Genomic DNA, 51,002 nt, shown 5'->3' with positions numbered 1-51,002 from the left:
AAGGGCCAGAGATTTTGAAAGAGAAATCCCCTAAATTCGACTGATGAAACTATTGATAGGAATTGTCACCTTTGTTGGAGTTTTGAGGATTTTGAAATAATTTTTTTCACCTTTTTTTGGATTGATTGGTTCCGAATTAAACAGAAAAATATCTGAAAAATAAATCATTTAATACAGTAATGTTTCAACTTCAATGAAAAAAAATGAATTCCCTCCCTCCCTCCTGGGTCTCAACCCCCCCAGGCAGCAATTCCAAACAAACATTTTTTCAAGGATGGCCTTATCTCTCCTTTGAAGGGGGCAAGTTCGGTTGAAATTGACCCAGTGGTTTTGGAGAAGGAGATGAAAATGTGAAAAGTTTACAAAGACACCGTCCGACAACGACCACAGACAAGACAAATTTCGATTATAAAAGCCCAAAGGCTCAGGTGAGCTAAAAAATACTATCCCGTTTGTATAAAATGTGGGCTAAAATGATTTCTTATTCAGGGGCACACTTGGCCCCTAAGGTATTTGGGTGAGGTTGGAACCCTGGTATCATCCATTTACTTGTGTATACACCTGATATGCAATTCATATATGTATGTACTCGTTTCCCCCACATGCTACATCCACATGTAGTCTGCAGTTCATGTATTTTGTAGTTAATGTTGTAGACCTTTTTTTTAAATTTCCTTCTTTAAAAGCTGTCTTGCTGTCCCTCTTGGCCTAAAATCTTATCTTTACAAGAGTTATCGTTCTTGTCTTTACAAGAGTTATCGTTCTTGTCTTTACAAGAGTTATCGTTCTTGCACTAGGTCGTCTACAAGAGAAACTTTTTTATCCCCATACCAAGCTTTTTATAAATATGATTTATAACCTATTTTTAACAAAATTGTTGGTGTTTTTTATTAATCTAAGACATGCTTAATCAAAAAATCCTATTAGTTTTGATGTGTATATATAGCCCATATTTTTGTAGGTCTTCCCCGTAGATCTTCATTTAGGCCTAGGTTAACCAGGTTGGGAACACTTCCCCTATGGCAAGATATTTTCCCTAAAACGCGATTATCCCTCTCTAGCGAGATTAAATATATCCTGTACAACCGAGAAAAACATCCGTGGAGTACATGTCTTCGCGTTTCCCGTGAAAAGAAAAAAAAAGTGCTAAAATGTCTGATACTTCTGCAAATATATTAATCAAAACAAAAACACTCACAATGTGCATTGGATTTCAGACTGTTTTCCTCTTACGCAGAAACTTTGATAAGCAATTTCTTGATTGTGTTGTCAATTTTATAGAAACAATTCACATCATGTTGAGTGTGCCACAGTGTGTCGCACTTATTCAGCGTTGCACGGGATTTGTCATTATTTTCAATCAACACAACAAAACACCTGTTTATGGTAATGTTTCCTCTCTCGCTAAAGTGGGATAATCGCGTTTTAGCGAGAATATCTCGCTATATAGGGGAAGTGTTCTCAACCTGTTAAGTAGCTAATATCCAAAATACAAGAGTTTACAAGCAATTTTATCAATAAAGTAGAAATATATGAGAAATGAGCATGAATACTACCATTGAGCTAGAGCTACGCTCACGAAGCTCAGTGGTAGTATTTATGCTCATTTCTCATTCATTTCTACTTTATTGATAAAATTGCCGACTCCTGTGGTCCAAAAATCGTAAATTCCATACGTTGTCCTTCGTAATTTTCTGATTCTGTAGCTTTGACATTGGTAGAGACATAAATTACATTGTATACGTATCTGCATTTGTTATTTTCCCACAACTTTTCGGATTTTTGATATTACGACTGTTCAAAGCTGGTGAAGAAGGCCAGGTTGAGGAAATTCGAACTATAAAGCAAAAATTATTTTTAGAATAGTGAAATAATTGCCTACATAATTATACTTAAACAAATCCACTTACTTATTCTTTCTTTCGGTTTATGGATAAGGTATTTCCATAAAGCACAAGTATTACACACTGCAAAAAGGCTTTCTAATTTCTAATATTTCCTTTCAAAATTCGAGTTTCCTCCTTCGCTTGAAAACATAGCGGTGTCTCAGCGATTTGTATATGGAGCTATTTCGACCCATGCAATAATGTAACAAACGTGGATGGGGTAATAAAAAAATCAATTGTAATTAGCTATATCTATATACCTTTTTATAAAGTAATTGGATGTATTTGTAATTGACTTTGTTTTCAATTACAAGTAATCGAATATATTCCAAAAAGTCAAGTACTCTCAAATGCATTACTGTACTTTTAAATACTTTTCAATTAAATTCTTTATCTAAACTTAAAGGACACATGACACAAAAAATTATTTATCTGCAATCATTGTCTTTATAATCCTTAAGACAGATTCTCACACTGAATCTGTTAAACACGCATCCGTTTCACAGCAAAAGCTGTAACACTGTACTGATAAGCAGCCTGACCTCAATATGCATATTCTAAACCCCAGAGATCGGAAACAGTCGGGGTGACGTCAGAGATGAGCTACAGCACAGAGATGCTATATGCTTCTACAGAAGAGATACTATAAATCTTTCTTATCACTGATCAAAGACAAACAGTTTCCCTAATTACCAGTAATGGGTTAAATGCTGTCATAAACAAAGAACATGCACACTCATATTTCTTTGTATCTAAAGAGTTATTCATATAGTTTGTAAGGATGCCGTATTGTGCTGTTTATAATTGTTCACACTAAGCGCACGGTACTGGTGTCACTTTACGTTACACTTATAACGTCATAAATTGTGGCAAAATATAATCACGAAAGCAACGTCACATTTTAAACAAATTCATTATCTCCAAGCTGTAATATCATAACTAAAGCACATACATGATTTAATGTTTAAAAATTGAAAATAAATCTTTGTACGTGTATAGTGTACATTCATAAAAATTATGAATTCTTAGAAATACTCCAAAGTATCAGGGCCGTAAATTACATGGAGGCGGAGGAGGCAGCTGCCTCCTCCAACTTTTGAGCCCAAAAAAATTAAAATTTAAAGTTCATTAGAATTTATGTTGTTTCCAATAACTAAGAACATGATACCTCCCTTAAAAAGCATTCCAAATCTTTCTTTTAGAATGAGTTAGTCAAGTAACATCTTAGAAGGCCCTAGAATCAAGGATTTTGCACGAAACGTGTTCAGTGTGCACAAAATGTGCTCAGCGTCTGGGGGCCTGGGCGGCCCCCGACCCCCGCCTAATTTCCTGTCTCCTCCAAATTGAAGGTTAATTTACGGCCCTGAGTATACGTACTGTATTTATTTCACCGTGCCTACAACAGCAGGCATGTCATATGAAATAAGGGTACCCGTTTCGGTAGGTTTCGTTTTGCTTCGGTAGATTTCGTTTCCCATTTTACAGGTAACCATCCCATGAAATGAGGCTTGCAATTCTTATGAATTTAACCTCTGAGAAATTTGAACACAGTAAAAAAAAATCAGTTTTGGTTTATTCTAGGATATATATAGACTTGCTCAAGTCTCTATGTTTAATAATCATTGCTCTCTTTAATACTTTTTATTAATGCCAAACACGGAAGGGGGAGGGGGGGGGGGGTTAAAAACTCCCGTATGTTTCTGTCATCGATCTACATCGATCACGCTCTAGTGGGAAAAAACCAACAACCAGCGCATAGAAGGTATATGTAGTTTTGCGTTTTATAAATGAATAATAATAATAACCACGGTGAGTTGAAGTGAGAGTTAAAAACTTCCAAATAATATTACATTTTAACGTTTTAATGTTCACTTTCATTTCTGAATAAACAGTAGAAAAGGTATACAAAGTGTTATTTATACTCGTATGTTTTACTTGCGAATCGGTTAGTTTCAATATATATCATATTTAGTTTTGAGGGGGTGGTCTCGTGAAAACCATGTGACTTCAGATTTTTTTTGTCAGATGTTGAACTTTTGATCTAATGATATATGCGGAAATCTTGATTTGTATTCGATAAACTTGATATCTATATGCGGAAATTTTTATTTATATGTGAGAAATCTTGATATTCATATGCGAATTTTTTTTATTTTACTCTACGAGAGAGAGAGAGAGAGAGAGAGAGAGAGAGAGAGAGAGGCTTCCTCTACTCTTCTGGAGTACCAACGCATGTGGGCGAAATATTCCAGGGGCAATCGCTCACACCCGCCAGAGATCACCTGGGTCCTAAATACAACAGTGAGCTTGTTCAACACGTCACTGATACTCTAACATGATTTTGACATTCAATTCATTTAATATGTGACATATGTACATATATTTCATTCATTGGAAGGGGGGGGGGGGTACATAAGATCTAACACGCTATATATATCCACCGTTCTGGTGCCTGTGCTTACATCCACCTCCTAGGGAATGCTACAGACTGGTGCATGTTGGAAACTGTAGGAGGGCCCACAGTTTGCTCTGTACTTGCTCTTTAAACCAGGTAGCACGAAGGAGACAGGTGAGATGCGCAGAGATCTCTTCCCCCTTAGAACGTGATCACCCGTTCAGGTCCAGGCACCCATGTCCACATAAGGCCCCCTGTGTTGCCCCTACGTTGGTAGTCAAACTGGCCGCCTCCCCAGTTCCCCACAAAAAATTGCACGCGACCCTTTCCGCCATATATGTAAATTTGCACCCTGTTTCTGATTACGATTAATACATATTCAAATTTGTATCACACTTGTTAATCCAGCTAGGTAAGCAGCCTATGGGGGATTACAGGGCAGCCACCCAAGCTTCGACATAGCTACTGGGTTTATTCAGCATATTAGGGCAAGGTCAACTATTAAATTCAGGCAGTAGGCCAAATGTCTCACGGCTGGTAGTGCTGTATATTTATTAAAGTTTAATTCTAGCAGAGTAGCTCCTATAGTTAAATTTAAGACATCCGAGGTCAGGTCATGGTCAATGAAGCTAATTCTTTTATCAATTTTTGAAATTATGCATTTCACCTACAATCAATATGACTAAATTCATGCGTACATCTAGCATGTGTACATCAACATTATCAAATACGAATCAAATATTATGGAATATAAATCGAGATTTATATAATTATCGAATATAAATAACAAGGTTACCAAATGTAAATAAATAACAAGATTATCGAATATAAATCAAAATTTTCGCATATAAATATTAAGATTATCGAATATAATTAAAATTTTGTCATATATGAATAACAAGATTATCGAATATGATTAAAGAGTTTCGTATATAAATCAAGATTTGTATAATATTGCAACGTTTTACACACCGTAAGTGTATCTGTTCAATGCTGAATTTTTATATGCATACATACAGTACATCGTCGCAAACTACGGGTTATTGTTTCATTCTATTTCACAAACGTATGTGAAATAGAATGAAACAATAACCCGTGGTTTGCGAAGATGACATACAGTAGTACATGCAACAAAATGTAGTCTGTACAATTGTCATATGATAAAGTCAATTAAAGTATATGTACCAGATCTAGAGTAAAACATATCTATGAGATACACATGCTATAGCTTAAATACCTTGTATACTATTTTTAAAAATCATTTTAATTTAGATAATTCAAAAATAATAAAAGCAACATTTTACGTTTTAGCTAGACGTAGGTTGTGTACATTGACGTCGCGTCATTGCGCGACAAAATCACATGGGACATTTATTTGGACATTAAAGTAGAGGTCTAGTAGCGTGACGTCATGTCCGGATCGAACTCTGGTATTGGTTCACGTACTATTATTATCAAACATATTTTTACATTTACCTGTATGTTTTTTAATTTAGTAAAATGAATACAATAACACTCAATCACTTATATTTGAGTAGACTATGGCTCCAATCTTCTTTCCATTTTTTGTCATCTAATTCACAAATAAAACCAGAGGTACATATTTGTTTAATTGATATACAGGGGTATTACATGTTAAAATTATCTGTAAATTAAAAAAAATTCATGATATGCGATAATGCACTTGTGGAATTAAATAAAACAATTCTGCACTTGTTATATATTTGTTATCTTGTTATATATTTGTTTTCTTCTATTATGTGAAAATCATCTTCAAAATGACTATTTTGGCCAAAAAATGTAAATATAAATTGAGATGCTGTGAAAATATTATGCTGAGAAAGGGCAGATTTTTAAAATGTATTTTAACAAGCATTCATATATGAACATAATATGTGAGTTTGAATGAAAAATCACAAGTCAAATTTTTTAAATATTCATATTAGTGGTGTTGCAGTGCCGTATTTTTGACTGCCGAGGGCCTGTATTGAGTTCAATTTTGTACCACCATTATTAAAAAACATGAAATTGTGTTAAAATTTCACTTTTAATTATTTAGTTAAACATATTTATTTCATATTTGAGGAAAAAAATTGCAGCATCATACCTCAAACAAAATTTTATGGACATATTCTAGGACTTCTTCAATGAATTTTGATATTGCCGTTTGACAAATGGGGGTGCACGTAATAAAAATACCATAATTTACTCATTATACTGACAACCCCCCATTTTTTTGTTTTTATCATACCCTCAAATGAACAATCTAAGTATTTAAACTCAAATTTTTGAGAAATCACAAGTAGGTCCAGGACTAGGGACCTACCTTAAGTATCTTTTCGTTTTCCTACATGGACGCGGGATAAAATGAAATGTTGTATATTCTATATAGTAAATTTTATGTACTTTCTGTAAGTTATATTCATTAAAATATTCGCGTTGGAATAATGCTTAGAAATAACACATAAAATGGTAGAATTGTTTAAAAAGCGCGGTATTTGTAGAAAAAGGACATTTCACTGGACACCGATAAAATCAATCTACTTCATGGATATACTCAGAATTTTATAATACTGGTATACATTGTGCTCCACGATACATGTACATTATAAATGTAACAAGGATAGTCAACTTCCCCCTGTATTAGGCGTGCTACTGGTCATGATGATTTGCATTTGCAGTCTATCTACAAACACGGGACACCACTGACAGGCACTGTCTTTGCCATTTTTAAGGTCGCTATATCAATTCTATGTACTAAATGTTTAAAGTAATTGGTTTATGGTTTTTAGATAAGGACGTCACAATCATACACCAATTCTTACGTTATTTGGGACAAAATCAATCATTTTATTAATCTGTGGATAAAGCGTATGCGTATTTCATGTAACGCGGGACAACGAAAAATGACGACATCTGCGTGTATATAACTCCGTTATTGATAATATAATGCGTGTAAATTATATTTTATATAAGCTATTATTATTATTTACATATTTTCCTTGCCATTGATGTATAAGACTTTAATAATCCACAAAATATACAACTGTGTAAACATAGCGGAAACATTTTCTAATGCACGTATGAAAGTAACACCAGTACCGTGCGCGACGTGTAAACCTCTTCAAAAGTGGACAAAAATGTGTCATTTTTTCGCTTCCCCAAAGATGCAGGTCTTCAAAAAGCATGGTACATTACTGTCATAGAAGAGACCTTACATTAACCAAATACAGTAAAATATGTGAGAAACACTTTACGCCAGATCAGTATTCTCGTTATCCACCCCGGTTAGCTGAATTGGGTTATCATAATGCTCGTGCTCAGTTAAAAGATGATTCTGTACCCGATGCTGAGTGGCCTACCCATGGTGAATGTTCAACTTCATCAAATACTGAGAGAGAAAAAACCATCTGGGTATGGTGCATATAGAAAGCGACAAATACTTCAGGTAAAAAAAAAACTAATTTTTTTTTTTTACAATATGATTACATATGTGCTGCAAGTTAACTGCTTTTCACCATTCGTATGTAGTATCAGGATTCAAATTTAAATTTGGGGAGGGGGTGCAATTTGCTAGAGAAAATTGTTACCAAAAGAAAACAAAGATAATTTTTTATAATACCTGTCTTATGGGTAAACGGGAAAAAAGTCACAGGAAAAAAAAGTCACAATCTGGGTAGGAAAAAAAGTCACAGGAAAGTAAGTCGCAGGAAAAAAAGTCACAATATGTATAAAGAGTGTCTATGACCACACCTAGAAAAAAAAGTCACAATTTCTTTTGTTCAAAATTTTTGATTGTTTTTGCCTATACCAAGGAAAAAAAGTCACAATATTTATAAAGAGTGACTTTGACCATACGTAGAAAAAATAAAGCACCGATGAATAGTTAACATTTGCTAAAAAAAACAAAAAAAAACAACATATTTTTTCCTTCATCCTATGTATGGCTTCAAATATTGTAAACTGATGCCATTTTGTCTACTTATACACGGAATACACTGTCTAGAAAAGAGGAAAGGTGCCTTGTGAAGCCACTAATTAATCTCAACAGTCCCTGTCAACAACTGTTGTAAATACTTAAAAGTTAATTTTTATTGGGGTTATTTGTTTGTTGCAAATGATTAAAAAAACATGGAATCTTCTAACTTTGAATCAAATTTAAGTAAAACTTTTCTCCTTATATAATAATTGACTTTATATATATATATATATAGTTTTCTTTCAAAATATATATACTGTGACTTTATCCCCCTTTGTATATGTGACCCTTTTCTATCAAAATATATACTATGAATTTTCCCCTATACATATAATATAATATATATTGTGACTTTTTTTTCATACTTCTATGTGATTTTTATACAATATATATATTGTGACTTTTTTTCCTGTGACTTATTTTTCCTGTGATTTTTTATCCGTGACTTTTTTTCCATGACTTTTTTTTCCTACATTCGTTTTATGGTAGGTTTCTTACATTATTTATATGTGACATACATTTTTATAGATAAGGGGTTCAGAATGCCATGATGTCAATTCATTAGACATATACGGAATTTTTGTTGATTTTTTTCCCAATATATACATGATATACATACTGGTACATATTTATATATGTTTAGCAATTTAGAGCTTGGGGGGAAGGAGGATCAACAACCTAAATCTGCTGCAAATGTGAATATCAAAGTTTAAGTTTATTACATGATTTCCAATAATATTTTACTGCAATTGAATTTTGTTATTTCTTAAATAAATCAGAGTTCTAATAAGTCTTCAGCCATTGTATTGAATACGTTACGGTGAGAATTTGCAAGAAGCTCACCTCTGACGTATATAACACACACGTGACTCTTATCTCATTAACTGTCGGCACTGCTCGGAGAACTGCTTTGGCTGGTGTTTACAGATTACTATTTCCAGCTGTGCCTTGTTATCAGATGCTTGTTTAACAGATTCAGTGTGAGAATCTGACTTAAAGGACACATATCGTGTTTTCAAAGTATACAAAATTATATGCATTTTGTCTTCCTTATGCTAATAGAAATTAATTGTAATAGTTCGTTCGCTGAAGTATTGCGATAATTAGCCACAATACGGACTTAAATCTAAGCCCCGATTTCAAAAAGCCTAGTTAATTAGATAGGTAGTCACGTGGTACAGTGACGTCATATGCGACCTTCGTTCGATCAACTTGTTGTAAAAGTAGTGTTAGATATTTTTAAAAACTCGGGTTTTAGGGGCCTAATTTATTTACCATGGATAACATTTATTTCGATGTTGACAAATTTCCCGAGTCTTATATCTTTTAGCTACCAGTGCATACAAATAGCGACCCAAATGTAGCGAGGAAAGCGAGTATGAAATCTGCGAGTAAATAATGTTTACATGGGATCACTGTCTAAACACTATTTGGTAATGTCATTTCTGTAAACAACTGTAATTAGCGTTGTTGCTTTTTGAAAATAAACAGTGCAAATATTATTAAATTTATTTTTGGAGAAGTTAGATAGACCTAAATTATGATACGATTATGTATCATTGACAACTAGGCCTACTGTCACGGGTGCATTTCGAAAAGAAAAGAAAAATAATCAAACTTATGGTGAAAATCCCAATACTTTTAAATTATTTTATTCAAGCAATTTTATTAATCCTTATTTTTTTGTTATCTACACGTTGTTACTTAGGAAGTGGGAGCGCGGCATGCTGTTGTTGTAAACACGTACGCGGTCCCTAAAAAAAAAAAATAATTCAATTCAAAGTTGGGAAATATCATATTTTATTATTTATAATTGAAAGTTCAATTAACTTTTATCTTTAAATTTCTTTTTTTAAAACTACCAGTTGGTAGACACTGCTAGCGAAGTTCTGCCTTTATGTTGTTACAAGGTGAAGGTCATCGTCGGTTACCCACGGGTGCTTCTATTCGATTATCTCCATCATCATGAGGGAGCGTGAGTGGACTCAAAACCGTGGTTTGCGACGATGGGTGAAGGTCAGTTGGTGCGAGTGTGTATTGAATTTGAGAGCAGAACGGAAAACATAAGCCGTAGCCCTATATGTAACAGTGCGTAGCTTCGATAGAACCATTTTCTCGCAGTTTATCTACGTCTTTGTCCAAGTGCTTGTTTAAAAAAGTACAGGGACAAATTCTACTGGGTTTTTTATGGCAAAGTCGTTGTGCCGACAAAAAATATTCACGTCTTGTCCCTCATACCTTCCTTCGAAAATTGAAAAAAAACACAGATTTAAACCTCTCTACTGACTGCAAGGACACCCTTAAACGGCACAAAACACCCTAATGCAGTGTTATTTACAAGCTGTTAATGTGATAATTGTTTGTTTGTCAATTAAATCTAATATGTTTATGAAATGGCTAACAACTGTTTTCAAATCTTCTCGCTCGAGGTCGCATATGACGTCACAGATAATGGCGCGTAAACTATCGAAGAAAATATGCATATCGCAAAATTTGAATAGCCGTGTTTCGAGTTCCTCCGGAACACGGTTTTTATTCTGTGTTTAGTCACGCCGCTTCAAAAATGTTCAGCAGGGTTACTTCCGGTTTCTCGTTGTTCACCAACACTTCGCGTATTAAATGTATTAGTTTGGGATGTATGGGGGTACGTATTTGTTTGTCAACGTTTGATAAGCTACCATTGGTCAAATTCAACGGAAGACTTAGAGAAGACGACGATGTTGCAGTGTAACTTGCAGATCTATGCAGAAGGCCTAACTGTCTAGGAACCCTAGGCCCTATAGCCCTGTCTAGTACAGCACTAGCCATAGTGGGACATGAAAAGAACGTATTAGACTCGGTGAAACCTACCAGATAGGTAAATCAAAATAGTTACTACGTTTTTGTAGAACGTTATATATGATTAAACAAAACACAATGTCTTAAAGTGATTCATAAAGCCGACATCGTGCCCAGTACTGACTTCTGTGGAAATGAGGGGGTTAGGCTATTTATACAATGTATATTCGTTCATTCCTAGTGCGGGTGTAAAGTCTCACAAATATTTCGCTGCATGTTTTTTAGTGCAAAACTAGACCTGGACAGCTTTTTGTTTTTTCTATAAACAAATTCAACAATGTCATAATTTGTGGAAAGCCTTTTGAATTTTACTGATTTTCTAACAATTTTATAAAAAAATAATTTGTTTTCATATATGATGTAAAAGAAACCAAATATAAATAACCCCCTCGTTTCCACATATATTACACTATGTAAACTCAGATTAAACAGATTGCCTAATATCCATTATTTTGTTGATCCTCATTCATAATTAAATCAATTCATGCTGATTTGAGAAACTCTTTCTAAGGTGCACAGGCCCGTAGGCAGGATTTTTCAAGGGGGGGGGATTCAAACTCGAAAACTACGCAAACTGTTTTATTTAAAACACATGTAAAGTAGTTTTAGGCATGAAATGAATTAATTTTGCTGAAAAAATTAAAAAGTTTAAAAACATGCGATCGAACCCGGCCCGGCTGACCGCTACATGTATACATAATGTCCTGATAAAGTGTAATGTCCTGATTGACCTGATGTCTATCTACACTAATATGATATTCTAAGATTTGTCCTCATTAGATATACGTTTTCCTTTCATAAAATACTAATTTTAAATATATATATATAAAGCACAGAAAATTTCACTTTATTTGGATACCCATTTCCGCCCCTACCCGGGGTTGAACTCACGACCTGCGGAACCAAATCTCCTATAAGCGTGTAACCAGCGCACTATACCGCTCGACCATCTAGGCAAGTCTATAAAACTTGCTTTCGATGACGATGGAATTCTCGCTACGCTGTCACACGCTACACGGTCATTGAGAATGGAAATGGGATACAGTTATCTAACGTACATTTAAGAGGATCATGCATGACACACACACACACACACACACACACACACACACACACACACACACACACACACACACACACACACATATATATATATACATGTATATATATATGCATTTTAATGCATAATAATTCATCATTTTCAAACCCGAGAGGTGTAATGTCCCGATATTTAGTGTAATGTCCTGATGAGACATTTCTATAAAATGATATATTTTTACGATGTGTTATGCATCCAAATTAATTATGTTTATGAGTTAGTATATAGCTTAAGATATCCAACTATTGTTTCTAATACACTGACCCTGTTGGTGCAGTGCCCAGGGCTATATAGGTGCAATGGCCGGGGCTATATATAGGTGTAGTGCCCAGGGCTATATATAAGTGCAGTGCACGGGGCTATATAGGTGCAGTGCCCAGGGCTATATAGGTTCAGTGCCCGGGGCTATATATAGGTGCAGTGTCCGGGGCTATATAGGTGAAGATCTGATTTTGTTCAGGTATGAACCCCTCACAAGCACAGATAGAAAAAAAAAATACCCGATTAAGATTTAATTCTATATATCTCAAATAAACTTCAGTAGTTGTTAAAAAAATGTATTCAATTACATTTTATGAATTTAAAACAGTAATTGTTTAAAATTAATGTGATTTTAAAGTGCAGGTAATAGAAAAAGAAAGCTAGAACATGTATCTGATGCAGGTAATAGAAAAAGAAAGCTAGAACATGTATCTGATGCAGGTAATAGAAAAAGAAAGCTAGAACATGTATCTGATGCATTACAATGTTATTGATTACATCTCTACAAGCAAAGATAGAATCATACTCCATCACATATTACCCTGTCATTAATCTATCTCATCACTTATTACCCCTGTCATTAATCTATCTAATCACATATTACTCTGTCATTAATCTATCTCATCACATATTACTCTGTCATTAATCTATCTCATCACATATTACTCTGTCACTAATCTATCTCATCACTTATTACCCTGTCATTAATCTATCTCATCACATATTACCCCTGTCATTAATCTATCTCATCACTTATTACCCGGTCATTAATCTATCTCATCACATATTACCCCTGTCATTAATCTATCTCATCACATATTACCCTGTCATTAATCTATCTCATCACTTATTACCCCTGTCATTAATCTATCTCATCACTTATTACCCTGTCATTAATCTATCTCATCACATATTACCCCTGTCATTAATCTATCTCATCACTTATTACCCGGTCATTAATCTATCTCATCACATATTACTCTGTCATTAATCTATCTCATCACTTATTACCCCTGTCATTAATCTATCTCATCACATATTACCCCTGTCATTAATCTATCTCATCACTTATTACCCCTGTCATTAATCTATCTCATCACATATTACCCCTGTCATTAATCTATCTCATCACTTATTACCCGGTCATTAATCTATCTCATCACATATTACACTGTCATTAATCTATCTCATCACATATTACCCCTGTCATTAATCTATCTCATCACATATTACCATGTCATTAATCTATCTCATCACTTATTACCCTGTCATTAATCTATCTCATCACATATTACCCCTGTCATTAATCTATCTCATCACATATTACCCTGTCATTAATCTATCCCATCACAAGTACCCTGTCCTTAATCTATCTCATCACATATTGCCCTGTCATTAATCTATCTCATCACATATTACCCTGCCATTAATTTATCCCATCACAAGTACCCTGTCCTTAATATATCTCATCACATATTACCCTGTCATTAATCTATCTCATCACATATTACCCCTGTCATTAATCTATCACATCACATATTACCCTGTCATTAATTTATCCCATCACAAGTACCCTGTCCTTAATCTAACTCATCACATATTACCCCTGTCATTAATCTATCCCATCACAAGTACCCTGTCCTTAATCTATCTCATCACATATTACCCTGTCCTTAATCTATCTCATCACATATTACCCTGTCATTAATCTATCTCATCACATATTACCCCTGTCATTAATCTATCTCATCATATATTACCCTGTCATTAATCTATCTCATCACATATTACCCTGTCATTAATCTAACCCGTCACATATTACCATGTCATTAATCTATCTCATCACATATTACCCTGTCATTAATCTATCTCATCACATATTACCCTGTCATTAATCTATCTCATCACATATTACCCCTGTCATTAATCTATCTCATCACATATTACCCTGTCATTAATCTATCTCATCATATATTACCCTGTCATTAATCTATCTCATCACATATTACCATGTCATTAATCTATCTCATCACATATTACCATGTCATTAATCTATCTCATCACATATTACCCTGTCATTAATCTATCTCATCACATATTACCCTGTCATTAATCTATCTCATCACTTATTACCCCTGTCATTAATCTATCTCATCACTTATTACCCCTGTCATTAATCTATCTCATCACATATTACCCTGTCATTAATCTAACCCGTCACATATTACCATGTCATTAATCTATCTCATCACATATTACCCCTGTCATTAATCTATCTCATCACTTATTACCCTGTCATTAATCTATCTCATCACATATTACCATGTCATTAATCTATCTCATCACATATTACCCTGTCATTAATCTATCCCATCACATATTACCCTGTCATTAATCTATCTCATCACATATTACTCCTGTCATTAATCTATCTCATCACATTTTACCCCTGTCATTAATCTATCCCATCACATATTACTCCTGTCATTAATCTATCCCATCACATATTACCCTGTCATTAATCTATCTCATCACATATTACCCTGTCATTAATCTATCTCATCACTTATTACTCCTGTCATTAATCTATCCCATCACATATTACCCCTGTCATTAATCTATCTCATCACATATTACCCTGTCATTAATCTATCTCATCACATATTACCCTGTCATTAATCTATCCCATCACATATTACCCCTGTCATTAATCTATCCCATCACATATTACCCTGTCATTAATCTATCCCATCACATATTACCCTGTCATTAATCTATCCCATCACATATTACCCTGTCATTAATCTATCCCATCACATATTGCCCTGTCATTAATCTATCCCATCACATATTACCCTGTCATTAATCTATCTCATCACATATTACCCCTGTCATTAATCTATCCCATCACTTATTACCCTGTCATTAATCTATCCCATCACATATTACCCCTGTCATTAATCTATCTCATCACATATTACCCTGTCATTAATCTATCTCATCACTTATTACCCTGTCATTAATCTATCCCATCACATATTACCCCTGTCATTAATCTATCTCATCACATATTACCCTGTCATTAATCTATCTCATCACATATTGCCCTGTCATTAATATATCTCATCACATATTACTATTGTCATTAATCTATCTCATCACATATTACCCTGTCATTAATCTATCTCATCACATTTTACCCCTGTCATTAATCTATCTCATCACATATTACCCTGTCATTAATCTATCTCATCACATATTACCCCTGTCATTAATCTATCTCATCACATATTACCCCTGTCATTAATCTATCTCATCACATATTACCCCTGTCATTAATCTATCTCATCACTTATTACCCCTGTCATTAATCTATCTCATCACATATTACCCTGTCATTAATCTATCTCATCACATATTACCCCTGTCATTAATCTATCTCATCACATATTACCCTGTCATTAATCTATCTCATCACATTTTACCCCTGTCATTAATCTATCTCATCACATATTACCCTGTCATTAATCTATCTCATCACATATTACCCCTGTCATTAATCTATCTCATCACATATTACCCCTGTCATTAATCTATCTCATCACATATTACCCCTGTCATTAATCTATCTCATCACTTATTACCCCTGTCATTAATCTATCTCATCACATATTACCCTGTCATTAATCTATCTCATCACATATTACCCCTGTCATTAATCTATCTCATCACATATTACCCTGTCATTAATCTATCTCATCACATATTACCCCTGTCATTAATCTATCTCATCACATATTACCCTGTCATTAATCTATCCCATCACTTATTACCCCTGTCATTAATCTATCTCATCACTTATTACTCCTGTCATTAATCTATCTCATCACATATTACCCTGTCATTAATCTATCTCATCACATATTACTCCTGTCATTAATCTATCTCATCACATATTACCCTGTCATTAATCTATCTCATCACTTATTACCCTGTCATTAATCTATCTCATCACATATTACCCTGTCATTAATCTATCTCATCACATATTACCCTGTCATTGTTATGTTACTATCATCATTCATTTCGGTTACTATCATCCTCGCTGTTTTTTCAACTATGAATTTTCTGTTCATATGAGCCGTATAAAAGATAAAATAACACCTAATCGTAATTGTTGCTAGTGTATGATATTTCTTACCTACATATCATTCGCAAATAAACAATACAAATAGATATAATAAGTAAACGTGGTCTTTTCGGAATTTCCTTCCGCCATCTTGGGATGATAGTAACGATCGTTATATCATCAGTTTAATACCAGTGTAGGAGGAGTAAGCATCCCCCATCGACCGGTCACATCCGCCGTGAACCCTATATTTTGATCAGGTATAAAAGGAGTTATCCGTAGTCAAAATCAGCAATTCTCTAAAAAAAATAAATAAAGTGTAGGTTTGTTGACATACTATGGGGGATATGGCGCCATTATCGTTGAACACAGGAAAAAAGGCGACTCGCATGATTCTCGTGTGAAATTAGCACTCATGATTATATTTACAATGTAGCATGAGAAGATTGAGTCATCTTACGTGTATCTTGTTCAACGTCCCTCTCGCGAGAATTTGTCACTCATATGGAGACGTCATCAAGACCGGGTGTTGCTGAAACGCGGAACGGAAAACTGAACGGAACAGTAAACGGAAAATAATTGATGCAATAATATTTTGATGAGGTTAGCATTATGTAAAATTAAAAGGTTTATTATAAACAAGGGAAGCAGAAATTACAGAAGTCATCCTCAGAATCCACCATTTCATATTAGATCCTCATACTAATGCATTATTATGTATTTTAAAACGGTGGATTTTGTGGATGAATGTACCATGCGCTTTTTTAATATTTTGCATAGTAAGTTTTAATAAAAATATTAAGCAAGCGCCTGTTGGTATCATCCTTTTACCCGGCATTGTCACCCCCCCCCCCCCCCCCACACACACCCCAAGATTGTGACAGTATGTTGTTTCATAAATGAAGAATAAAAGATAAACATATACTGAAAAAGACTTAAATTATAATTAAACCCCTTTCATATTATATTACTTTATTCTGGCTGCTACTTTAAGAGAAAACAAATAATGAGCCTATCCAATGAATAAAAGGTACAACCACCACACACACACACACACACACACACACCACCACCACCACCACCACCACCGCACACACCACCACCCCCACCACCACCACCCGAAAACAACATTATAAAAGATAACATTTTTTTAAAACAACTTTCCCCACACGTAGCCGTTTTAAATCGAACGTGCTTTTAATTGAACTAGATATGCTTAAGATAACTGAATTTGGATTTAATTCTACACCTGGTACATTTATGTATCACATTAAATTTTAAAGCGAACGAGTCCGAAGTGGAAACAAAGTTTGCCTCCGTTGGGATAAATGCATGTGAACGTTCGTACGCGTACATTACCGATATCCCGCGGATAAGACGGAAGAGATACAGCGGGGGAAAAGATTGAAACAGCACAAATGAAAACTTGTATGAAGTTTACGACCCATAGTAAAAGGAATTTACAGATTCATTTCATTATATATGAAATAGCTAATAGAAGGCTAATACAGAATTTATGCTTGAATGGAATTAAAAGTCGTCTCATTATTAATCTAAATATTAAGATTTACACGTATTTAGTTTAAAAATGAACTGCCAGAAGTCCTCCCTATTTAGGATTGGAGTGCTGCGGTCACAAAGTCTCTGTTAGTTAAATAGATAATATATCAAACACAAGATGTTTAATTTGTTAACTTAATAAGATCATGGATTGCCATTGTTTTATACACATCACGCTCCCTGTTGTAAGTACACACATACACGGTATCATGTGTAAATACATGTACATGTGCGTTAATGGCGTTTTGCCGGGGGGAGGGGGGGGGGGTATAAACCACCTGTGTTCTTTCCATTCCCTTACCATTGGCGTCGCTGCTCTCTCACACCTATGTCAATGCCGGAATTTCTGAATCCTTGTAAAACGCTATGTAAATTTTTATACAAACGTCAAACTTATTCGCTTAATGCAAAAAATATATATGAAGTTGTTGGTTTTAATCACCCACTGTGACACGGGACATTGGTTTTTAAGGTCATCTCCGAAGACCCGTGACATTCATACCTGATGCCGAACGTTTGGCGATGGAACTGTCACTATCTGTTACTATCGCGGTCGGGATTTGAACCCCGACCTTACGCATGCGGGGCGAACGCACTACCTCTAGACCACCGCGGCGGTTAGCATGAGAAGAAGACGAGTTGACACATGATATTCGAGAATGAAATATCCACCATCCTTGCTAGCCAAGAGTGGCGATCCACTGTGTTTCTGTATTCACCCTTGGTGGATTTAGTAGCCTTCAAAAGAATGCTCCCTGAGATTACAAGGCATCCAATGAAATCATGCCTAACAATGGCGGCCTCCATGGTTGATAAGCCATGCAGGTTGTGTCACAGCAATTTACCAAAAATAAACTGAAATAAAAATAGAGAAGGAGAGATCGTATGTTTCTATTCTGGGTCTCTTTCAAAGAATTTAAATGGAACCTCTTACAAATTTCAGCTTCTCTGTATAAGCATGTTGTGATAAAAATAAGTACTGCCACGGGACATACAAACATGTAACTGTCTGTATGCGGTTCTAATTGACTGAATCCGCCATGGTTGAATAGAGAAACACGGGTACGTGTCATCCGTGGTTAGCGAAGATGAATATTTGCATGCCTTTTATGTAGAATGTTTTATAGAGAAATCATCTGAACATGACTGGTTTTGTACGGTGGCTAATTTAGGTCTTGTAGTAAGAACATTAATAAGAAGACTGAAGGTACAAAGTGTGACGATGTTCGCCTGAATGTCACGTGAATACTGTGTGTGTGTTCTTCGTTCTTGGTGTGATTACCGCACGATATCTGTGTGATTTTGTTTTAACAAAACGGAACAAACATCTAGGGAAATTCAACGAGGAGCATCATGCAGATTTCCCTACGATGCTGGCAACTGTGCTGGAAAAGGGTGAAGGTTCAGGGCAGGATCCAGGAATATATGAATGAGGGGGGAGGGGTTACAATTTAATATTGGTTTTCAAAAGGTGTTATATTTCCTTCTTTTAAGCCGGCAAATCTTTCTAGCGAAACGGGGGGGGGGGGGGGGGGGTCCAAACCCTGGAACCCCTTCCTCTAGATCCACCACTCAGACTTATATATAGGCTTGCCTGCTGTCTAGTCCTTGTTATGGTTTGCACAATAAAGAACTTTTTAAAAATTGACTGACAAATGAACGTCGTTTTCAAAAGTTTATAAAATACGCATTAACGTATTTATAACCAAAGTTAAATAAAGCGAGAAAGGACAGGTGGTCACATGATTTATAAGGATAAACGCAGACTAGTCGATCGATAGCCTTGAAAATTAGCCGATAATCGAAAAAAAATATGCCGATTATTGATGATCCTCGATTTAAAAACCAATATCATCAGCCATAGTAGATGTCTTGTTAACTTCCGAAACGAATGTGGACAAATCTTGTCATCGAGTTCAGTAGCATTTTGTGCCATCTACTAATTTAGCATTTTAGTTTATACAATATTTATTCGTAAATAATTCGATAATAATGTTTACAAACAATGTCTTATACATGAAATAGATTGAGAAACAAGCCAAAAGGCTTATATTAATCTCTCTCTCTCTCTCTCTCTCTCTCTCTCTCTCTCTCTCTATATATGTAAAACGTATACGGTACCAATTTTGATGCACCAGATGTGCATTTCGACAAATAATGTCTCTTCAGTGATATATATATATATATATATATATATATATATATATTTATATATATATATAATTATATATTTTTCAAGGTCGATCATTTTTATAAAGTTTATCTCTAAAAGGTATATTTTACACAGTTCAAGATGTAGCTCGTTCCCCATTCTAGATTAATATTAGATCCTCTAACTCTTACATGTACATAGGAAAAAAGATCTGACAGCATTGTGTTTTAGCTCATGTTATTGACCCCAGTCTCCGCAATAATTCAAACAATAACAAGAAACATTGGTGCACGCACCAAAGTTATGGGCCGAACAAATTTCCAAGAGAGTATCATTGTTTCCATAAACTAAAACTGTCTCGTAAACATATTGATTGGACAAGTGTCCAAATTCGACCCATTAACATACAAAATGAACAGTAATCTGTTACTCCATAAAGATCTGTGAACTACGTGTATGTCCAGTAGGCAAAGGTTCTCCAGTGGACTTTTTTAAAGAGCAGTCTGAACCTTAACCTTAAACCATTGTGACCTCAGAGTAATGTGTTTATATGCTGCTTTACGTCTCATTCTCGAATTTTTCACTCTTATAGAGACGTCACCTTCGGGCGAATTGAGCAGTGGGGGTTCTTTATCGTGCTAACGCCTATCGTGACACAGGACCATGGCTTACAAGCCTCATCTGAATGACCTCAAAATAATAGATATGGGTTATTCTGCTCCTTGGATGTTATAAGTTTGATGAATATTTACAATGTTCATTATTGGAAAATATTGAGCTTTTATCACTTGAATATATTAAGCAAACATTTTCTAATGTGCAAAATAATTCAACCAATGACTGTTGCATGAATACTGCATTAATTTAATTTCACACTTTCCATATTAAAACTGTGACATTTAATTTGGGTTATCCAAATATCATAACCTTTCGCTATGAAATAAATCAGATTTATTCAAGATTGAAAATTTTATTGGCACAACCTGTGACAATATTTAACAAAATAGTATAATGCAATAATCAAAACATTCTTTAGCACCCTTGGAATTATGCATTTTTCAAAACAAAACAAAAAAAGATATCAAATGTGGACTTCAAAGGTTAATGAACAAACAATTAAGGACACTAGATACACTGATAAAAAAAAAATTCTAGACATTGAAAAATTATTTCATATAAAGGTGTAAATACTGAGCCATCTATTTCATCTTCATTGTAGGAAAGCAGCTATTTACTCTGAGGAAAATTTTTCAAAATAGCATACGCCATAGCATTGGACTATTGCTGAACGCAAATCAGGGTTGTTTATTTAAATGGGAAAAATACATGCAAATAAAGTGTAACATTACTTAGCATAATGTTAGAAATGTTTGAATTTAATATATCAAGTAATATTTAGAGAAATCAATAAACTAGATGAGAGCAGATCAGTTTAACTGCATAAAAATAACATGAAATGACAACTTTTTAGTGTGCAGTATATAGAGGGTCCTTAAGTGTTAGTACTTCTAAATATGATGACTAGTGAAAAAATGGAATGGACTGGTTGTAATTACTAGAATAAAAAAACATCATATTTCAAAAGCAATACTGAACAAAAATAAGACTGTAATACTGACAATAAATATTATACCCATTGCTATAAAAGTTATTGTTTTATCATGATGTAAAATAATTTAAAAGCAAAACAGAACATTGATGACATTAGGTCTTCATTATATTTGATAGTGCTATTGTACATCAAACAACAAATTCTGCAAAATGAAAAAAAATTCAGGTGTCTACAGTAAGTGCATAGGCTAAATACTTGCAATACTTCTACAGTAACTAAAAATTCAAACAAATCTAAGAAATTCTAGCTGAAACCTATGTCGCATAATAATAATAAAAAAAAAATACATGCGTCTACAGTAAGTGCAAACCCTACATTCTTGTACTTCTAATACTTCCTTAGTAATAATGAATTCAAACAAATCTAAAAAGTTCTTTAAAAAAAAAATTAGCTACCAAAAAAAAAGGGCAACATCTACATTGTAGGTGAACTGAAGGTGTGTGACTGCATCCATCTTGCAACATTTAACAATCACTAATATCGTAAAAAGTGTTACGTGCCGAAACTTGGGATTTAAACTTGATTGGCAACTTCTCTAATAGTACACTTAAGCAAGCTGCCTTTGATTCAATAGTAAATATGTCCTTCATGATTTCCTTCAAAGTATCTTTAAAGATGGTTGCTTTTTCATCTCTTTTCGATTCTGTTGAAAACAGAAAAGTTACTCGGATGTTTTTCGCCACCTCTATAAATAGGTCAGCAGATAAGCGCACGTGACCTGTGTGTTACACAAAAAAACCCAACAAAAACAAAAACAAAAAACAAAACAAAAACAAATGTTTAAAAAACACCACCGAATTACTTTACATACAAAATGAAAACGTATCATGATAATCAGTAATCCAACTTAAAAAAAAAATACACACTCATCCCGCAGAAACTCATACGCTTCTCAAATTCTTATTTCATAGAATGGGCCGGCTCGTGCCGGCCCATAACAACAGCTTGACTAAGAATCTAGCACCAATCAGAAATCGTTTTACTGAAGCGTATTCAACCCAAAGTTTTTCGAATAGTTTGTCTATAGGTGAAAATGTTCTGAGGCATCCCTTTTTCAGATGTTTTCATGTAGAGAGAAAACATATTTTTTAGATAGATAGCTCTAGGCTTGACAGTACTGATGAAGTACAGGAACAGCTGGAGAAACATCATCGGTGTGAAATCTTGTCGCGTGGAGGGATGGGGAAATTATGTGCAGTATTATAAGAAGTTCCGGTTTGTGATTGTCCGAGTTTGTTTTGTAGAAGAGAGTTCTACAAACTTAACCTATTAAGAAAACATTTGCAGGACAACCACTCAAACCTCCAGTATTGTATCCAAAAGAGACTTATCCCCAATCCAAAATTTGTAAATCCCAGAATGTCAATGGAATACGTTCGTGCGCGGTCGTGCAACGACATAGCGGTCAGTGACGGCCATGGACACCCAGCCCTTATTCACGCATGGGAATCCCGGGAGGGGGATTCGCTCATTAATTGTACTGAATATATTTGTTTTATTTAAAGGGGGAGAATGTGGCGGATCTAATTCTTTTTAGCTCACCTGAGAGGAAAGTTCAAGTGAGCTATTCTGATCACGTCGGTCGTCCGTCTGCAGATTTCTCTAAAATCACTGGGCCAATTTCAACCAAACTTCTTAAAGCATACCCTTGAATAAGGGGATTCAAGTTTGTGCAAATGAAGGACAACACCCTTCTCCAAGGGGAAATAATCACGGAAATACAAAAATAGGGTGAGGTCATTTTAAAATATTCTCAAGAACCACTGAGCCGGGAATGTTGAAATTTACACGAAAATTTCATGACATAATGTAGATTTAAATTTGTTCAAATCGTGACACCCTGGAGAGCAGGGTGGGACCACAATGTGATCAAAGTTTTACATGCAGGTATATAGGGACCATCTGTAAAACCTTCCTCCTCAGGAACCACTGGGTCGAAAAAGTTAAAATTTGACTGAAAGCTTCCTGACATAATGCAGATCACAGTTTTATATGCTGATAAATAGGACAAATCTTTGAACTACAAAAATGAAGTTATCAGAAAATAAGTATGTATAACATATGTTGCAAGACAGGATTGATTTTGTTACGACATAATTAAATTTTGCGCCATGTGGGATCCTCGCCAGGAACGTTTATCCGAGTTCATTCGTCCTGAGACAATAGGCAATGTCCTTAGTCTGTACTTTACAGCTGTTGTTATAAATCCACTGTTACTAACAGATTAAATGTAGTATTACTCACGCAATCAGATAAGAAATTCGAGCTGCACTGTCACAACCTGATCACGAAATATAAAGGGGCACTAGCCGCGGAAATCATGGCGACCATTTTCTCTCTCAAAATATCTCAATGTCATAAGAATATATATTAATGACTGGGGAAAAACCCATTCGTTTTGTACAAAAACAAGAGAAACCCAATAAAAAACAAGAGGCCCATGAAAATATTTTCTTTAAAAAAAAAGATAAGTTTTGTTTGTTTTAAAAAATACATACGTGTCCTTTCACCCCATATTGAAATTCGTGTTTGGAAAACATGGCAATTTTCTGAACTGAAAATCAATAGGGATCACCTACTTAGGATAATCCATTCATCTAGAAGTTTGATTACTATTTTGTAAATGGGTTTATGAGTTATCAATCGAATAGCTTTAAGCATATGGAAAGTCCAATTATGTTTTTAGCTCACCTGAGCTAAAAGCTCAAGTGAGCTTTTTTGATCACCCGTATTCCGGCGTCCGTCCGTCTGTCCGTCTGTAAACTTTTTACATTTTTAACTTCTTCTTAAAAACCACTGGGCCAATTTCAACCAAAGTTGGCACAAAGCATCCTTAGGTAAAGGGAATTCTAAATTGTTAAAATAAAAAGGCCAGGCCACCTTCCAAGGGGAGATAATCAAGAAAAGGTAAAAATAGGGTAGGGTCATTAAAAAATCTTCTTCTCAAGAACCACTGGGCTAGAAAAGATGAAATTTATAGATAATCTTTATTAGGTAGTGCAGATTCTAAATTGTTAAACTCATGGCCCCCGGGGGTCGGATGGGGCCACAATGGGGGATCAAAGTTTTACATACAAATATATAGGAAAAATCTTTAAAAATCTTCTTCTCAAGAACCACTGAGCCAGAAAAGATGAGATTTATATGAAAGCTTCCTGATATAGTGCAATTTCTAAATTGAAAAAATCATGGCCCCCGGGGGTCAGATGGGACCACAATAGGGGATCAAAGTTTTACATACACATATACATGAAAAGGAATGTTTTTAAAAAATCTTCTTCTCAAGAACCACTAAGCCAGAAAAGCTGATATTTATATGAGAGCTTCCTGATATAGTGCAGATTCTAAATTGTTAAAATCCTGGCCCCCGGGGGTCGGATGGGGCCACGATAGGGGATCAAAGTTTTATATACAAATATATAGGAAAAATCTTTAAAAATCTTCTTCTCAAGAACCACTGTGCCAGAAAAGCTGAGATTTATATGAAAGCTTCCTGATATAGTACAAATTCAAAATTGTTAAAATCCTGGCCCCCGGGGGTCGGATGGGGCCACAATAGGGGATCAAAGTTTTACATACAAATATATAGGAAAAATCTTTAAAAATCTTTTTCTCAAGAACCACTAAGCCAGAAAAGTTGATATTTACATGAAAGCTTTCTGACATAGTGCAGATTCAAGTTTGTTCAAATCATGGCCCCTGGGGGTTGGATGGGGCTACAAGGGGGATCAAAGTTTTACATGCAAATATATAGGGACATTCTTTAAGAATCTTCTTCTCAAGAACCACTAAGCCAGAAAAGCTGATATTTACATGAAAGCTTTCTGATATAGTGTTGATTCAAGTTTGTTCAAATCATGGCCCCTGGGGGTAGGATGGGGCCACAAGGGGGGATCAAAGTTTTACATACAAATATATAGGAAAAATCTTCAAATATCTTCTTCTCGTGAACCATTGGGCCAAAGAAGTTCACATTTACATGAAAGCTTTCTGACATAATGTAGATTCAAGTTTGCAAAAACTATGGCCTCCAGGAGTAGGTTGGGGCCATAATAAGGACTACGGTTTTACATGCAAATATATATAGAAAGTCTTCTTATATGGACCAAGGTGACTCAGGTGAGCGATGTGGCCCATGGGCCTCTTGTTTCGTGTTGTCCATCAATGAAAGGTGAAGATGACGAACAGTCATCAATCTCACAGCTCCTATAAGGAATACAAAATAGATAGTTGGGCAAACACGGACCCCTGGACACACCAGAGGTGCGATCAGGTGCCTAGGAGGAGTAAGAATTCCCTGTCGACCGGTCACACCCGCCGTGAGCCCTATATCCTGATCAGGTAAACGGAGTTATCTGTAGTCAAAATCAGTGTGCCAAGAACAGCCCAACAATCGGTATGAAACACGCCAGACAGCATTTGACCCAATGATAGGTTGTTTTGTCAGGGATAAAGTAAACAACAGAAACAAAATTATTCAATTCGATAACTTCGATCATTCGGAGACATTGCCAGCTTTAGAAACATTTTATCTAAGTCATGACCACATTGCCTATAAATAAAGGTTTTTTAGTAATCAGTGAGGTACATAATCATAAACTCCAACCTACAGATTGAACATAATCTGTTCCTTGGGAGGGGGGTGGGCAGAACAAACAAATGTTTGCTCTTTATACACCTCCTCTAGAATGTTCACTCATCCTTACTAGTTGTAGGTGGAATGCCATATATATTTGGCTGTGCATGACCCCCACCCACCCACCCCTTCTCCACCGGGCCTTATCAGAGAGGGGTCTTAATCATGCCAACACCTGCCAAAAAAAGCTGAAATTTTAAGATGTCACTCGAAAGACTCGCAAAGCATTCTTACGTTTGAAGCGGTCGTGAGTGGGACTCGAACTCACGGCCTCCCCGCCACAAATAACAAACAACTGAATAAAGAAAAAACAGTGTTATGTTAATGATGTTTATAATATCAACAGATTAAGAAAACATAGTGTTGATCGTTGTGATCTACTCTATCCGCCAGACTACAAACCTCGTATGAAGATGATCCACTCTATACTTAAGAAGCAAATCCCATGATAATAATAATACATGTAATGATAATAATAATAATGATAATAATAATAATATTAGTAACAATGAGAAATTCATGTAGCGCCTTATATAAAAAAAACAAAACAAATTACTCTAAGGCGCTTTACACGGGTAAGAAGAGAAATAAAACGGTAAAACACAACTAAATGACAGAAAGACATAATATCATATATCTGTAAAATTACCAAACTAAAACACTATAATTAAGATCGATAGCTAAAGATTTTTTGTGATGTTTGATAATTAAAACAGTCACAGTTTATACATGCTAATTTATATTTTAAAAAGAGCTTTAAAGCTTTTTTTTTTTATTTCACGAGATGTTGAGTTCTTGATGTCATCTGGAAGGGTGTTCAAGAGATAAGACAGCTATATCTAAAGCATGGAATCAACACAAAGGGAGAATTACGCCTTGCCAATGTACAGGCACGTCAGCAAAGCACGTCAGAAAAGCACGTCAGAAAATCTCTATTTACCAGAAAGTATCCTGAGGGCCTTGAGCTCTCACCTCCGGTGTCAAACATTCAACAAACGAGATATCGCTACTTTTGAAAACAACTATCTTTAATTTAGTCACTCTGCAGAGCCAATAATGGGTCTGTTGACATCTGTTGACATTTGTTGACCCCCCCCCCCTCTGATTAGCTGACTTATTTCTTGACCTCCCCCTGATTAGGTGACTTATTTCTTGACCCCCCCCCCCTGATTAGCTGACTTATTTCTTGACCTCCCCCTCTGATTAGCTGACTTATTTCTTGACCTCCCCCCTGATTAGCTGACTTATTTGTTGACCTCCCTCTGATTAGCTGACTTATTTGTTGACCTCCCCCTGATTAGCTGACTTATTTCTTGACCCCCACTCCCCCCCCTGATTAGCTGACTTATTTGTTGACCTCCCCCTCTGATTAGCTGACTTATTTCTTGACCTCCCCCCTGATTAGCTGACTTACTTGTTGACCTCCCCCCTGATTAGCTGACTTATTTGTTGACCTCCCCCTGATTAGCTGACTTATTTCTTGACCTCCCCCTGATTAGCTGACTTATTTCTTGACCTCCCCCTCTGATTAGCTGACTTATTTCTTGACCCACCCCCTCTGATTAGCTGACCTATTTCTTGCCCCCCCCCCCTGATTAGCTGATTTATTTGTTGACCTCCCCCTGATTAGGTGACTTATTTCTTGACCCCCCCCCTGATTAGCTGACTTATTTCTTGACCTCCCCCTCTGATTAACTGACTTATTTCTTGACCTCCCCCTTTGATTAGCTGACTTATTTCTTGACCTCCCCCTCTGATTAGCTGACTTATTTGTTGACCTCCCCCTGATTAGCTGACTTATTTCTTGACCTCCCCCTCTGATTAGCTGACCTATTTCTTGCCCCCCCCCCCCTGATTAGCTGACTTATTTCTTGACCTCCCCCTTTGATTAGCTGACTTATTTGTTGACCTCCCCCTCTGATTAGCTGACTTATTTGTTGACCTCCCTCTGATTAGGTGACCTATTTCTTGCCCCCCCCGCCCCTGATTAGCTGACTTATTTCTTGACCTCCCCCTCTGATTAGCTGACTTATTTGTTGACCTCCCCCTGATTAGCTGACTTTTTTCTTGACCTCTGATTAGGCACTTTATTCGTTGATTTATGTTTTGACATATGAACCCATAAATGACCCCTCTGAGAGTATCGAGTTAAACAAATATGACACACATAGGGTTTTTCACCGGTATGAGTTCGAAGATGAACTTTGAGATATTCTTTTCGTTTGAAATCTTTTCCGCAGTGATCGCAATGAAATATCTGACCCGTTTTCTTCCGTACTTCCCCCAGGTAATTACTTGTTAAGTCCTTATTCTTCCCCTGGCTGTGCTGTTTGCGGATGCCGGATACTTTTTGGTAACTTTGTTTTGATTGACCAACGCTACTGTGCTCATTCTTAACATAGTTAGCAGTCGTATTGCATGTTTGCTTTAAATGAGTCTGAAGATGTTTCTTTAAATTCTGTTTTTGACTGAACATCTTGGAGCAGATATCGCAAATGAAAGGCTTGGCACCGCTGTGAATTCGCTGATGATCCACCAAATGATTCTTTTGTCGGAAGGACTTCCCACATTCTTGGCAAAAGAATGGTCGGTGTCCCGAATGAATAAGCCGATGTTTCTGGAAGTTGTATTTGTTGTTGAAGACTTTTCCACAAGTCTCGCAAATGAAATCTTCGTTGTTGGGGCCTTTTGGATTTAACTGGTTTACTTTACGGTGGCCATATGTAGGGATTGTACTATGCGTCTGAAGGTGTCTTTTCAAAATTTGTTTCTGATTGAACTTTTTAAAACACATATCGCATTTAAATGGTTTGGCCCCTGTATGAATAAGCAGATGAACATTGAGATGTCCCCTTTGCTTGAATTCTTTTCCACAGATTTTGCATTTATTTTCCTTCCTGAATTTCGTCTGTAACTTGTCACCTTTCATTCTTTTATTGCTGTCCGCCACTTTGTTTATTGAGGATTGCTCAGAATTTTCGCTAGAAATATTGCAATTTGAAACGCTTTCTCGCAATGTTTTTGTGAAAGTATTTCTTGAATATTCACCGTCTGTTTGCGGTAGATGAAATTTGGCATCGACTGCATTTTCGCTATTCAATGCTTGATGAGACGAATCATAAATGCCTCGATTTCTTACACATTCAGCTCCCTTTGCACGTTTTGAATCCACGGATGGTGTTTTTAGTTTTCCCTCATGGGTGACAATGTGGCGTTTTAATGTCTGCTTTTGATTGAAATATCTGTTGCAAACATTGCAGCGAAAAGGTTTATCGCCGGTATGAATTAACATGTGCACGTTCAGGTGTCCTTTCTGGGAAAAGGACTTTTCACATGTCTGACAGGTATGCATTGATTTCTTAGGCTTGCTATTTTCGTTAAGTTTGTCGGAATTTTTGGAAGATGGTGATAATTTTTTAACATTCGATTGTTCTGTGATAGCAACATGGGAGTGTCTCTCGCAGTGAATTTTCAAGTGAGCTTTCTGTATGAACGTCCGCCCGCACTCCATACATTTAAACGGTCGTTCACCGGTATGAGTTCTAATGTGTCTTTCCAGATCCACCTTTCTTCGAAATTCGCCCCCGCAGAATTCGCAGAGGAAAATTTGCAGATAAGCAGTCATACCGTTTAATTTGCGGTCGGTTGAAGAATCTTGACGAGACCTTGTGTCTTTGTTAGACGATGTATTTTCTGCACCTGAAAACTTAGATTTATTTTCTGCCGCAATAGTTTTCATTTCTGCTGCAAGCGATCCCTCATTTTGAGGGGTGGATGGTGGTATTTTGGTTGTGATGACATTAGAACAAGGCATTTTTGGCTTAGTATGAACAATGTTCTTATGTTCTGATGCTTGTCTTCTTGTACATCTTCTTTTTATCGACATTGAGATTGTGTTATCTGATTCACTCACAAACATAGATTGTCTATTCGTGGTTATAGGATCATGGACGTCTGCAGTTTCTTGGTCTTGTCTGCCATCGTGATCATTGCACGTATCAGAAGCCAATATTTTCCCACTTCTTTCACACAGGTAATGGTTTACTGGTTTGGTCTTCGGGTCGGGGTCCCGATTAATGCATTGTGTCGTTTTGGAACTATTGTTCACAGAGACTTTGTCCAGAGACTTGTATGTTTTCAATACGAAAGACTTTCCCCGATATTTGAATTTGCACTGCTTGAAATTCTCGTTCGGTTCTGCTGTAGTTGGCATGATACCGTCTGTATCACCCTGACTCGTTGACATCACCTCATTCTCTGATTTGATGCAGTCAATCGGAAAGAAATTGTTCTCTGGATTTTCATTTTGGAATATAAGGATATCAGTTTTTCCAGGAGAAAACTCGGCATGCAGAAGCCTATGGTAATGTAGGTATATCTTGTGTCGGAATGTTCGTCCACATTCGGAGCATTTAAAAGGATGATCAGAAAAATCTTGACCCGTGTGACTGACATTGGGCTCTGCTGATGTTTGCTGTGTAATAGATGTTAAACCGAAATTCAGTCTTGCAGAGGGATAGCTTTTGTACAATTCGGGAGTAGAAAGTTCATTAGAGGAGAGGCAAGTGCTGAAATGTTTTTGATATTTAAGTCTTTCAGAGAACTCCTGTCCACAGATACCACAACAGATGCAGATATGCGGAGGGAACGTGCTAACAGATGATTTGCCATTTATCTTGAAATTCCCGAATGTTGATGATGTATATGTGTTGGGTAGAGGGCGCCGTTTAACGCTCGTCATATTTGTAATTGTAGAACCATTAAGTACTCAAAGGCTGGGACCTTTCCTGTCCATATGTGTCTTCTATCTGGAAAGTAAACATATGATATTTAGCATCACAATGATAAAATATTGAGGAGGAGATATATATATTTGTACGTGAGCGGATCAAAGGATCTAATCTTAATAATTAGATGGATGTTTCTTCTTATGATGATAATGAAAACGCTCCGCCGAGATGTTTATAGGATTAAAATATAGGATTCACGGCGGATGTGACAGGTGATGCTTACTCTTCCTAGGCACCTGATCCCACCTCTGGTATGTCCAAGGCTACGTGTGTGCAAAACTCTTAATTTTGTATTCTGTATAGAAATTATGAGATTGATCGTTGTTTGCTGTCTTATTTCATAGTCCTTTTAGTTCCAATCAAGGATACAGAAGAAAAACTTGGATGGAATTTTATGTTTCAGTGTTTTGTGAAAGGTGAATATAACGAACAGCGATCAATCTCATAAATCTTGTAAGGAATACAAAATAGAAAGTTGGGCAAACACGGACCACTAGAGGTGGGATGTGCTTAGGAGGAGTAAGCATCCCCTGTCGACCGGTCACACCCGCCGTGAGTCTTATATCTTGATATGGTAAACGGAGTAATACGTATTGAATATGCCATCATGGATATAATCATTCTTAGGATGATGTTATATTTTATGTTTTCTGAGAAAATACTGTATAACATGATACACATGTTTCGACAACATTCAAAAACATTTCATACTAAAGCAAACTATTTCGTAATCCAGGTTTGCAAAATTACATGCACATTGGATCATGTAGCTTTGAATACCCCCACTATAGTTTGGGTGTGCTGCACTGGGGTATTTTATCCCATTAGGATGTTCCTGACATCCTATTTATCAAACATGAATATTCATATTTCTTGTTAAGACCTCAGTCCTCTTTAATGAATTGTAGAAGGCTTGATATAATGTCTGATTCTCACTGACACTGGGGCAGTATTGCATGTTTTTTCTTATCATAAACCGGTCATCTACTGTATGATATTATGACCACCTACTGTATCATCATATCATAAACCACTCATCTATTGTATGATAGCATGACCATTTATTGCATCGTCATATCATAAAGCTGACATCTATTGTATAAGAAGACATCTATTGTTTGATATTATGACATCTATTGTTTGATATTATGATACATCTATTGTTTGATATTAAGACATCTATTGTTTGATATTATGACATCTATTGTTTGATATTATGACATCTATCGTTTGATATTAAGACATCTATTGTTTGATATTATGATACATCTATTGTTTGATATTATGATACATCTATTGTTTGATATTATGATACATCTATTGTTTGATATTATGACATCTATTGTTTGATATTATGATACATCTATTGTTTGATATTATGACATCTATTGTTTGATATTAAGACATCTATTGTTTGATATTATGATACATCTATTGTTTGATATTATGATACATCTATTGTTTGATATTATGACATCTATTGTTTGATATTATGACATCTATTGTTTGATATTATGATAAATCTATTGTTTGATATTATAACATCTATTGTTTGATATTAAGACATCTATTGTTTGATATTATGATACATCTATTGTTTGATATTATGATACATCTATTGTTTGATATTATGACATCTATTGTTTGATATTATGACATCTATTGTTTGATATTATGATACATCTATTGTTTGATATTATGATACATCTATTGTTTGATATTATGATACATCTATTGTTTGATATTATGACACCTGTTGTTTGATATTATGATACATTTATTGTTTGATATTATGATATATCTATTGTTTGATATTATGATACATCTATTGTTTGATATTATGACATCTATTGTTTGATATTATGACATCTATTGTTTGATATTATGACATCTATTGTTTGATATTATGATACATCTATTGTTTGATATTATGATACACCTATTGTTTGATATTATGATACATCTATTGTTTGATATTATGATACATCTATTGTTTGATATTATGACATCTATTCTTTGATAGTATGATACATCTATTGTTTGATATTATGACATCTATTGTTTGATATTATGACATCTATTGTTTGATATTATGATACATCTATTGTTTGATATTATGATACAACTATTGTTTGATATTAAGACATCTATTGTTTGATATTATGACATCTATTGTTTGATATTATGACATCTATTGTGTGATATTATGATACATCTATTGTTTGATATTATGATACATCTATTGTTTGATATTATGACATCTATTGTTTGATATTATGATACATCTATTGTTTGATATTATGATACATCTATTGTTTGATATTATGATACATCTATTGTTTGATATTATGACATCTATTGTTTGATATTATGACATCTATTCTTTGATATTATGACATCTATTGTTTGATATTATGATACATCTATTGTTTGATATTATGATACATCTATTGTTTGATATTATGACATCTATTGTTTGATATTATGACATCTATTGTTTGATATTATGATACATCTATTGTTTGATATTATGATACATCTATTGTTTGATATTATGACATCTATTGTTTGATATTATGATACATCTATTCTTTGATATTATGACATCTATTGTTTGATATTATGACATCTATTGTTTGATATTATGACATCTATTGTTTGATATTATGATACATCTATTGTTTGATATTATGATACATCTATTGTTTGATATTATGACATCTATTGTTTGATATTATGATACATCTATTGTTTGATATTATGATACATCTATTGTTTGATATTATGATACATCTATTGTTTGATATTATGACATCTATTGTTTGATATTATGATACATCTATTGTTTGATATTATGATACATCTATTGTTTGATATTATGATACATCTATTGTTTGATATTATGACATCTATTGTTTGATATTATGATACATTTATTGTTTGATATTATGACATCTATTGTTTGATATTAAGACATCTATTGTTTGATATTATGATACATCTATTGTTTGATATTATGACATCTATTGTTTGATATTAAGACATCTATTGTTTGATATTATGATACATCTATTGTTTGATATTATGATACATCTATTGTTTGATATTATGACATCTATTGTTTGATATTATGATACATCTATTGTTTGATATTATGATACATCTATTGTTTGATATTATGATACATCTATTGTTTGATATTATGATACATCTGTTGTTTGATATTATGATACATCTATTGTTTGATATTATGATACATCTATTGTTTGATATTATGACATCTATTGTTTGATATTATGATACATCTATTGTTTGATATTATGATACATCTATTGTTTGATATTATGATACATCTATTGTTTGATATTATGATACATCTGTTGTTTGATATTATGATACATCTATTGTTTGATATTATGATACATCTATTGTTTGATATTATGATACATCTATTGTTTGATATTATGACATCTATTGTTTGTAAGAATGTTAAGCTATCACCTTTTCGAGGTGCATATCAAAGGGTGTCATCTTTCGAAGGTTCACATTGTAATGGTTGAGTCATTTGTTAAAATTATTTTGTATTTGGATGAAGATGACGATATAGAATTGGGGAATATTCTGCATAATATTTTAAATTTCATCGTAATTAGAAGCTCAATATATCCGTTACCGGTGTTGTAGAGTGAGCCTTCCCCCATAATGAGACTTCCCCCCGGAAGCCTGGCTCTAGAGTGAGGCTTCCCCCTGGGAGAAGGCTCACTCTAGAGCAGGAGAACCCCCGGAGAAGTCTCACTCTAGAGCCAGACTTCTCCATGGGAAGACCTACTCTATCACTAGTTGTAGAGTGCAAGGGGAAGATAACGAACAGTGACCAATCCCATAACTCCTACAAGCAATACAAAATAGACAGCTGGGCAAACACGGACCCCCGGACACACCAGAGGTGGGATGAGGCGCCCAGGAGGAGCAAGCATCCCCTGTTGACCGGTCACACCCGCCGTGAGCCCCATAGTCAGACCTCCCCCCCATAACAGGACTTCCCCCTCCATTTATTCCTGGTAAACTACTATCACTTTATAGAGATTGTTTAGATACCAAGACCTTTTTCAGCAGGGCATTAAATGATTTTGCTTAAGTTGTTCATCAAACTCAAGAGAAAGAAACGTTGAATAAAACACATTGGAATTGATAAGCCATTTTGTTTGACCCATAGACCTTGAACTTTGACCCACACAATACCTATGCCTTGGGTAGTTTTAAAAGTTTGAAAAATGAAATGAGGAAATTTCGAATTTATGTTTCTTCTCATCTGCGTACAAATATCGGTTATGCTTTTAATCTTGTACAACTTCAGGTAGAGAGGTAGGTAAGTTGGTCGGTAGGTAGGGTACTTTTGAAATAAGACAATAATAGCTCAAAAAGTTATTTGTACCAACCACATCTTTTACATCAGTAAAGTATTTGAATGTTTCATTCTGCAAAACTAAGTCATTCAAGGTCTTAATGCCTCTGTCAACCCAATTTGTATTAAAATTCCATTTTTTAACATCAACAAAGTTTCTTATATCTAAATTCAAATAATCTGTAACAAAAAGAGAGCTTTCTTTAACTCTTGATAGAGCTTTAAACACATCTTTCGAAAACACATTGTCAATATGATTTACAAATTCATTAAGTGTTTCTTTGGATAGGTGAAAAATGAAATCCACATTTCTAAGATTTAAAATACTATGCAACTATACATTTCAATTGAGCATCACTGAAGAGACATTATTTATCGAAATGCGCATCTGGTGCATCGAAATTGGTAACGTATGTTTTACACTACATGTTGCCATATACCCTCATTTTCAGCAAGGTACCTTTTGACCCATTTCAGCTTAATATAAGATACAGTACCCGCAACGTTATTCTTGACATTCCTATCGTGTTCTATCGTGCGTGTATCCTATCGTATCGTGCGTGTATCCTATCGTATCGTGCGTGTATCCTATCCTATCGTGTATCAGGTTTTCCGTTTTCTATCGTGTTTTGCGTTTATCAGGTTTATCGTGTATCGTATTATGCGTATATCAGGTTTTCCGTTTATCGTGAAAATCGTTTATCGTGTAGCTTCGGAAACTATCGGGATCGTATATTAAATCTAATGAAAAAGTAAGATACTTTCCGAAAGCTTTATTCGTTTTGTTAAAGAAGCTATTTTTAGGAATCGAGGAAAGACAGTATATTTGAAGGAGAACATAAAGCTGTTGATTTTAAAGCAGAAAAAGAGCTATATGCCTGTCCAGAGAGGGTGAAAATTTATCGCAATGTCATTCTGTCTGGAAAGTAGGCAGTGGTTTGCCGAGCAAACCGAGGACAATAAAACTGAAAGCTCCTTCATCTGGAGTTCATAAACAGTTCCTTGTCTAGAAACAATTATTTGTAATTAACACTAACAGAGAAATAGAAAGTTCCGATCTGAAAGGAAAAATCAGTAAATTACATTGTTTATTACATATATTTTAATAATGGTTTTTTTTTCTTCCGATTTTGTTCACCTGTATTCAACTTAATATATATCAACTACTGAACTTGTGCGCGTTCTTATCTATCTGATTTTGTGTATCACCCGTGTTTTGACAGTAAACATTCTCAGGGGCATTGTATTTCACACATTTAGAAGATTAAGTTTTAAAAGAGTGCAAGAGTATATTGCATCTCCCAAAGTTCTGCTCAATTGGGCACGATTCAGCTGGCATCGTTGGTTTTTTTTTTATTTGTACATGTACACATATACCAATAGTCGTACGTGTAGATACTGGAAATGTATGCCGGTTTTGATGATTATTTGAATTTTTTTTTACATGCTAAACACAAACATTTAATTTAAAGCGTTTCTAAATTGCGACTTTAAATCAAGCCGGGTTTCGTATATGTTTTTAATAGTTTATTTATTTTTTGTTAACAAAATATCAATTCATATGAATATGTTCCAATTACTTATGACTATCAATTATCACTCATAGTGTAGAAATATCTAACATATGAGCATATGGTGTAGTGCAGTGGATTGACTTTAAAGCGGTCATTATGGAAATAATTGTAGTTGTTGAAAGAGCGGTGAACTCAGAGCTTGATGCAAAATAACCCCCCTCCTCGCTACACACAAAATATTACTTAGTTTTATTTGATATCCAAGATAATAGACAACAGAATAAGAGAGCTATTGGAGCATGATATTACTACATTATATTCCATTTTGTTAATTCCCTGTTTAATTGCTAAACACTCGGTATCAAGTGTGAATACCACGGGTCCTCGGAGATGACCTTAAAAACAGACGCCCCGTGTCACGGTAGGTGTGGCACGCTAAAAAAAAACCTCACTGCTCAATGGCCGTAATTGCCGAGCATAAGCCTAAATTTAAAAGCTCTTCACTGGTCATGGTGACGTTAAGCAAGATAAAAATCAATCACTCCATTTATGATTCATATATTAAACATTCAAGGTGACAATATACGTTTTAGAATCATTGGCTGAGAAAATTCATATAGATATCAAATAATGAATTCAATACCGTATATAGTTTAGCTTCCGGATTTTAGCTGTAATGACGTTAAAGAAAACATAAATAGAATTTAAAAAAAATAAAAAAATAAACGTACAACCGTGGATAATTACATTATATGCTTTAGGTATATATTAAGTATTGAAATCCTTCAATATTATTATCAACATAATGAAATTATTTTGTACGTATCAAACTTTCGTTCTGTCTAAATTGTTTCTGAATTTACAACATTTCTATCAGGTTTTCCGTTTATCGTGAAGATCGTTTATCGTGTTTTGCGTTTATCAGGTCTATCGTGAAGATCGTTTATCAGGTTTTGCGTTTATCAGGTTTACCGTGTATCCTATCGTATCGTGCGTGTATCCTATCGTATCGTGCATGTATCCTATCGTATCGTGCGTGTATCGTGTTCTATCGTTTATCATGTCAAGAATAACGTTGCGGGTACTGTATAAAAGATGCCAAATGTACCATATTTAGTCCCCCTTCATCATAATTACCCACAATTGTATTTCTTTTCAACTTTTCTACCTTGAATCCCCAAATAAATTTAAAAAAAATATTTTATTCAACTCTTCCAGACAATGCTGAAAATAAGTGTATGAGCTTTGGGAGTGCTAAAGTTTTGATAATTGTGATTTTACCTATTGAAGTTAAATCCCGTTTAGTCCACAAACCTAACAATTTTTAATGGCATTGTTTTTAGATTGATAATTGCATAAAGTCATGTCTTCCAGATTTTTTGTGAATACTATTCCGAGGAGCTTAAAATTGCTACTTCCCCATTTTATTTTCTTTAAGTGCTTTTGCCAACAATTCTACTGTAATAATAAAGATATATGGTGCCAATGGATCTCCTTGTCTACAGCCTCGTTCAAGACTGAATAATTTATTTCCATTGTTAATTATACAACTGGTACTAGAGGTGTATAGAGTAAGAAACCATTTTACAATAGAATCCCCAAATTGAAGGACCTGAGTGCCTTTACAATAAAATCCCATTCCAATGAATCCAACGCTTTTTCAAAATCTAATAATAATAACAATCTTGGCTGATTTTCCTTGTTTGGATAGTCAATCAAATCATACAAAAAACGAGTGTTTTCCCTTTATAAAACCCTTCTGAGAGTCACTTATGATACTTTTTAGTACTTTCTTTAAACGATTTGCTATGGCACTAAATCAGTGATTATTGTAAATAATAACTTTTATGTGACATGCGAGGTATTTGTCTCTCACTTTACCCTGACCTGTTGTTATGTCTGGGTGGAGTTATGGCTGTTTTCGATCTAATTTTACCCTTCTCCTTACTTGCTGTATTTCATCCAATCAAAGGTAACATATTCGTCACGTGGTCATTGTCTGTTTGTTTTCTATGTACCAGGAGCCACGCTAGTTCAGAGCAGCATTTTTTGTACCCACCGTCCACCCCTTCTACCTCCATGTACTGTTATCATTTTAGCCATTTACGATATAACTGACATGGCCTTGATTTCTTGTTGCTACCCACCCTTTTTTGTGGGCAGGCAATATTATTCCGCGGGGGAAAGTCTGGCTCTGGGGGGAAGTCTAGCTCTATAACACCGGCATGTTTTTTTTGGAATTTTTTTAACGAGTGTTCATGCTTTGAAAGAGTGTCGGCTATACGATAGAAGGCGCATTGTTTGTCGTTCTAAAACGCACCTCAGGTTCCAGATCGTATCGATTTAAACAGTATTTGCACATGCATGGGTAATGGAGAGGTGCACAATGCTTGTGCACTTGTTCCTTAAACGCAAGATAGACGGGCAGTGTTCCATGAAATTTCATACCATAACATGGTTTTTTTCTCTCGGTTAATGTTCGCTTAAGACACTTTTTCAGAAATCTAAACTTTTAAACAATTTTTTCGTCATATAAAACAGGACCAGGCAGCTGACACAAGGCCCGGGTTTACTTAGCGCCTAAATCAAAATCACAAATATATGCCGATAAACGTGTATATGTAGAGGCAGAATTCGAAATAATTTCACGAACTGTTTAAACAAGCACTACGCTTGACTAACAAAGGTTACCTTTAAAACCTCCTCGTATCAATATATAAAAATACATTGCATATAAAACTTTGAAACTGACATTTAAATTAATTCCTTGCTCCATTCCAAAACTTTATGCAACATATAAGACAATAAAAACTATTTCCATCCATGTTTAAAGTTGTAAAACGTTTGTTTTTTCAATAAGAAACAAAAAATCATTATGTAATTTTGCAAGGTGTTTGATAAAGGCACTGAACCTTAGAAACTTATAAAGATACCATCTATCCATCCTCCATATTTGGTCACATGGTTACACTCACTACATTGTCACGTGACTTCATTATACCAATGAGATGTCTCTCAAGGTTTCAATAAACTAAACAAAACATGCAGTCTCATTAACACAAGGCTGAGTTTGTTGTTTGTTTTTTTAATTGGCAGTTCATTATTGCTTTTCTCCTTCTCAATCACCATACTCATACAGTTATGGTATGTATGGTTATCTCATTGTCAATAGCAATCAGTTTGTTTAATAGACACAACCATAGGATTATCTTGTATATAGTTATATATGAATACACATTGGTTATTTGCATTGATGCCATGAAGCAATCTCCCTCATACATTCACTGCTATGGTATTTGTAAGACACAATACCCAGCATTTCTAAGTTTTGTTTTAAAATGGGCAACTCTGGAGAGACACGATTCTGCATTGTTTTATAACATTTCTTTTAAAATTTCCATATCATAATTTAAGAGAAGTTAAAACCGATTATACCAATTCTCTAATACTGATGCTTCTCAACATTTTATCTGTATAATGAGCTTTTTTTCTTTTGATTTAGATACTGAAATGTCGTTGTAAATTGCGGGCTTGGGAAACATGCAGAAATCGCCCCGTTCTTATTTTGTTTATTAATCCCTGATAATACAAAATAAGTTTGGCATTGATTCCTTATGTAAAGAATAGTTTCTATATAAAGAATGGTTTCTATGTAAAGAATAGTTTCTATGTAAAGTATAGTTTCCACGTAAAGTATAGTTTCTATGTAAAGAATAGTTTCCATGTAAAGTATAGTTTCTATGTAAAGAATAGTTTCTATGTAAAGTATAGTTTCCACGTAAAGTATAGTTTCTATGTAAAGAATAGTTTCTATGTAATGTATTGTTTCTATGTAAAGTATATTTTTTATGTAAAGTATAGTTTCCACGTAAAGTATAGTTTCTATGTAAAGAATAGTTTCCATGTAAAGTATAGTTTCTATGTAAAGAATAGTTTCTATGTAAAGTATAGTTTCCACGTAAAGTATAGTTTCTATGTAAAGAATAGTTTCTATGTAATGTATTGTTTCTATGTAAAGTATATTTTTTATGTAAAGTATAGTTTCCACGTAAAGTATAGTTTCTATGTAAAGAATAGTTTCCATGTAAAGTATAGTTTCTATGTAAAGAATAGTTTCTATGTAAAGTATTGTTTCTATGTAAAGTATATTTTTTTATGTAAAGTATAGTTTCTAGGTAAAGCTATTTCGTGATAGGCACGTCAGCGTGGCGGACTCCCGGTGTCAGTGAACTTGTTGATAAAAATGTTTACAATTTAGCATGTGTTCCGTTCCCGCAATTCTCTATTAAACAAATAATCCAGACATTTTATTTCTTATATTTGTATTTTGTAAAATATAGTTTGTACGTCAAGGTGAAGTTCAATGCTTTTATTGAAAAATATAAAGCAATGAAATAAAATTTAGGTAATCGCTAACCAAATTTTATTACATGTAATTAATTAAGTAATAATCAGTATATGTAATTAATTAAGAAATAATGATATGTAATTAATTAAGAAAAAATTATATGTAATTAAGAAAACTGATATGTAATTAATGAAGTAATAATGATATGTAATTAATTAAGTGATAATGATATGTAATTTATTAAGAAATAATGATACGTAATTAATTAAGCAATAATGATATGTAATTAATTAAGAAATAATTATCGCGTTTTCGTGTATGTTGCAGGATAACCTCGGAGGTCGAGAAATATTTTGAAATATAAAAGCCGAGGCCGGTGTCCCAATGAACATAAACAAGTAGCAGATCTATGCAGTGGTATGAGATTTACTTTCAGCTGAGCTATGACCTTTGGCGCCGAGTTCTCAGTTTCCGCGACCCTTTCCGTTGTCCTTGCAGAAATTGTGACGTTTGGTTTCTAGTTGTACAATTTAGAGTTATTGGTCGAATTTAAGTTTTCTGTCGAGTGACTCACCGCCATTGGATTATACCTTATAGTCTTTGAGAATTTCAGAATACTATCTTCCACACTCGATGTTTGCAGGCATGGGACATTTTTGGCACATGTTTGTATAGCGAATAGCTAAAGAAAGATAATTGTACATGCATGTCAAACATGATCTAAATCTTAGTGTGGGCATCTCCCTTAACGTCATGATATAGTTTTCTGATATATTTCGTTTGTTTGGTTTTAATTTGTGGGGAGTTTTTTTTGGGGGGGGGGGGGGGGGGGGGGCTTTTATTTTTTGCAATGCATATATGATGCTTGGGCTTACAGGTAACTGGTGTGGAACATCATTTTGATGTTTATCTGTATATAGATAAAATATACATGTACATCAAGTGTAAGTTTCGTTCCACACCTCTCTCTCTCTCTCTCTCTCTCTCTCTCTCTCTCTCTCTCTCTCATGGAGTTCATCATTAAACGATCTGTGTTCAACCAAAGCGCATAGCCAGACACCGTGCTCACCAGATCTTTAAATATTTATATTAAATGTGCACAATGAAATTTGATCTCGTCAGAACTGGTTTCCTTTATTTGGGTACATTAGGCATAGCATGAAAGAATTTTTTCCACTCTAAAGGATTTTTTTTTTTTTTTTTTTTACATCTATTTTGCAAATAATAATTACCGGCTAACGTTCGTTATTTAGGTCGTCTGCTCACATTACCACGCACATTTGTGCAACTATGTACAATCCACATGCTAAGATAGAAAATACAAAGAATTTTTTTTAAGTTTAAAAAGCATTCAGTGTCTGAATGCGCAGTGAATGCATGTATCCAGCGTTCCGTCTCTGTCGTCCTAACTATCACATCGATAAGTCTCGACTTCATTTACAGTGCTAACCACAAACATTAAAAAACAAGCTGCATCTAATGCAGAATCGATTTCGACCATTTCTTTTTTTTTTAATTTTGTAACTGAATTGTAATGCATTGTCAATGATTTTTATAAGCGTCTTTAATATCTTCTAACCCGTTTGCATCCTATGACAAATTTTGACCTCGTGTTATGAACCCAACCTAGACCCCGTGGGGTTTGAACTTAATAGAATTCACACAACATGAACATACCTCAAAAGCAGTCTGATTAACGTGACCTGGCTGGAGAAGAATTTTAACGATTCATTTATAATGTAAACTTTTATTTCTTTATTTTAGCCCCACACTAACCACGGGGTCCATGAAAAAAAAAAATGAATTCAGAATGTGATTATATTGACAGCTACTATTGAACCTATTTTTTAATTTCCTAATATTCGATTCTTTTATTCCCTATTTACACCAACCCTAATCAAATACAGATCTGTACTGTATTAGAATACTTGCATATTGATAGAACTAATCAGTGGCCCTTAATGAGAAAATTTTCAAAGCGTACAAATATCTCAATGTAAAACTGCTTACACTCCCAATATTGTCCAATTTCAGTAGTTGTTTTTATACACCCAATGTGTGTTACTTATACAGGCAATATATAGATTTATACATTTAATACATGCTAGTTATACAGGCAATATATAAATTTATACATTTAATACATGTTAGTTATACAGGCAATACATAGATTTATACACCTATCACATGTTACTTATACAGGCAATACATAGATTTATACATTTACATTGTATTACACGTTAGTTATACAGGCAATATATAGATTTATACATTTAATACATGTTAGTTATACAGGCAATACATAGATTTATACACCTATCACATGTTACTTATACAGGCAATACATAGATTTATACATTTACATTGTATTACACGTTAGTTATACAGGCAATATATAGATTTATACATTTAATACATGTTAGTTATACAGGCAATATATAGATTTATACATTTGATACATGTTACTTATACAGGCAATATATAGATTTATACATTTGATACATGTTACTTATACAGGCAATATATAAATTTATACATTTACATTGTATTACACGTTAGTTATACAGGCAATATATAAATTTATACATTTAATACATGTTAGTTATACAGGCAATATATAAATTTATACATTTAATACATGTTAGTTATACAGGCAATATATAAATTTATACATTTAATACATGTTAGTTATACAGGCAATACATAGATTTATACACCTATCACATGTTACTTATACAGGCAATACATAGATTTATACATTTACATTGTATTACACGTTAGTTATACAGGCAATATATAGATTTATACATTTAATACATGTTAGTTATACAGGCAATATATAGATTTATACATTTAATACATGTTAGTTATACAGGCAATATATAGATTTATACATTTAATACATGCTAGTTATACAGGCAATATATAAATTTATACATTTAATACATGTTAGTTATACAGGCAATACATAGATTTATACACCTATCACATGTTACTTATACAGGCAATACATAGATTTATACATTTACATTGTATTACACGTTAGTTATACAGGCAATATATAGATTTATACATTTAATACATGTTAGTTATACAGGCAATATATAGATTTATACATTTGATACATGTTACTTATACAGGCAATATATAGATTTATACATTTGATACATGTTACTTATACAGGCAATATATAAATTTATACATTTACATTGTATTACACGTTAGTTATACAGGCAATATATAGATTTATACATTCAATACATGTTAGTTATACAGGCAATATATAAATTTATACATTTACATTGTATTACACGTTAGTTATACAGGCAATATATAGATTTATACATTCAATACATGTTAGTTATGCAGGCAATATATAAATTTATACATTTAATACATGTTAGTTATACAGGCAATATATAGATTTATACACCTATCACATGTTACTTATACAGGCAATATATAAATTTAATATATAGATTTATACATGCACCTACTGTATGCTAATGATACCCACAATATATAAATTTATACACTTAATTAATGACTAATTATACAGGCAACATATAAATATGTACACCCAGTGCATGCTGCTTGTTCAGGTACTCGTAATATATAGATTTCAGTATTTGTGTATATACATACACCCAATGCATGTTGCTAAAATACTCGCAATATATAAATTTCAGTACTCTATGTCGTTACACCTACACTAAACAATTTATACCGGTACACTTACACTAACAATTTATACCGTAGTTTATCTATACCGCAGGACTGTCTCCTCGGTACACCTATACTAAACAATTTATACCGTAGTTTATTTATACCGCAGGACTCTATGTCGTTACACTTACACTAACAATTTATACTGCGGTCTGCTAGTTTGTTTATTTTTCTAAATAACGCCATCATCATTGTAGTGTGTACACCGGTGCATTCTCACTGCACATCACAGAATGCAGCACTAATGACACACTGTGTCCTTTTATAAACGACACTAAACATTATCACAATTTGATAAACTGAGAAATAGACTTCTTACCGTTCCTCGAAACGAGTGCGTTCGTTGTCGATGTAGTCTCGATCGCAGGACTAACGAAAATTACGTAATCTTGCAGTAAACATTTAAAGTCAGCGATGTGGAAATTTGACACACTTAGACATAACCCAGCCATATTTACGTCTGAACTTGCAGTCGTCGATAGTCATAGTTTTGGGTGACCTCGACTTACGAGAAGACACACATTGAAGTTACCTCTTGCAGGTATTAGGCGCACGCACGAGAGCGGCACGATCACTAGCGCACTGAATCAATAACATAACAACTAGCTAGTCTCACCGTGCACGTCCTCAGAATGTGGGTTAAATATATATTTAAAAAACCACATTCCCAATTGATCTGCAGGGAATATCAATAAACAGGCATTTTTCTACAGTATATCAAATAACAAAGACGAAACATGTACCTTGGATATAAATTTTATGCATTTATTATTTCTGATCAATACTTTGTTTTTCATTAAACCGCAAAGTGGTCGAACACTAGATGCAAGGAAATACATACAACCTATCTCTGTAACAAGTAATGTCCGAGTGTGTAGTCTTACAGAAATAAATACAACCTATCTCTGTAACAAGTAATAAATACAACCTATCTCTGTAACAAGTAATGTCCGAGTGTGTAGTCTTACAGAAATAAATACAACCTATCTCTGTAACAAGTAATAAATACAACCTATCTCTGTAACAAGTAATGTCCGAGTGTGTAGTCTTACAGAAATAAATACAACCTATCTCTGTAACAAGTAATGTCCGAGTGTGTAGTCTTACAGAAATAAATACAACCTATCTCTGTAACAAGTAATGTCCGAGTGTGTAGTCTTACAGAAATAAATACAACCTATCTCTGTAACAAGTAATGTCCGAGTGTGTAGTCTTACAGAAATAAATACAACCTATCTCTGTAACAAGTAATGTCCGAGTGTGTAGTCTTACAGAAACGAACAAACATAGCTATGATGTCCGGATAGGGCCATTTGCAAAAGCGTGACTGCGCGTTAGTCACAACACGCCGTTACGCCAACATTCGTGCTCTCACGCCAACAAGCGTTGCTTGTTGTCGTGAGAGCGCGAAGGTGCATTGCTTGTTGGAGTGAAAGCGCGAAGGCGCATTGCTTGTTGACGTGACGGCGTGTTGTGACTAACGCGCAGTCACGATTTAAAAAAATTGCAAATGACCCTATCCGGACACCATACATAGCCAATAGCCACCTCAGGGTCAGAACCGGTGACGGTACACTTAGAACCACCGACGTTTCGGCCGCACTGTGCCTGGATTTGCGTCATGTACAGGGGCGTATCCAGGAATTCTTGAAAGGGGGGTTCGTCCATTAATTTTAGTTTTCAAAGGGGGGTTCCACCTTCAAAATGTGTTATTTTTACCCTTTAAAGCAAACTTTTCTGACGAAAGGGGGGAGGGGGGGTCCGACACCCCATCCCCACCCCTCAGAATCCGCCACTGATATAGCCACCACAACCTAAATACTGGTGCATATATCTGCCACAAGGAAATTAACAATATTAATTCATGGTCCCAATTTCTCTATATCGGGTTGAAATTTGCTTTCTTTCTCTATTGGGGGTGAAAATAATCAATGGAGAAGTCGGGGGAAAATTAGTAAACACGCACGTTTCTCGGAAATACGAAATGCTAGCGGGGACAAATTAGAGACATGCAATTTTTTTTTTTTTTTTTTTTTTTTTTTTTTTTTTACAAAAGTCGAGATAATAATTCGTATTACCGATATACAAGAGGCCCCTGAGCCTTATAGCTCATCTGAGTCACCCTGGTCCTGTCGTTGTTCAGATACTGGGATTTTCCATAGGCGTCCATCTCCACAAGTCTAGGGTTATTGATTCGTTACCTCGCACTCAATAACCCTTGACTTGTGAAGATGATAGGATCAAGGATATTGTACTATAACCTCTATGTGAACAATGGGAGAAATTCGGACCATGAGCAGATATCTCTCTCCGACTTCGGGGAGCTTAATTACACGTGTCGTTATTAATATTGAGACATTTTTTGATATAATGAAATAATATACTAAACGATAAGTATTTTCTGAGATTTACCCAGGCATAATAGCTGTCGTAGTTACAGGCAACACAAACTTAATTTTTAGATCATCATTCTTATTTCGAAAAAAAAAATAGTAAGGGTGGGTCAATCTAATTTTTATTCTTCAAATTCCCTGTTTGACATTCTTTATATACCACCTGCTTTTATCTTTTAACATTGTTAATGCTATCAAATGAGCACACAATCCTGTTTTTAATCTTTTTAAAAATTTCAATAATTTCTGCGTAGCATGGTTAATGCATGCAAACCCACTTGATTTAACAACCGGTCGCGGTGGCTCAGTGATGGTATAGAACGTTCGCTTCGTTACCGGGGGTTCGTGAGTTCAACCCCCCCCCCCCCCTCCCGTGCTATGGCGGCGTCAAACGTAAGACGTTGATTGAATTAGGTAGTGCTTGCTTCTTTGCCAAACGTTCAGCATTTAGAAGTGAGAATCACGGGTCTAAATGTGTGGTACTTCACTTACAGCTGGTGATGTCTGAATATGAGTGAAGAACTTTCGACGGGACGTAAAAAAAAACAACAACCAATCAATCAATCAACCAAATCAATCAATCTTGATTTTACGTAATTATATTTTTGTACGTCTTTTCGCCATTTAAAACTCCCTTCCCTTTATTTTTATACATCATTGATTGTTTTAAGTTTCTTCGGAAAAAAAATTCACTCATACTGGAAACTCATCAGCTGTAGGTGATGTGCCACTTTAAACCTATGTTTAGCAGTGCCAACGCCTATCGAGACACGGGACCTCCGTTTTCAATGTCACATCCGAAAGACCCGTGATTCTCACTTCTAAATGTCGAGCCTTTGGCAAAGGCGCAATCACTACATATGTCTACAGCTTACGTTTGACGCGGCCAGGGCACGTTATGAAGTGAACGCTCTGACACCGAGCTTCTGTGACATAAGATTATCATAAGATTATCATAGGTACACGGCCTTCTCAAAATAAGACACGGCGCTGCATAATTTAACATTCTATAATATCCCCGTTAACTCAGTTTTAGCGGGTTCTACATATGAAGTCACTTGACCGATTGCATGATCCTGCATGATGCCAAATCTCCCGAGGGGAAAATGATGATGAGTTATATTTTGATTTTATGTGGCCCTAAGTAAAACGTGGGGGTGAGATAGATATATTTTGATTTTATGTGGCCTTAAGTGAATCTTTTGTTAACTCTGGGTTTTTTGTACATGTATAAAATAAGAAAAGAATGTACACATACAGCGTAATAATTACCAATAGTTCTGTAAAACTGTTTTCTCTTCACAAAACAAGAAACAGGTAACATTCTTTTAAAATTCAGAAAGATATATTCTTGTATAACTTATAATTAGTTTAGGCACTGTCATTTAATGTGTTGAATGCATAATTTTTGTTAAGTCAAACACACATTGGCCTACATAAAGATGTCGCTAACATCCTTTGCTCTAGTTGATGTATATGGTGTTAACATATTTTGTTTTTACAATCTCCATATCACAAGAAATTATGTCACTTTTTTTATAAGGGGATAGGAAATTAATTACCAAGGAACCTCCGATTGGTCAATGCAGTAGAAAATAAAATTAAGAACTATAGTTTACCTGTACAAAGGTGTTCTTCCTGATTCTGTGCATCTTAATCTATTGATCTACAATGCTCATGAATATATATTTATTCTCATAAAGTACAAAATAACGAACGCCATAGGTTAATATCCTCTTTAGGCCTATTTTAATCTGTCTATACTTGTCTGTGGTGTCCTGAGTGATTTTAACCTTTATTGTGCAGGTTTTTGAAAACAAAATCATTCATCATACTTTGGGGATATAAAAAAAAACCAGTGAAGTCACGTTAAATCATTATGTTATTTTTACTTTGACACCAAGACCACATGGCGTATTCTCAATGTGGGCTGTATAATACCGACCGATTTATTCGATTGTTGCACTGCTCTGAGGATTTCTAGACTGATATAAGGCTGTTCATGAACATCTGTCTGAATACAAAAAACAATTATAAAGTCGCCACTAGTGCTACATGTATATCTACCTTTTTTTTTTTGGTACGCACTAGTACATGAATTACGGAGGGAAAATAAATAATTTGATAAATGAACTGATCAATAGATAATCAAAATGCAAATAAAAGAAATTTTTCAAAAATTAGATTGGCGGTACAATACGATTTCATTCACAAAACAAAAGAAGCATTTATTTCTATAACTTTGACGAAACTATAACCCATATTCAACCAAGTAATCTAATCATAGTGTAAGAAAGGAGAGGCCCATGGGCCACATCGCTCACCTGAGTCACCGTGGCTAAGCCATTGTTCAGTTTTTTATCAATCTTTATTCACATGAAAATTGTAAACCCATAGTGTAGCCCCTACATAGCCCCGAAGGGATCACAACATAACTGAAAATGAGTTCACATAATTTCTTTGTAAACTTTTACGCATTTGAACTGCAGAACTGTCCATCCTTGTAAAACTTAAAAATATTGTGTTGAAAAATAAGCGATATTCTTCTGTCATCTCGAGTCCCGTAGGAATCCGGGTTAGAATAGGTCCTCATAACTCCTTGTTTGTCGTAAGGGAAAAAAAAACAGCGTCAGAGATGACTAAATGGGGCGGTCCTTCGGATGAAACCGCAAAAACGAAGGCCCCTTGTCACAGCAGGTGTGGTAAGATAAAGAACCCTCCCTGCTCAAAGGCCATAAATGCCAAGCATAGGTCTAAAGCTTGTAGCCCTTCACCGGCAATGGTGACGTCTCGAAATGAGTGGGGAAAAAATCTCGAGTGGGACTTTCAACAGTATACAATCAATCTGTCTTCTCTTCTAAACGCCATGTTGACCTACACTGACGGACTGACGCGCAAGTTCCGAATGACCACGTGGGAACAAATGGTTTTAGATGAGACCGGAACGCTTTGCGATAGGGACAAAACGCTGAGCGGTTTGAACGGAACGGTTCTCATCGGGAACGGAACGATTGAAATGGTGTAGTAATGCGCTTCAGGGTCTCTAATTTGAAATATCTACCTTAAATAGTTCAGAAGATATTGACTAGGTAAGATATTTAAAAAGTAGTTCTATAATTAGGAATACAGAATAGAGTTGAGCAAACACGGACCCCTGGATATACCAGAGGTGGGATCAGGTGTCTAGGAGGAGTCAGCACCCCCTGTCGACCGGTCACACCGACCATGAGCCCTATATCTTGATCAGGTAAACGGAGTTATCCGTAGTCAAAATCAGTA

General features: G+C 34.8%; 2 protein-coding genes across 3 annotated transcripts in view; both read right to left on the bottom strand.

The window, feature by feature from the left end:
* The window catches only part of LOC125677486 (zinc finger protein 271-like), a 9,259-nt gene extending 7,200 nt beyond the window's left edge, over positions 1-2,059 (bottom strand). The window contains exons 1-2 of one of the 2 annotated variants that reach the window (XM_056159581.1): positions 1,911-2,059; positions 1,735-1,837 (exon numbers count right to left, since the gene is read on the bottom strand). The gene's annotated coding sequence lies outside the window, so the exon portion shown is untranslated. The remainder of the gene's footprint in view (positions 1-1,734; positions 1,838-1,910) is intronic. The other variant, XM_056159580.1, reaches the window with a different exon arrangement.
* Positions 2,060-28,347: 26,288 nt separating this feature from the next.
* On the bottom strand, positions 28,348-46,070 carry LOC125677483 (zinc finger protein 665-like). The gene is made up of 2 exons (XM_048915562.2): positions 45,650-46,070; positions 28,348-31,355 (listed from the first exon to the last, which is right to left on the bottom strand). Exon 2 carries the CDS (start codon positions 31,286-31,288, stop codon positions 28,577-28,579), a length of 2,712 nt encoding a protein of 903 aa, XP_048771519.2. The 5' UTR covers positions 31,289-31,355; positions 45,650-46,070; the 3' UTR covers positions 28,348-28,576.
* Positions 46,071-51,002: the final 4,932 nt, after the last annotated feature.

The sequence above is a fragment of the Ostrea edulis genome, chromosome 3, assembly GCF_947568905.1.
Source record: "Ostrea edulis chromosome 3, xbOstEdul1.1, whole genome shotgun sequence".
In the NCBI taxonomy this organism is placed as follows: Eukaryota; Metazoa; Mollusca; class Bivalvia; order Ostreida; family Ostreidae; genus Ostrea; species Ostrea edulis.
The sequence above is the reverse complement of the archived record's forward strand: the minus strand, read 5'-3'. Positions and strand labels throughout refer to the sequence as shown.

Excerpts from the sequence above, each read along its gene's own strand:
- LOC125677483 (XM_048915562.2), bottom strand. The coding sequence starts at position 31,288 with ATGACGAGCGTTAAACGGCGCCCTCTACCCAACACATATACATCATCA.